The sequence below is a fragment of the Bombus terrestris genome, unplaced genomic scaffold (genome assembly GCF_910591885.1).
Source record: "Bombus terrestris unplaced genomic scaffold, iyBomTerr1.2, whole genome shotgun sequence".
NCBI classification, from domain to species: domain Eukaryota; kingdom Metazoa; phylum Arthropoda; class Insecta; order Hymenoptera; family Apidae; genus Bombus; species Bombus terrestris.
In genome coordinates this window covers 4,773,967-4,846,055 of record NW_025963552.1, presented here as the reverse complement: position 1 = coordinate 4,846,055, position 72,089 = coordinate 4,773,967, and the positions used below count along the sequence as shown (strand labels likewise).

General features: G+C 42.0%; 2 protein-coding genes and 1 long non-coding RNA gene across 3 annotated transcripts; all 3 read left to right on the top strand.

Annotated features, from left to right (window-relative positions):
- Window positions 1–33,556: 33,556 nt before the first annotated feature.
- LOC125386985 lies at window positions 33,557–34,769 on the top strand. Its single transcript, XR_007227582.1, has 3 exons — window positions 33,557–34,003; window positions 34,136–34,469; window positions 34,559–34,769. It is a non-coding gene; the product is annotated as an uncharacterized LOC125386985 (long non-coding RNA).
- A 1,431-nt stretch (window positions 34,770–36,200) lies between these two features.
- LOC105667040 lies at window positions 36,201–36,512 on the top strand. Its single transcript, XM_012320090.2, has one exon. The coding sequence runs from the start codon at window positions 36,201–36,203 to the stop codon at window positions 36,510–36,512; it is 312 nt and encodes a 103-aa protein (XP_012175480.2).
- An 11,745-nt stretch (window positions 36,513–48,257) lies between these two features.
- LOC110120271 (retrovirus-related Pol polyprotein from transposon 17.6) lies at window positions 48,258–51,796 on the top strand. The gene has a single exon (XM_020868301.2). It carries the CDS (start codon window positions 49,011–49,013, stop codon window positions 49,725–49,727), a length of 717 nt encoding a protein of 238 aa, XP_020723960.2. The 5' UTR covers window positions 48,258–49,010; the 3' UTR covers window positions 49,728–51,796.
- Window positions 51,797–72,089: the final 20,293 nt, after the last annotated feature.

Genomic DNA, 72,089 nt, shown 5'->3' with positions numbered 1-72,089 from the left:
AATTTAACCATGCTCAAGAAAAATCATCAATTCTACGTAGTGCCTAACAACTTTCCTCTAATCGAAGATGGAATAATCGGACTCCCATTCCTTATAAAATACCAATACAGCGTCACTAACAATAAACTAACCTTAGACGAAATTATATTACCATTCCAGAAAACCGATAGCAAGATAAGACCAGGCGAAACTTTAACTGCAACCCAATACATCGAAGGAAAGCCCATGGCAGTATGTTTCATCAACACTAGTTAGCAAATTTGTCACATTACAAACGAAATAGAGAAACCCGATAAACTAAGCCAAATTAATAAATTCGCACAAATAATACGTACCAAACATGTTGATCCAGAACTTCGAGAACCCCTTGAGAAAGTCCTCATCAATTATTTAGACGTTTTTAATATGGAAACCGACTCATTACCATGTAGGAACTTGACCGAGCATACAATCACACTCAAGACAGACAGATCTATAAACATCAAACCTTATAAACCGCCCGAATGTCATAAAAAAGAAATTGAGACTCAAATCAACGACATGTTAGACAAACAAATCATGTAACCATCGGACAGTCCGTATAACGCACCAATTTGGGTTGTTCCAAGAAATTAGACGCATCAGGCAAACAAAAATGGAGAACTGGAGACCTTAGAAAATTAAACGAGCAAACAGACCAAGTCGCATGTCCTTTATCAAATTCGGACGAAATACTCGATCACTTAGGCAAAGCTACATTCTTCTCAGCCCTAGACCTCTCGTCAGGATTTCACCAAATACCTATGGAGCAAAATTCCAAAAAATATACTGCATTCTCAACCCCACAAGGTCACTTCCACTATAATCGCATGACCTTCGGCCTTAAAAACGCACCGGCGACGTTTCAACGTATGATGGATACCGCGCTACGGGGATTAATAGGAAATAACTGTTTTGTGAACCTAGATGACATTATAATATTCGGGAGCACCATCCAAGAACATAACCAAAATCTAGCTATTACACTAGACAGACTACAAAATTTGGGATTAAAAATACAATCGGATAAATGCGAATGCGAAGAGGGAGTAAAACCGAATCCCAAAAAGATTCAAGCCATGAAAGACTTTAAAACACCAAAAACCGCGACCTACATAAAATCATTCTTAGGACTCGTTGGATACTATAGAAAATTTATACGTAATTTTTCTAAAATCGTGAAACCACTGACAGATCTCACAAAAAAGGACAACAACAACAACTTGCACTTGATACACTGAAACAAAAACTCTGCGAAGCCCCTGTATTACAATATCCAGATTTTGACAAAACATTCACATTAACAATAGACGCAAGTAACGAAGGGTTAGGAGCAATACTCTGCCAAGACGGACATCCATGCTGTTATATATCCGGATCTTTGAACCCCCCTGAAAAATATTATTTCACGACCGAGAAAGAGTTATTGGCAATAGTATGGTTAATCAAAAGACTAAGACAATACCTACTTGGTAGAAAATTTACAATTCAAAGTGATCATCGAGCTTTGAAATGGTTAAAGAATGTTAAAGATCCCTCATCGAGACACATGCGATGGCGTTTGAGACTCAAGGAATACGATTATCCTGGATTACGAGCAGGCAATGTGGTTCTGCCGCAGGGCCGCTATCGTCTGAGGTTGGTGGGGGCTGAGATCGGGATCGGAACCAGCATGAAGTATCTGTTTCGTGTTCGACCACCAAGCAATCCAGTAGGAAAACCAGACTTCCTTGCACAGCGGCTCCGGCAATGAGGAGCGGTGTGACATGACCGCATACCGTTCCTTTAGGGGATGCATTTTGTGCGCGGCGGAGGGATGAGGGGCGGTGTGTCGCTCACATCGGTTCCCGGGTCTCTCTCGATCGCAGCCGGGACGGTCATCGTGGAGGTTTTAGTCGGTTGGAGTCCGGCACTATCATGCCGCTTCCCCTCAGAAGCGGCCTGGTGTCCGTGCGTATTTCCTCCACGTTAATAAAAAAAAAGAGACTTAGAGTTATCGTGTCTTTATCGAAAATTGAAAAGTGAGGAAATAACCAGAATCTATATAATTATTATCACGTAATACGCAAAAATATATGAAATATACGTATTCGTTACAGTATTTAGTGCATGAAACGTATCTCTGCATAGATTCTATTGTTGTATTCGAAAAATACGAGTATTTACAGCCCATACGTTTACGACACTTGTTACGTCTGGCGACACTCTACCTAGAGCCGGCCACACACCGCGGACAGGATGGCAACCAAATGTCCGCACATCTTGATCGCGCCCAGTCATGAGCACTTGATCCACTACTGATTGCACTACTGATCCATGTCTTGCATGAAAGTTAGTAAAGCAAAGGAACTTTCATTGAAGACACTGGCTGCCACATAATCTGCATTTTCAACGATGACAGAGGCTCCATTCAAGTGCTTTGGTGAGATTTTCCAAATAAGTTGGTTCAAACTCTCATTGTTGTTCTGCGTAAAGCCTCCGACACATCGCTCCAGGAGAGCATCTTTGCTCAGATCTTCATAGATAGGCTTGATGGCATTCAAAACATCCTCAGGAAGAGCACTATACGTGTATTTGAACGAATCCAATGCATTATCAGCTGCAGCTTTTTGCCATTCGCACCAGGAGTCCGCGCCGCTCGGGCATTTTTTATGCTGTGGATTCTCGCCCGTCGAACTGTAGTGAAAGAACGTTGCCCAGATAGCATTCTTCATATTTTCCATGGAATCAGAGTAACGTCTAATAGCCAAACCGTAGTATACCGTCAGTTTATCAGTCATCTTAGCCGTAAGCTTCCCTTTACCAGACAGACTCTTTCTTTTGATCTTCTTTGCAGCCGTAGTTTCAATATCAACAACGGTATTTTTGACTATTTCACGTAGACGAGTGTCCGTTCTTTTTTGAACGTGTCCTACACATTCTTTTTTCACTATTGAAAAATCATCACCATAAGGTTTAGAATTCACTAACCCGGAGTAAGCTTTAGAGTCGCCGTCGCCGATATAGTTGCGATATCGTACACCGTTCTTTACCGACATGTATAAAAATACTCGTAACTTCGTTAATTTTGTTCCAATCGACTTGAAATTTTGACACAATATTCTCAAGATATTATGCATTCAATTAGAAAAATGCAAAAATATTTTAATGCCTTACCCCCTCTTAATCGATCCCTTTCTTTATGAATACGCGTTTTCTATAATAGTTTTCCGTCCAGCGTATACTTGGTTGTTTCCTGCTACTGTATTTCATTGTCGTTTAATTCTACTGGGGAACATATAGGACGGGTAACATTGATTTTAGCTGTCCGTGTTCTTAATCAGAATTCTATTTCGTTAAGATGGCGTTGTAGTTCTTTTGCGGCTTCGTGGGGTATCTCGATTCGAGGCTAACATCGCCGTGTCGCCGCCGAAGGTAGCTGTTGTACTATTTGGTATCGTCAGGAAAACTGGCGTGTATACGATATTTATGATATTTATGATGTGCGTGTGTCAAGTGTGCCCCAGGAACTTCGGTCGAATTGGCTTTCTGTTGCTCACCTCACGCTTCCCCTTTCAAGAGTCTATCCCAGATGTTCGCATAACTTATTATATATTTGGAGCTAGGGGGGGGGGCATTTCCCCCAGCGCCATCCACCCTCCTAGTCGCGGCCCGTCGGTCTTCGCCTGGTCTTCCTGTGCTTGCAGCGCCGTCTCCACCTTCCGGAGTCCTCCTCGGACTGCGACGGAATGAGCCCTGGTCGCCGCATCACATGTGCCAACGCCGTTACGGAGCGGTCACCCATCCTAGACCACACCGCAACCCGTGAACCTTAACTTTCGTGATCTTACGGGAACGAGTGTATTTTTTTTAATTTGTTTATTATTACCAGATTACATATTTGTATTTTCCATAATAAACGCTGAATTCTGGTTGTGGGGTGGTTCAGGCAAAAGTACCGATAAGCGACGGTACGACATAGCCATGCAATATTATATTTTTTTCTTTTTTTTTAAGATTACTTTTGTAACTTAAACTTAAGCTGCTGTTGCGCTGTGCTTATGTACGATATTTCCATTTCTGTCCTGAAAGCCTGGTCTCAAAAACAGGACAGTTCGTTAGTCTATTTGGGAAGGGGTGGGATAGGGTGGACTTGAAGGGGATGGGAGGGGTGTCTTGTGGAATTATTACAATATTTATTTACATATTTTCATTATTTACATATTCATAATTTTATACGGTGAGCGTTGCCATTCTGTGACTCTTCCTCGTATTTTCCTAACTTCCGGGAAGTTTTCCTCGTATTCTATTGATTTCATCCCTATTTTTCTTTGTACATGATAAATTATTGGGATGTTATTTTGGTCTTGGAGATAGTTTCTTTCGTCTAGGTATAGAAAAGCTTCGGGGGGGGGGGGGTGTAGCCTATTAACAGTGTATTTTTATAATATACGTCGGTTGGAAATAAGCAACCGAAGATTAAGCTATTTTCTTTTATCTTCGCCCTTGCGCAAAGTGGTTTCTTGTTAGTCTTAGGATGTGACAGTCGATGCGGTGGATGTTGGCTAAGTCGTATACTTCTTTATTTTTCAGGTATTTTTTGTATCTGCTGTGTTTTCATCTGTAAATGCTCAGGCAAGTTCTGATGTATTTTGTTTCGAATATGCGAATTTTTTCCATTAATGAAGCTGGTATGTTGTACCATATTGGACAGCCGTAGGTTATAATGGGTCTTATTAGCGTTTGGTAACACATGATTTTTACTTTGCTGTTGAGATGTCTGTAGTAAAACGATCTTTTTTGTTTTCCACAATGCTTTGCTGGCTTTTGAGAGTTGAATTTCGATGTGTTGCTTGTAGTTTAGTTTTTCATCTATATTTACTCCTAGATATTTTACGCAGTTTTTGTGTGGTATGAGATCCCCTTCGTTTGCTTTTTCTTTTAGGTGAAATTTTTTACAGTGTTCCCTTTCTATTGAGCCGATTTTACTTGTCTTGGGTCTAAATAGTATGGTTTCGCATTTGCTTCCATTGATTTCTAGTTTCCATGTGTAATAGTAATCGCTAATTTTGTTAAAGAGTTCTTGCAGTTCTGTTCTTATCGTTTCGGTTTTGCGGACTGCCACGTAGATGATTAGGTCATCCGCGAAGGCTATGGAGCGTTTATGGGTGGATGTGTTGAGATTAAAGAGGTTTAGTAAGTCGCTATTGTAGATACTGAAGAGAAGCAGGGATTTTACTGTTTCTCGTTGCAGACGGTTTTCTATGGAGAATTCTTTGCTTTATGTATGTTGACAGTCGGCCATTAAAAATGTTTTGTTTGTCATCATGTCCCAGACTATTTTAATTAGGTATTCATGGAAGTTCTTTTTAATCATTTTATAATTGAGCCCTGGGATCCAGACTGTGTCGACAGCTTTTTCGAGGTCTACTAGGCAGGCGGTTACTCGCTGCTTTGCATTAAGTGCCCAGCAGATGTCTGACGTAAGTTTATTTATTGCGTGGATTGTGCAGTGCTTGTGCCGGAAGCCGAATTGATTTTCCGGGATTACCTTATTTTTTGAGCAGAAGGCGGCTAGGGGATTGTCTATGATCATTTCGTATACTTTGTTTATGTTGGGAAGGAGGCTATAGGTCGTAGGTTTGCAGGTGATGTGCCTTTATCCTTTTTTGCAATAGCTATAAGTTTGGCTTTTTGCCATTTTCTGGGCAGTACGTATTATTTAGCGCATTGTTGAAGAGAACTGTGTAGTACCATTTTATTTTGTTTGGTAAGCGTTTGAGCGAGATGTTTGGGATGCCATCGAAGCCGGAGGATTTTTTGTTGTTTAACATGGAGAAGATTATACTAAGTTGGTTGTAGTTTCTAAAGTAGTTTATTTCTGGGTCTGGCTGTTTGCGGTTGTCCGATGTGTTTTCGTTTGAGAATATGCAAACTGTTTTGTTTAGCGTTATGTCTTGTTCTATTTTATTTTTCAGTTTGTTTCTTTCGGCGATGATAATTCTGTTTAATTGTTCTCGGCACATTTGATCCTTTTGTGTATGTGTTTTGGAAAAGTGGGTGCCGAGAATGTCTAGTTTTTTCGTTGTTTTGTATATTATGAAGTTGCCCTCTGTGTCTTTGTTGGTGTTGTGTATCTCTATACCTGCTTCTTGGATGAGGGAGGCTTTTTCTGGGGGCAGTTTGTGGGGCGGGATGGAGTTTTGTTCCTTTGGTCTGAAAATTTGATTTATATGCGGCAACATGCTAGCGGAGTCTTTTTTGAAGATATTTTTTATTTTGTTTGTCCAGTATTGATTTATAGAGTTTGCGAATTCTTGTTTTAGTTGTGATTTTATTTTGTATAACAGGTACTTTAGGAATTCTATGTCTTCTCTTTTGTCGTAAGAATAGTTGTATTTTAGGTTGTTTAATTTGGATAGTATGTAGCTTTTATCTCGTAGTTTTTTTATTTTATAGTTTACATAGGGCTCGCAGGAATCTTTTTCTTTTAGCGTCGGTACGGATTCTTGTAGGGCGATTTGTATATGTTTTTCTATTTCGTCTATGAATGAGTCTATTTGACTGTCTGTTAGGTTGACATTGTTATAGATTTTTAGGTCGCAGTTCTGTTCGAGTAGGTGTTGAAACTTTTTCCAGTGTGTCTTTTTGTAGTTGTACCTGGGTGTTTCAGTCTGTGTTTCGAGTGTTAGGCAGTCAGATGTGTTCTTGCTTATCTGAAATACTATGGTGTTATGGTCACTGTCGTAGTATAGGGTTCTGAGAGTGTTACTTGGTCGTAAGTTTTGGAATTTTATTCGGGCGTCTGCTAACCACATGTCTAGATAGGAGCGTCCTTTTGGGTAAGAGGGTAGCTCTGAGCTGTAGAGGTTTGTTTTGTAGAGAATGCTTTTATTGTATTGCCAGTTTCTAACGAAGTTTCCTCTCGCGTTGTTTAGTTCGTTTTTCCAGTTTGTGTGTTTGGCATTAAGGTCACCGGCTATTATATGGTAGTTTTCCTGTTTGTCGAGCTGTAATAGTTCGCAGAGATTGTCGAATTCGTCGTTAAATTGTTTCTGGTTTCGTAGGCTGCGTAGGCTGCAGTGATAAATAAGTTTTCCTTATTGTTTATTTTTTTTTTTATGATCGTCGTTTCTTGGATTTTTAAATTTGTTATTTTGTCATTTTGGATTATTTTGAACTTCAGAGGGATTTTTATGAGGATTGCCGTTCCTCCTCCTTGGGTAGCGTTCGATCTGTCGTGTCTTATCATAGAGTAGCTCTTGTAGTGTATTTTGTGTCTATTGTTCAGTTTTGTTTCTGAGATAAGTACTATGTCGGGGGTTTCTTTCTTTATTAGGGTTAGTATGCTGTATCTTTTTTGGTTTGAAATTAGAGAGTTGGCATTTATTGAAATTATTTTCAGATGTTTAACTTTTATCTGATTTGTTTTTTGCTGTAATTGGTGGATGAGTGTGTTTTGACTATTCGTCGTCTATATCATATTTTCGATAATGCTGAAGATGGAGTCGATTCTTTCTTCATGCGCTTTTAATGCTTTTTTTATTTCATTTATTTGCGTTTGTTGCTCGCTTAGTGCTTTTAGTATGATTTTTTTTAAGTCTTCAATGACGTTTACTATGCTTAGTTGTGGTATGTTTACCGTTGGGTTGGGGTTTTGATTTACGCACGGAGCTATATTTGTTAATTGTAGAGGTTTCTCGATTGCCTGGTTTATGCTTGTTCCTTGTTTTATTACGTCCGCGAACTTTAGTTTTTGTTGTTTTCGCTTTGATGACTTTTTTGTTGAGCTTTTTACGTAGCTCAGCGAGTTTTGGACATCCTTTGTATGATGCAGGATGCCCGAAGTTTTTGCAATTTACGTAGTAGTTTTTTTCTTTGCTTACTGCGTCTTCTTTTTTTATCTTACACTCGCCTGGTCCGTGCGGCTCAGTGCATTTTACACAGCGGTAATTTAGGTTACAGTTTTGCGCTGTGTGGCCTATTAGCTGGCATTTGTGGCATTGGATAATGTTGTTCTTTTTTATTTTTTCCCACGATACTATGAGGTAGTTAATTCGATTTATTTTTAACAGTTTCCCAATATTGCTATCAGGGGATACTTGAACTATATAGATTGGGAGCAATATACTGTCCTCCCTTGATTTTTCTTGTCGTGAATCCTGACACTTTTGTGAATTGAATTTCTTCTGTTTTTATGGCATTTAGGTCTTCCAGTATTTCTGCTTCTGTAAAGCTATTACCTAGCCCTTTTAGTAAGTAAGTGTGGGGTTTTTGCGATTTGGGTGTACGTGTAGTATGCTGTGTTGGCTGCGGTCAGTATTTCTTTCGCTTTGATGTAATCATTTAGACTTTGTAGGTATAGAACGTGCTTACCTGTATGGATTCTTTTAATGTGGAAATTCTAGATTTTTAAGAGAATTTTCCTTGAGGGCGATCGTGTCTTTCGGGTCCTGAAGGATTATGTTAATTTGGGGTTAGGTGGCTGGTGGGCAGGCCCTTATGTGTCTGTCCCTTCAGTGGCGTTGTCGTTTGGTGCGCTTGTGATGTTGCTTTTTTCATCGGTGCGGCGGGGGAAGTGATTGCTCGTATGTCTTTGCTCTTGTTTCTGGTTTCTGGTGATGTGGCCAGGGACATAGGCTGTCTATTTGCTTTGTTTCTTAATATTTCATTTTTTTATGCTTTCCACAATCGTATTTTGAGTACCTGTTTTTTTCGTTACTATTGGTTTTGAATGGTCTTGCAGTTGCTTGGCTCTTGTACATTTTATTCCTGTTTATCAGGTTTGGTGGCGAGTTGAGTTTCCGCGTCTTTTGTGCTACTGTCTGCTACAGTCTTTGGTTGTCATTTGATTTTGAATCTTCCTTTTAACCCTTTGTTTTGTTGGGTCTGAGGTGGTATGGTAGTGACTAGTTTTTACAAACAACAGAGTATACCTAACTATATAGTTTATTAGAATATATCCAATGCGTACACTAATCGTATAATACACTTGTTGTCTCCATTCGCGGCCACTAATAGATCGGCGCAAAGAAGTATCGCCTAATTGCTGCTGCTCGTGTCTCTCGATAACTAAGGATGCCTCGCTACCCTGTTCGTTACATTTATATGCGTTGGAGTTGACGAAAGGCGTTGGGATTTGAATTTCGAGGATGTTCTCGAAACGTCCCAACGGGCGCCGAGCTCGCGACCTTGTTTACATTTGTTGGCTTTTTGGGTAGCTGACTCACGAGCCTATGGTCACGGCAAAAACGACGGATTTGGTCTAATGATCGGAACCGCCTACGGTCGATAGATCTATAATTAGCTCGTGTTTGAGTAAACACGGTTTCTTGTGTAGCGGATTTGCTGGGCAAAAACCATAATGACTTTTGTCGACAAGTACCGCTACAGTACCCCCCTGCCAGTGTTAACGCTACTTCTTTTACGTTAGCTTACTTATGATAGCGGGGGTGCCCTTGCTAACCGCTTAATTCAAACCCGCTTGAAAGCGGACAGGAAAACGAACTCTCCTGCCCGAACGCGTGGTGTAATGCGCTCTTGCGTCTCCGTCGGGTTGTTGCGCTTGCTCGCTGCTTTGCGGTCGGAAGATTTTCCTAGGTACAAACACGTCGTGGGCTTGTGCATTCCTTTCCAGGTGCTCAATATCTTCCGACACGATGAAGGCGGGTTTTAGACGGTCTACGGAGACTTTTACGCCTTTATCCTTCACACGTATGGTAAAGTTTCTTCCTCACGCTGTATCACTTGATAGGGGCCATCGTACGGCGGTTGCAGAGGGCCTCCGATTGCATCGTGACGAACGAACACGTACGCCGACGTTTCTAAATCGCGGAACATGAATGTTTTCTTCTCGCCATGTTGTGAAGTCGGCAGAGGTCTGATCTCGCTCATTCGCTCTCGCAGACGGTTTGCGAATTCCGCGTTGGCCGTTTGTTTTGCTGGTACGAAAAATTCCGCTGGCAATCGTATACCCGTACCATAGATCATTTCGGCTGCCGTTGCGCCCAGATCTTCCTTGATAGCGATTCTAATGCCTAGAAGAACTATGGGAAGGCTTTCGACCCAGTTGCTCGAATTGTGGCATTTGATTGCGGCTTTAAGCTGCCGGTGGAAGCGCTCTACCATCCCGTTGGATGCGGGGTGATAGGCTGTGGTACGCAAATGCTTAATGCCGAGCATCCGGCATAGTTCTTTGAAAAGGTTGGATTCGAATTGGCGTCCTTGATCGGTTGTTATTTTTGCTGGGACGCCAAAACGCGCTATCCATGTGGAAAGAAGAGCCGAGGCAACGGTCGTTGCTTCCATATCTGGTATTGGAATCGCTTCGGGCCAACGTGAAAAACGGTCGATACATGTTAGACAATATCGGCAGCCTTGTGTGTATTGCATGACGATGGTGTCTAAATGTATATACTCGAATCGTCCTGCGAGCTCTCCGAATGTTTCGGTCGGCGTTGATACGTGTCTCGTTATTTTACATTGTTGACATGGGATGCATTGCCGTGTCCATGTTTGGCAATTTTTGTTTAGCGCCGGCCAAATAAAACGCGATTTTACGAGTTTTTGAGTCACGCGAATTCCTGGGTGGGAAAGTCCGTGAAGTGCATTGAATACGTCGCGCCGCAAGGATTTCGGTACGTACGGTCGTACGATGTCGCCTGACACGTCACAGTATATTTCCGCGTCGTAATCCGGAAAACGAATTTTCTTAAGCTGCAATGCGGATGTATCGGAGTTAATGATGTCGTTGAGTTCCTCATCGTTTTCTTGCGCGGCGGCGAGAGTTTTGTGATGCACGGATTTTCCTATGGCTTCGATGCGAGGTAGGGCGTCGCTACATTATTATTCAGCGCTTTTATATGCCTTATATCGGACGTGAACTTACCGATACAATCTAGCTGCCGGAATTGTCGCGGCGAACACTTGTCGGGATATTGACTGAACGCATAAGTGAGGGGTTTGTGGTCAGTGAAAATAATAAAATTCCTCCCCTCTATGGCGTCTCTAAATCGCTTGGCCGCGGTATACATAGCGAGCAATTCGCGATCATACGCGCTTTATTTTCGCTGCGCGGAATTTAAGGGTTTAGTTAAGAAACCCAACGGTTGCCAAGTGTCATTCGCGCGTTGCTGCAACGCCGCTCCTATTGCAAAGTCGGACGCGTCTACAGCGAGGCTGATGGCCGCGCCAGGTATAGGATGCGCTAACATCGTAGCGTTAGCTAGGGCGCGTTTTGACTCGCTAAAGCTCGTTTTGGCTTCCTCCGACCAAATAATGGGCATGTTGCCCTTTTTCGCCCCTTATAGCAAATCATTGAGGGGTTGTAAGATTTTAGCTGCCCCCGGTATGAAACGTCGGTAAAAGTTAATCACACCGAGGCATCTTCGTAGTGCATTGATGTTCTCGGGGAGCGGTGCTTCATTTATGGCTTTAACTCGATCGGCGAGCGGTTTTATACCCTGCGCGTTTACCGTATGGCCTAGGAAGGCTATTTCGTCAACGCCGAACTCACACTTTGCGAGGTTGATTACTACGCCGTACTGATTTAGACGTTCGAACAAAATCCGCAAGTGCTCGCGGTGCTGCTCCTCGGTTTCCGAAGCTACCAAGAAGTCATCTACGTACGCGTATACGAATTCTAAGCCTCGCGTGATTTCGTCGACAAATCGTTGACAGGTTTGCGCGAGGGCCTCCGATTGCATTTCGAAGCCCAAACATCATGTTGGTTGCCTCGAAAAGGCCGAATGGTGTCGAAATCGCTGTTTTTTTTACATCCTCAGGCGCGATTGGGATTTGATGGTAGGCGCGCACTAAATCAATTTTAGAGAATATTCGCCTATCGTGTAGATGCTGCGCGAAGTCTTGTATGTGCGGTGGAGAGTACCTGTCGGGAACAGTGCGGGCGTTCAGCGCCCTGTAGTCACCGCAAGGTCGCAGACTTCCATCCTTCTTTGGGACGACGTGTATTGCAGATGCCCAGGAACTGTTCGACGGGTGCATGACTCCTTGCTCGATCAGTGTTGCAAATTCCGCCTTGATTTGCTTGAGACGGTCTGGTGCGAGCTGGCGGGGTTTGCAGTACACGGGTGGGCCTGGTGTGGTTTCTATGTGGTGCTCCACGCCGTGCCGGATTTTCTCTCGCCCAAAGGCCGGTGGGCGGGTCAGATCTGGAAATTTTGCCAACAGTTGGTGGTAGACCGTATCCCCCTTTACGGTCTTAATCATGAGTTGTTCGCAGTTGGCGGCGTATCCCCGGGTCGTTAGCTGAGTTGTTGTGTCAAGAAGACGTCTTTTTCTTGGGTCCACAAGCAACCCGTAATGGCTAAGGAAGTCTAGGCCGATGATGGGTGTTTGCACATCGGCGACCGTGAAGTGCCATTTGAAGGCACGTTTGAGGGACAGGTTCAGCTCCATCGCCAAGATGCCGTACGTTGCGGTGGGCGTCCCGTTGGCAGCGAATAATTCGTACGCTGTTTTCTTCACGACCCTGGATAGCCTGCTTCGGGTATAAACGCTGATGTCGGCCCCGGTGTCCACTAAGAACGAAGTTTTCGTTCTCTGATCCACGATAAAGATGCGGCGAGATCCCAAGCCGTCGTCGTCCGCCACTTTTACGGACGGCTGGGGTCGTTTCCCGACTTCCACTTACACGAGATGGTGCATTTTGTGGCGCGATCGCCGAATCTCGCGTGATAAAAACAAATTCCGTCCTGACGCGGGTTGTCTCGCGAACGGGAACGGCGGCGGGGTCGAGTAAGAGAGTTCGAGCGTCTTCGCGGTCGACGATACCCGCCGATTTTTAAAGCCTTAATTTCCTCCCTCAGCCTGCTGACCTCGGCGGCCAGCGCGTCGTTTTTGTCTGCGTGCGGTGCCGGTGGCTCGGCGATTGTGCCCACCTTATGCGCGCGCTGGCCGATACGATCGTACACCTCGTCGATTCTCTCCGCGGTCCTGGTCAGTTTTTCTATGCTCGTATCGTCCACTGCAGCCAGGACTTTCCTGATACGATCTGGGAGGCGGTTTCTCCACAAGTTTAGAATGAACTCATCGGACGCGAGAGGGCTGGCTAGAGTCTTTAAGTCGTTGTAAAACTGCGAGGGCTTTCTGTCGCCCATCTCTTCGCGTTCGACTAACCTTTCAACCTTGGCGCTGTCCGATTCTATCAGGACGCGGATCAGCTCGCTCTTCAGTTTATCGTACTGGCCGGTGGCGGGGAGGTTGGTCACGGTATCCTCTATCTTTGCCAGGTATTGTGGGTCGATGAATACCATGAGGGCTAAGGCTTTCTGGTCGTCGTGGCTAATGCCGGCCACGCTGAAATACTTATCTAGAATCGAAAACCAGATTCCGGTCTTCGTAGGCATAAATGGCGGCACGCGGAACGAAGCACCGGCTGGAGTTGGTTTGCTCTCCTTTTCCATCGTGTGATTTGCGGACAATACTGTTCACACTGCGACTAGTCTATCACTGTCACCTCTTACACTAATAAAATCACGTCGGGGTCACCAGTTGAGGTGATAAGGTGTCGATTAATTCTCACAAACACCGGAGTATACCTAACTACGTAGTTTATTAGAATATACCTAATGCGTACACTAGTCGTACAATACACTTGCTGTCTCAGTTCGCGGTCACTAATAGATCGGCGCAAAGAAGTATCGCTTAATTGCTGCTGCTCGTGTCTCTCGATAACTAAGGATGCCTCGCTACCCTGTTCGTTATATTTATATGCGTTGGAGTTGACGAAAGGCGTTGGGATTTGAATTTTGAAGATGTTCTCGTAACATCCCAACGGGCGCTGAGCTCTCGACCTTGTTTACAATTGTTGGCTTTTCGAGTAGCTGACTCGAGGGACTATGATCGCGGCAATAACAACGGATTCGGATTAACGATCGGTAACCGCCTAAGGTTGTCGGATCTATAACAAGCTCGGCTTTGGGTAAACACGACTTCTTGTGTAGCGGATTTACTGGGCTAAAACCATTATGATTTTTATCGACGAGTTACGCTACATGTGTATTAGCCTCCATAGGCATTAGGCCATTTATAGAAAATAAGATATATCTAAAAATCGTCAGCGACTTATTATAACCTTCGTGATTATCTCGTTTGGGTATTGACCTGTACGGTATTCGTATAGTCCATGTTATAATAAGAATTTCATAAATGCATAGTTTTTCATAAATTGCTGTTTTATTTATTTTTGGTATTTGCATTATTAATAAACTGCTAATTTTTGTGCAAGTTTATATTCTTACGAACACATTCAAATAGGTGAAATCTAAATAGGAATTTATTTCGTTTTCGTATAAGCGTTATTTCTTTTGAAATGGTAAGTGCGAGAAAGAATTCCATGCCTTTATAAACAAACTTTGTTCCCATTCTTTACTTTTTCCCAAATTAATCTTTTTCTCCCGTATTCCTTTTTAAAAAATTGTAGTGATTTTGATCATTTAAATATCTATCATTGATCTCAGTGCAGATAACTTTTCCATATTTCAGGCAGTAATTGATCCAGTGATTATTGTAGTATTGTAGTTAAATTCAAGTGTAAAAATTTTAGAGTCGTCAACACACGCTGGCTTCTTGAAGACAAAAGATCCCTTGCAGTGGCATTGGCATTACTTTATGTAAAGATCACAAGAGATGATAAACGTGATAAATCAATTTCTGTAGATTTTTTGATTATATGTTGAGGGTAATAGAGCAAAAGATTGAAAAATAGTTGACAAACTTTGCAAAAAAGCAGATGTTTCTAGCATCATTCGATACTTTTAAAATGTTCAAAACTGTCGAAACAAATATAAATTTAATGCAACAAGCAAATAAAAAGAACGTTATTTGTCTTGAAATTGTTGTGCTGAGAAAATTTTCTCTCCTACAAAGAAAAATAAAAAGTATGGCATATTTACATTCAAAGAGTTAATAGCTTTGATACAATGTCAAATCCCCGTGTTCATAACGTGTAATTAGGAAGACAAACGATTTACAATGTTGAGAAACTATATTTTCCAAGCAAATATGTGTTTTAAGATTGAGATTTATGACACCAACACCGAAGATAGTTGTAAAAGTATAGGAGGGATTCGGAAAATACAAAAAATTTCCTTTACTTAGCACACAACAGTTATACATATATCTTATACTCTAAAGACCTTGAAATCCTACTCACACGCTTGTTTGTTGTCAACCGACCCTTCTAGATACTTCTAACGACCGACTATTGTCTTTCGACCCAACTAAGACCTGGATGCCCTCTGACGCTTACACACACATTCACATGTACAGTGTAAATGTATCTTGTTCTCAACAATAGTGGACACATATAAAGATTCGTTAAGGATCAACGCGTAGAAATCACTTTATGGATGCAGAAAATCTGGCTTCGTATAACATGACGGGATCTGGCGGTTACATTCTCGATATCGCTAAATGTGTTATGAACTATTGACATAGTCGGGAAATTCATCATATAATAGCGTCATATAGCCATAAGGTGACACACCAGTTCTCATAGACATCTCTACGCGTGTCGCTTTTTGCTTATTCTGCGATATAAGCAAATCTTTTTTATCGAACCAAATGGAATTTCCGTGGAAAGATTATCTCGTAGTACGATGTATGTTATTCATCATCAAACAAAATACATTACAGTTACAATTATGATATAATACATAATTTTCTTAAATCGTTAGATTACAGTTTTCCAAAAATAAATCAGATAGGTTTAGAAATCGCTACTGTGAATTTTGTAAATATACTGATATCCAAGTAAAATTTAACTTTGCTGCTGTTTAAAATTTTAGTTTATAAAAGTGAAAAAATTCCTTTCTTACCTTTAAATATATATGGACTAGTTTTTAAAGTTTGTAACAGAATGCTTCAAGAAGAGTAACGCACTTGGGAACATGAATAAATTGGTAGTTTCAGAACGATTCTGATGCATTTTTAATTGTAACGCAAAATTCCAACGAAGCGATAGAAAACGTGATTTTTTTGCAAAAACTGCTAAGAGTAATTAAAAAGTAAATAAGCAAAAATTCTGTCTGTATTATGAACTAATATATCGAAATAAATATTAAATTTATTAAGCCAATTGAATTAATATTTCAGACAACTGACGCGAGAGTGCCTGCGTGGGTGCAGAATGTATACAGCCTTGGATCAATTGATGATTCTACTTAATGCTTTACTTTATGACTTTACTGTATCACTTTCACCTATTATATGACTGTACAGTCGCGAATAGGTCTGCTTGTGTTCTGTTTACGAGTTATTCGCCAGCTCCAGTGTAGACACAATCCTATTTTTGTGCATGATCAGTATGCAGGCAGTTCGCTGTCTGTTCTAGTTAATGCAGACGCAGCATTGCTAAGGCTATGCAAATATAAATTATTAAAAAGTATAATATCGTACAATTCATCTAATTATACGCGTTGTTGGGTTAATCCCTCGACGACGTAATAAAATGACGAAGAATTCAAGACAAACGAATTCAATTTACTGTACTTACTACTATACTGATCAAAATTTACTGTATTTCTCGTAGCGGGTAGAAAAAAATTATGCTTTGAACATTTTATAAGGAATAAATATTAGTTGTATTGGGAATGATGATATTCAAGTGTGACATTTATTTCTTACGAATCTGAAGGTCTCTATTACTAAAAGTGACTATTTATGTATACAAATTTCCCATCAAAATATTATATTAAAGTATACATCAAAAACACTTTCTTCCCAAATCAGTGCAGCGATTTCGATTAAACTGTGAGTACTTTATCGATAGCGTTCAATAAATAGAACGAACAGTTATTTTATTAATTTTTTTACATTGTTATTTTTATGGATATAGAGAATTAATATGAAACATAAGCGCGAGAAAATGGCGGGAGTAACTATGACTCTCTTACATCCTTTACGTATACATCTATACGTATACATCCTTTCAATCGGCTTGCCGAATAACGGTTTATTTTTACCGTGAAGAGATGGAATTAACACCTAACCATGAGTAAAGTATTATTTCTCGGTCTCAGAAGCACTGTGGCGGACTTATCCGCTTCGGAGAGGACCATAATCGACGGATCGGCAACGTCCCTGGATTATGCAAAGGTTATGGTGCCGCTAGTGGGGAATCAGGTTGCCCGTCCGGTCTGTCAGAGAAGGGAAATTCACCTTTTCTTCGTTATATTAACAGACCTGGACAGACACCTTGATCAACATCATATGGATGCCCGCATCCAGTGGGGGTGCATATATTGCGAAAGAAGTTTCCCGAAGCTTCATGGGGCAAAATGCCACATACCTAAGTGTAGTGGTATGAATCAAAGGAAAGAGGGAGCATATAAATGTGGAGCATGCCACATGATCTTCGGGACCCAGACAGGGCTATCCACCCATGAACGGCATGCGCACCCTGCCCTGACAGAAGAAGGGGAGCGGACCCCCAGAAATGGACAGTAGCAGAAGTAACTTTCCTGAAGGAACTCGATGAAGTCTATAAAGACCACAGATTTCCAAATGTAGAAATAAATAAAATCCTCACAAACAAAACAATTGATCACATTAAATATCAAAGGAGAAAATTAAAATTAGCTAGTGAGGGCGAGGGCCATCAGGAGGTTGCCCAGGAGATGGAGGGTGCGATTCCGTTAACTCAGACAATGCGTGGTACACAGAGTCTGCATTAAACGGGAGTAGCGAGTCCATCCAGCAATGGAAACTCGAAATAAGTAAAGCAATCGAGATACTATCCGAGGTGCCTCCGTCGTTAAGGGAGGTTAACGATCGGTTGGACGAGATATGGAGAAGTGATAAAGGGAGCAGGCCCTTACTGTCAACATTAGCAATTTTATTTACACATCTCTATACGGAGCAATAGAGAAAATTAATGAATTAGAGGATAATAAAACAAGAAAGCATCAAGTGAAACGAAATAAGTATAGTCGGAATAAGAGCAGGAATTCCAGGAAAAGATACTCCTACGCACATTGCCACGAGTTAATTCAAGAATGTCCTAAGAAGTTGTTGTTAACAACGATCATGCATACCTCAAACCAGCCAGGCAACCACCAGAAGCTGTTGAAATGAGGAGACTCTATGAGGGCTTATGGGGTTAAACAGGATCTTCGAATACCCAAATCCCGGGAAATAGAGCCTCCGAGCTATCCTTAAATGACTTATTTCCGCCGATAACCGCCGAGGATGTGGGCAAGAAAATAAGTAGTATAAGAAAAAAGGCTGCGGCAAGACCAAATGGTTTTCAAAAGGAGCACTTAATGATACTTGGCCTGCCTGTTATGTTGACAAAGATTTTTATATATTATGTTATAGTTCCTATTTTGCGACCATATGGAAGGAGAATAGGACTACTGTAGCTATATATTATATTATATATTCACCGACTATAGTTCTTACGGACGCTCCATCCGTCGTGCCGGTGTATCCCCTTGCCGTCAATTGATTCCTCGTGTCGATGAGACGTTTATTTCGCGGGTCCACGAGCAACCCATAGTGGCTCAAAAAGTCCACACTGATGATAGGTGATTGGACGTCGGCTATCACGAATCGCCATGTGAATGCCCCTCTGAGGGACAGGTTGAGTGTGACGGCGATGGTGCCGTACGTTGGGATCCGCGTCCCGTTGGCCGCGAACAATTCGTACTCGCATCTGTTCGTTGGTTGGCGTATTTTGCTGCGGGAATACACGCTTATGTCGGCCCCAGTGTCCTCGAGGAAGGACGCCAGCGTCGCCTTATCGGTGACAAAAATGCGGATGGAGCCCATGCCGTCGTCGTCTACCGCTTTTACGGACGGCGGGCCCCGTTTCCCTGCATCCATTTGCACGGAGACTGACACTTGTACGCCCGGTCTCCAAACGTTCGGTGGTAGTAGCAGAAGTCGGGGTTTCCCGATCTCTCTCTCGATCTTTCTCTTGATTTCGGCCGGTTACACCTTCCCGCTTCGGGTCGCCGCCTAGGACGAAGCTCGCGCTTCGACGCGCGCATTTCCGCTTGCAGTTGAGATATTTGTTCGCTCAGGGCGTTGACGACGGAAAGCCAGGGTTCGCTTGTTGTCTCGGGTTGTGCCGGCTGCTCGACAACGGTCGCCAAACGAGGTGCGTGCCGGTCGTCCTCTGAGAGATCCTCGTGTACCTCGTCAGCTATCCGCAACATCCTAGCCACGTCGTCGCCGTCGACTCCAGCCAGAAAGCACCTGACCCGCGTTGGTAGGTGGTTCTACCACAGAGTGGGGATAAACTTGCTGACGCGAGAGGACCGGCAAGTCTTTTGAGATCATGATAAAATTTCGAAGGTTTCCTGTCGCCGATCTCTTCCTTTTTCCACCAACCTTCTGAATTTCTTGTCGTCGGTATAGAATTCTCGCTGTGTATTGAATACTCGCTCGATATTGTACTATGTTCTAATCGTCCTCGAACGTGTCTGTTTATTTATACTGGTCGGAGGAGAATCGAAAGACAGCGACATTGTTTTGCCCAGAGTTTACGTTACTTGTATTCTAACGGTCTTGATACTCTGGGACAGAACAATAACATGATTTGATTTGTTCTCTAAATCATGTGCCGCTACAATTATTAATTTATCGACTATTTGCCTAATAAATTGATGAAATCAATTTCTAGGCAAATATTAGTTTTAAGTCCCTACGAGGGGATACCTCGGAATTATCGGCCCCATTTGAAGTTCCACCGTTTGAATGTAAGCAGCATACCACTTTTAAACGGTGTATTGTGGATCCTTGGAGAGTCATAGTTCCTCAGGGGCAGGGGAGACTTCAGGCTCGTCTGCCCTAGTCGCACTCCTACTTCTCTGTTGTGCCGCCGGTAACATGAGCGCAGTGTCGCCGTGGGTAATGGTCCCCCGACGCGGCGCCAATGGCTAAACGGAGTGCGGCGACGAAGGAGGAATGATGACGACTCAGCTATGTCCCCGGGCACTATTCTGAAAATTATGGTGCCATTGGTGGGAGATAAGGTCGCTTGTCCGGTCAGCAAGGAAAGGGAAGTCCACCTCTTCTTTATAACCTTAGCAGATCTGCACAAGCACCTTGGTTTACATCAAGTGGATGCCCGTATCCAATGGGAATGCTTGCATTGTGGCAAGAGTTTCCTGAAACTCCATGGGGCAAAATATAAGTATGAAGCTTGCCCCATGAGTTTGGGGGCTCAAAGAGGGCCATCCACCCATGAACGGCGTGCGCATCCTGCTGTGAGAAATGTAAAAAGAAGGGGAACGGAACCCCTAAATAGAAATTGGACTGTAGAAGAGGCAACCCTCTTGAGAGGGCTCGAGGAGACATATAAAAATCACAAATACCCAAATAAGGAGATAAGTAAAATCCTCACTACCAGAAGGATTGACCAAATAAAATAAAAAAAGAAATGCATAAGAGTAGGTGATGAAGAGGCGAGTACTCAAGAGGGTACCCAGGTGACTGGGGGAGGATGCGATCCCGTTAATTCTGGCAATGCGCGTACGCGCGAAGAACCTGAATTTAGCAAAGAAATAAGAACGACGAGTCTACCCATCAGTGGAGACTCGATTTAATGCAAGAGATTGAAAGACAAACCAAGGTTGAAGGAGGTAAATGCTCGGTTAATGCAAATTTGGTCAGAAAATAAAGAGAACAGGGAAGCCCTTATTGATAATGTTACTAAATTTATTTGGAAATCTTTATGTGGAGCAATAGACAAGAGGAATGAGAGAGACAGAAGTAAAAAGGGGAAGCCTCAAAGCAAAGGATATAATAAGTATAACAACAAAAGTCCGAAAAAGATATACTTCTACGCACGGTGCTAGGAGTTATTCAAAGAATGGCCCAGTAAGTTGGCCGACGTTGTGGTTAACAATAATCGTGCATAGCTAGAACTGTCCAGGCAACCGCCTGAAGCGGTTGAAGTGAGGAGGCTCTACGAGGATTTATGGGGTCGTGCTGGTCCCAGGAAATAGAGTCTCTGAACTATCGATTAACGAATTGTTCCCGCCAATAGCCGCTGAGGATGAGGAGGAGAAAATTATAAGAACGAGAATAAAATTTGCGGCAAGTCCAGATGGAGTACAAAAGGAGCACTTAATGGTCCCCTGCTTACCCGAAATACTGGCGAAAATATTTAATATCTTATTTTATTCTCGACCGAATTATCTCTTTCATCCTCGGCGGAATAAGATGGAGGATATCTCTAAGGCTTTCGATACAATACCCGACTTGGTGTTAAAATCTTGCCTGGCGAGGAAGGGTGTGCCGACCTCTATAATTGAATTAGTCAACAATATGTATAATGAGGGCAAGACAGTAATAAAAGCTAAAGTAAATTATTGAGGAGCAAGTCAGCGGCATAAACGTCAGTAATAATAGAAAAGTGCCTATCCTGGCCTTCTCTGACAACATTGTCTTGCTTGGTGAAAATGAGAGGGAGGCACAACGCCAAGTGGGTATTCTCCATAAATATCTGAACGGCCACCTCTGGGGGAAAGAACCAAACGTTTTAGATTGTCGCTATAAAGGATACCTGGCCCGTTAAAGAACCGCAAATAAGGCTCGAAAATACGCCTATTCCAACCGCTGACCCAGATGAGGCATTCGGGTATTGAGGCGCCAAAATGGGGTCTTAGAAGGGTATCCACTGTGGCATTGTAAGGCCAGAAATTCTGAGCGTGGTCAGAAGAGTTAGAAAGCTTTCTTTGAAACCATACCAGAAGATTGAGTTACTAGTGAAATACATCTTCTCTCGATACACTTAACATCTCTTAATCAATCCACCAAGCGACAGTGTTTTAAAATTGTTGGACAGCGAGGTCAGACAAGAAATAAAGGCCATTTTACATCTGGTGCCTTCAACTGCCATTGGTTTCTTCCATGCTCCAAAAGCAAATAGGGGATTAGGGTTATCGCGGTTTGAACACATTATCAGACTCCGTACTCTAAAAAGCGCGATTACTATTAAGAACTCAGTCCATCCAGTGACATCTAGCCTGATTAACGAAGAAAGTGACAGGAAAGTAAAGAAAATAGCGTACTCCCCAAGGATAAAATTGTAGTATCGACGGAAATATATATTAGGTATACAATTTCTTTGATACTATTTATTTTATTTTAAATTAGTTATACAGATATTAATGAGACAGACAACAATGGTTGTTTAATATGAAACTAATAGTAACAATCTTATTCTAACTTGGCTACTCGCGCAACTCCGCAACGCTAACAATTCTACTCATAACAACGCAACTCGACAACGCTAACTCTAATAGCTCTACTCTTCGACTCCTCGATTAATTCTGCCCTCTCGACCCACTCTCACTTTTCGATTAACCACTCCTTGGATTCGAATCGTTCCCCTCCATTAGCGCTATTTTTCCCTTTCTCTAATTCCATTCTGTTAACGCTTCGCAAGAGCTAGGTGACATTGGTCACACAGGCTTTTTCTATGTAAACTTATATCCGAAAGACAGGCGACGTTGTTTTGCTTACTTTCTAAACAGGTTTTTCCCCACGATACTACAAAATGGTCGGCCACTTCTGAGGGCATTGAGAAAGCCAGGAGGATTCTAAAGTATGGACACGTCAAATTATGGTTAGAGTTGAGAAACGAGGATCAAGGAGTTAATCACTTCTCAAAGAATAAAACTGGGAACGTGTTGCTTGAGGAGTATAATCTGCTTAAGCCCTCGAGGTTCATGGCTGTCATAAGACTTATGACAAACACTTTTGCCACTAGGATTGTATTGGCACAGGCCGACAAAGAGTTAATCACTTCTCAAAGAATAAAACTGGGAACGTGTTGCTTGAGGAGTATAATCTGCTTAAGCCCTCGAGGTTCATGGATGTCATAAGACTTAGGACAAACACTTTTTCCACAAGGATTGTATTGGCATAGGCCGACTAAAAGTAGATATAATTTGTAGAAGATGTCGTAGGACACATCGTAGGGTTATGCCAATATACCAAAGGCCTAAGGATTAAGAGGTACGATGAGGAGAAACCAATCCTCGCCGACAAGCTGATGAAAAATAACGAGCTATTGTTCGAACCTACGTTAAGGGTAGGGGCTAATCTGCTCAAACCGGACGTTAATAGTTAAAAACGAGGAACGGATTCTCGTGGTCGATGTTACCGTCCGTTATGAGAACAAGGATTACCTCCTAAAGGCAGAAAAAGAGAAAGTCTGCAAGTACTTCCCATGTCAAAATTACTTCAAGGAAAAGTATAATATCGACGACGGAGAGATTTTGCCCGTGGTCCTGGGCAGTAGAGAGGCAATAACCCCTAATACAGAAGGAAATTTAAAATGTATGAGGATCACTGATAAAGAAATCAATACTATAACTCAATCGAGATGCTTAACATATTTTTAGATGGGTGACACTACGTTCGCAAATTTTCGGATCCCGTACGTTCGTAAATTGTAAGAAAATCGCCGTCTTATCGAAAACCTAACGCAAGAGGGATTGGTTTTAGGTTAGGCTATTTTCCAGAGAGCAACGCGTAGACGTGTGTCACGTACCAATGGTGTGGACCGTAGAGATTTCGAAATATTCGCATCAGCCCGAGGAGCCGAAGGATTTTTTCGAATTATTTTCTTAAATAACGTTACAAGATAACGATATTTTTACACAAGTCGTTCTGTTTCTGAGTAATACAGACGACTGTAACTTTTATTTGATCGCTGGGAATGGTTGAAAAAAATCATTCCCTTTTAGCCGCCATTTAAGGCTCAGCTGAGAACTGGCACGGACTAGGGGAATCCGTCTGTCCAACTAAAACAAAGCATTGCGAGGAGTTAACGCAATGTGATTTCTATCCAGTGCTCTGAATGTCAACGTGAAGAAATTGAAAAAAAAACACACAAAAGCACGGGTAAACGGCGAGAGTAAATATGACTTTCTTAAGGAGTTAGGTTGCGGTTAGATTGGGGATAGTTTACGCCCTGGGAAACCCCGATGAATCTGATGTTCTCCTATAGCCGCGTGGTGGCTGGTCGGCGCCTTTGGCACCCGCCAATTGCCGATGCGATGCGGAGAGCTTCGGAAAAGTTGATGGGACCGTATCTGCCAAGACCACTCACCTCACCGTTTTGTGGGGCTCCCCGTCACCCTGCACCGGCCTTGACCGGCGTAGGGTGCGAAAGAGTGAGTGGCACCACGATGGAAACCCTTGTTGACGACATCTGCGACATTGCTAACGATTATTATTATGCAAAACAAAACGAAAGGAAAAACGTTTACGGTGCAAGTGAGGGTTACCCCAGTACCGGCGCAGCAGCTAGTTGTAAAGCGGACCCCGCTGCGTCGTCATCGAGCAACCATTGCCGTCCAAGGGTGGGCCCCCGGGCCCGCGGGCGCGTTTATGCGTCTGACGACGGAGGCACGCGAACCGAGGGGAGGGTCTCGGAAAGGGTCGGAGGAACCCGACGATATGACTATCGGCCCGGCATCTTCGCGGGGTTGAACGCATCGACGTCGGCGGGGGGGGGCGAGATCTGACGACGAAATGTCATTATGTTTTTCCTTTCCGGCCACTGCGGGCGCGCTCGGCAAGCGGTCGTACGCGGCGGGGTACGCGTCCGCGGGAGATTCGGACTCCGCGTTGCTACCGATTCCCGATAAAAGGAAGAAGAGGGGCGCGAGGTGCGGGGCGGACACCGACACCGATACCGACGCCGAAGCCGCCTCTGTGGCCGCCGTTGCCGCTACCATCCGCGGCGGTGCCGACGGCGGCGACGACGCGCGAAGTGAAGAAGCAAAGATCTGACCTGAAGACAAGCAAGTGACCGTGAAGGACGCGGAACCGACCCACGGTCAGGAAGAAGAGGACGGCGCATACTTGCGGAGGAGGGTGCGCCTTCTGGAGAGAGAGGTCAGTCGTCTCCAAGAGACGGTAAAACGGTTGACCATGGAACGCACGGAGAGGGCAGCCGAAGTTCTAAGTAACGACAGTGAAGAACAAGAGGTGAGGATCACCTCTACGAGGGGGATGAAAGGAAATGCTCCCGGAGCCCCAACAGGAGCGATTATAGCCCCCCCCCCCCTATCCATGGTCAGCGTCGCGCCGTTTCCGCTGTCCCGACGGGTTGGGGAGTAATGTAAAAAATAAGAAAATGGATAAATGGAGGGTGAGAGAACCGAGGAACTGGCATCGTCGTCTTTGTCGTCGTCATCCTTGCGAACAGGTGTTTCGGCGCTCGCGGCGGCAGCCGGCATCAGTGGATCAGGGACGAAGACTTTCGCGAAAGTGACCGCTCTGTTTCCGGCGCGACCCTGCACAGGGAATGCGGGTAGCGACGGTGATGCAGGTGTTAATGAGAGAGGAAAGTAGCATTACGCTAGTGGACGGGATGCGCGCGGAAAGAATATGCCTGGCCATCCCCGGTCCCCCCGGTGTGCCGCGGTATCGCTCAACGTGCACGCCGGGCTTTACCTACAGGGATGCGATGTCGGTGGTCAAGAGAGAGATGAAGCACTCCGAACTTGACATCACTCATAAGATCGACGAAGGCGGTCACGGGGGCGTTATTATTCGAAATCTCAGGTCAGGACGCTGGGAACAAAGCATCGCGACTGACCAAGCGGACGGCGGCTACGCTCAAGGGCTTCCCCGCAAAGTCACTATGCCGCGGAGGACAGCGGAGCTGACAGTAATCGGGCTGGAAGACTGGGTTACCCCGAAGGAGGTGGCGGCCGCCAATGCCGATGAGGGGGGCTGCCATGTTGACGAAGTCAACGTGAGGGTCATACGCGCCGCTCCTCGGAGCCTCGGGTCGGTGTGACTACGCCGCCGGCAACAGCGGCAAGGAAAATTAGTGGAAGCAACGGCGGAAGAGGAGACGCTCCATCAGAAGGTAAGCTCCATATAGGTTGGTCAGCAGTGAGAGTTTCCCTTCTCCCGACAGGCCGACTTCAGTGCTTCTAAATTCTGGAGTCAGGTCACGTGCCCCGGAGTTGCACGTCAACGGTCGACCGGTCGCAGCGTTGCTTCCGGCGCAGAACGGAAGGACATCGTGCCTGGGACTGCATGGCCCGGGTACCTAAATGTCCGGTGTGCGCGGACCTGGATCTGCCCGTGTCAAATGGAATCACCGGCATGTAAATCGCTAGCCCGTAAGTGTTAAGGTATAGAGAGGATTTGGAAATACAAATAGTTATCTTTATCCACACACAACAGCTATACATATGTATTACACTCTGAAGACCTCGACAACCTTCTTGCACGCACGCTTGTTACCAACCGAATCCTCTAGATTCTTCTAACCGTTTTCCAACCGCCTTTTGTCTCAACTCTGACCTGGACGCCCTCTGACGCTTACACACACATTCCCATGTACGGTGTCAATGTATCATCTTCCTAACAGTAATGTTGGGCCATGTACAAAGGTCAAGTCGAAACCTAACGGTCCGCTCTCAGATAGTATGGAATGACGTGGATTTGGGCATGGTTGTTGTCACAACAGCCGTGTCGTTCGTGAAAGTTAGTATTTTGTTGTTGGTAGTTATATGTAATCCAGTGAAATTAAATAGTTTCAAAATTTAAGTAGGCGCGAAAATTAGAGTATTATGATGGTGCAAGTCGAAAGGGCCTGATTTCCTATACAAAAATAAGTCGAGGATGAAGTGACAATTTTTGACACAAGACTTGGCTTTCCAGAAAATCAGTTATGAAGTTCCGTCCATTTGACTCGCTACTTTTTAAGTATACGCGTACCTGTATGAGGGAACTTCACAATCCGTTGTTTGGGAAACGAAGCCAGGAAAAATTTTATATATTTGTATGCACGTCTGAAAATACCATTTATCCTCATATATACATGTATGTTTTCTTAAATATTTAGTCTATTCGATAACATGAAATAACAAGACTGATTACCTCAGCCAACGTTCATACCGCGTTAGAAATGCGAAACCATACTACTTAGACCCGAGACAAGTAAAATCGGCCCAATAGAAAGGGAACACTGTAAAAAATTCCATCTAAAAGAAAAGAGGGCCGCACAGGAGGTAAGGACCGTTCCTAACGATGGCGGTGATGCGGCGGCGAGAAAGTAGACGACGTCGTCAACTGGCCACATGGAGGCTAGAGAAAAGGAAGAGAAATGTGTTCGTGCCTACCGCGAAGGGAACGGACTTTTTTTGCGTGAGGTGGGGAAGATGCTGTTACGCATGCCCAGTGACCCGCATTACTGGGTTATGTGAGACTCGGGCGGATGTTGTTGCCATAGCCACTAAAAACCCCTCCTTCTTCCTCTGCTTTGAGGACAGACAACCCCGGTAAAACCTGTCGGCAGTCATCAGCGTTATCTTTTCATGCCCCGTTGTGTCTTCTTCTTCGGGCAGTTATTGCTCTCGTCATCTTCTCAGCTAGTTCAAAATACTGGGCTGATCTCCTTCTGCGGTTCTTTGTTGTCTTATACCTCTGCCGTCACTGCTCCGCGCAGTTGTGGTTGCTCTCGTTCTCCTCCTTGCCTCCTCCAAGGCCTTCCCTGTCACCCTCCTGTGAGACATGACGGTCCTGCAGAATTGCCTGAATTTATCCCTGCTCTCGTTCTTGGCGGTCACCGTGGCGATCAGATTGTCCACGTCTATCTTCTCACCAAGAGCGTTCTCCAGCTCGATCCTTCTGTCCGTCCACTTCGGGCACGCGAAGAGGGCGTGCTCTGCATCGTCGTTAGGGTCTCCACAGTCGAGACAGTTGCTGTCGCTGTTCTTGCCAATCCTTTTCCTATAGACATCGAAGCTCCCATGCCCAGTTAGCAGCTGCATGGTGCGATGATCGATGTCCATCTTCTCTTTGGTAAATAGGTGCGCACTCGGTATTAATTTCCTTGTGACATTCTCTTTTTTGTAGTTGTTCCACTCCTTCTGACACTTCTCTTGGGCATTCTTGCGAATCGCCTCCGGTTCCTCCTTCAGCTTGCTGCCGTCATCCGCGCCAATCCTGGACCCATGGATCTTCCTCTCGTAAGTCTCTCCGAGCATCTGTATCTTTATGTAAATCGGGAGATTCCCGGTCAACACGCAAAATACCGCGTAGGAGACGGTACGGTATGCCGTCGTCGTTATGCACAGGGCCGTTCGTTGTGCTCGTTTCTGCTTTTTCCTGTTCTTATCGGTATTCGCTGCTCTAGCCCACACCGGTGCTCCGTAAGTTACGATGGACTCCCACACATTGTAGTAGAGCCTACGAGCCAAGCTGGGCGGCCCGTTGATGTATAGGTAGTGTTCCCCTGAGGGCTCCTATTAACTTGTCGGCTCTATTACACACCATCTCAATATGCGCACCGATACTCCGACTGGTGTCGATGATGACTCCGAGATACTTGATACGGTCAACAGTTTCGATGTCCGAAGAGCCCAACCTGAGTTTCACCACTCTCGGCACTCGCAACCTTGTGATGAGCATGACTTCCGTCTTTTCTTTCGCCAGTGTGAGCCCGATACTCGTGCACCAATCGTTGGCGATCCTTAGCATCGTGTTGACCTTGGCGGAGGCCTCTTCGTTCTTCCCGACGGAACACGTGATGGCCAAATCGTCTGCGAAGGCGGTTGCTCTGACCATTGGCATGTTGTCGAGTCTCTCGAGCAACCGGTCGTATACCAAGTTCCACAGGAATGGTGCGAGGATGGATCCCTGCAGAACTCCCGCTGCCACCTCGTGCTCCACCGTGCCGTGCTGGTTGCTCACGATGATCTTCTTTCCAGATATATAACTGCCAATTAGCCTTTTGACCTTCCATGGCAGCTTCCTCCTGTCAAATTCCTCGTATATGCTCTTTCAGCTGAGCGAATTGAAGGCATTGCTAATGTCCAGGGCGATCATCACGCATATTACCCTACTCTGTTTGCAAATGTCGGCAAACTTCATCACCTGCGTGATGGCATCTACCGTACTCCTCTCCGTACCGTCCGTTCCGATGCATCTTTCGATGATCTTCTTAAAACATTTTTCCCAGATCATGCTCATGGCTGGGAGTGTGCTTATCGGCCGGTACACGTTAGGGGACTGGGATCCTTTTCCGGATTCCTTAGCAGTATTACTCTGGCAGTTTTCTAGCAGTCTGGGATCCTTCCTGATTCGGTGATGCCGTCGATCACCCTTGTCACGAGCTCGCTCCTGCGTCATCGCCTTCGCCGATGACGACGCTAAGGCTGATGTCTCCTTCCTCTTCGGTCTCTGCCTCTTCGCGGCCCTCGAAATGGGAGGGTCCGTATCGCATGGTGAATAGCCTCTGTAGGACTGCTTCCACCATGTCGATCGTCATCTCGTTGGTTGGTCCCTTGCTTTTGCATCTCTTCATGACCGTGCGATAGGGTTTGCCCCAGGGGTCGCTCTCCAGTATCTTGCAGCATTCTGCCCAAGCTGTTGTTTTGCTACGGGCGATCTCCTTTTTTAACTGCCTTTGGATCTCCTTGTAGGCGTTGACGAGGGGCTCGGTGTTGCCGGCATTCTTCTTCCTCTCTCTCGTCACCTTCCTGAGCGCTTTGTGCGTCTGCGCTCTAAGTTCCGCAAGCTTCGGGTTCCACCAGTAGTTCGCGTACTTTCCGCTCGCCGCACAGCCTGCCTTCCTTAGCATCCCTTCGCACGTACCTTCTATGCACTTTTGCAAGGACTCGGGCCCATCCGCTCCGATAGCCGCGTTGAGGTCCTCCTTCTTCATTGTGTCGTCGAATCTGCTCAGGAACTCCTCCGGCGCCATGTCCTTGGTCACGTACCTATAGAACTTCGATGTGGTTCGAGTCTTCCTCGCCTTAAACCCGTGGAGCACGTACAGATGGTCCGAGGCCGAGTATTTGTCCAAGACCGCGCTTCCAGCGTGTATCTCGCTGACCTTGTTCGATACACTTATTATGTCGGGGAAGCTCGTCTTCCCGTTCATGAAGAAGGTGTACTTTTCCTTGAATCTCAATGGAAACACCCGGTGGCCGCTTAATGCCTCTATTAAGACTCTCTCTCTCTTGTCTGTGGTCGATCCTCCCCAACAGGTTGATTTTGCGTTGATGTCTCCGGCCACGACGACCTTGTCGTGTCTTCTAGCAACGTTCTTCGTCATAGATGACAGCGTGTCTATGTACTTGAAATAATCTTGTTTATTTATGTTAGGCGAACAGTATCTGCTAAAGCAGAAGACGTCGTCGACACGGACGCCCACTATCACGTCGCTCTTGACCTCTGTTGTTTCATCCCGAAGTTCGCCATTGAGGAGGGTGACCCATATCGAGGCGTCTCCTTTGGTGTCATTAAACCAGTGAGGTAGAGATGCCTGTTCGGCTCGGATATTATTATTATATCCGGCCTAAGTTCGATCGCGCATTGGTGCATTAAGTCCAGCGCCAGCTTGCATCTGTTGAGGTTTATCTGCAGCATCTTCATTTTTTCGTTCTCAACCGCCTTATATATTCTGGGCAAGCCAGAGACCCGGTTACGTGGTCAAATTTCACTCCTTTCTCCTTGCTGCAGATGGAGCAGCAGGGTGCGTTGACGCAGGCAGCTATCGTGTGGTCTTTGGCTCCACACTTCCTGCAAATCTCCTTTCCAGGGCTTATCGCCGTGCATTTGTTTGCGATATGCCCGAACGTGTGGCATCTGAAGCACTTTACCACATTGGCTAGTGCCTTTATCGAGACGATCGTCAAGCAGGTTCTGATCTTCCAGCTCGCCCCCTCTCTGACCAGATAGGCTTTCGGCATCGTTACTATTGCCGATTGAGTACCCCACGGCGCCATTCTTAGGGTTTTCACTTCAACCTCGGTGATATCGTTTATGTTTAAATGGTTTACTAGCTCCCTGGCTAGTTCTTCCTTGCTTACGAGCGGGTCTATATCCCTGATCTCCACGGAGGTCTTGTCGCGCATTGGTAGCGCGTTCTGTTCCTTCTAATTCCGCTGCTCTCTTTTAGGGTTTCCCTTGCCCCCATCAACTCCTTGTAGACCTGGATCCACTCCTTGTCTTGTCCTACTTTGACAAGGATGGCGTCGGGTCTGTTACGTACCCTCTTCGGTCCCTCCGGCCTCTTTGGCTTGTCCACTGCCGCCCTTTCTGCGTTCGCCTTCCTGACCACCGTCGGGATCTTTTTCCTCTTCTTCCACGGACGGAGATCCAGTCTTCCTTTCTTCGCTGTCCGTGCAATCCGAAGTCGCTTTTGCCGAGCTGTTGCCGGCACAGGCTTCGGCGTAGGAGGCCTCCACGATCATTGGTCTCTTTCTTTTGGTGTCTCTGTGGCGGCACATGACAAGCCAAATACCACCACTCGACACTAACTAGTGCCGGACGACGGCAGCCAGTGGTTAACGTCTTAGGTTGCGAACGTTCGGAACCCGGGTTCGAATCCCGGCGACCGGAGTCCGATTTTACTTCCACGCACCAAAAAACGACGGAAAAATCAGCAATACCCCGGCAGCGACATCTACAGCCCCCAGTGACAATTACAGCGGACTAGGCCCAACTACTACAAGTATAACTCACGCACATCACTTCATCTCCTTTCCCTTCGATGGGCGATATCTCCTTCCTTCTTCCTTCCTTCTCTTCGCTCCTCCCCGGAGGGAAGGTCAGCCTGGTGGCTGTGACCATCCTAGCATTCTTCTTGAGCCTTATCTTGTCCAGCATCGAGTGGATCTTGGTCGCTTTGTTACTAATAGCGTCCCTCCTTTTCTTGATGTCGGCATCCTTTTTGCTCGTGAGGTATAGTCTGTTACCTATTCCTTGAATTTCGCGGAAGACTTCTCTGATGATTTCCGTCATCGCCTTCCATTCGCTCATTTAAATGACAATACTCTCTTCGTCGTTGCTTTTGTTCTCGGCCGTTGCTCTGTTCATCATGGCCTTCCTGAGACATTCCGTTGTTACTGCGGCTTCGCTGCCGCTGTCCGACATTTCCGCCGGTGTGTCTAGCTCCGAAGTGCTGGCTGCCTCGTCCCTCGTTGCCTTCGACTGGCTCCTGGCCATGCTTCTCGTTGTCCTGCACGCGCTCTCCTCCTCTGGTGACTTTCTCATATATCTTGAGGTGTATGGTAGCGATTAGGTTTAAAAAACACAAGAGTATACCTAACTACGTAGTTTATTAAAATATGCCCTATGTGTGCACTAGTCGTATAATACACTTGTTGTCTCGATTCGCGGTTACTAATAGATCGGCGCAAGGAAGTATCGACTTAACTGCTACTGCTCGTGTCACTCGATAACCAAGAATGCCTCGCAACCCTGTTCGCTACATTTATATGCGTCGGAGTTGACGAAAGGCGTTGGGATTTGAATTTTGAAGATGTTCTCGAAACATCCCAACGGACGCTGAACTCTCGACCTTGTTTACAATTGTTGACTTTTCGGGTAGTTGACTCGAGGGCCTATGATCACAACAAAAACGACGGATTTGGATTAACCTCCGTTAACCGCCTAAGGTTGTCGGATCTATAATAAACTCATCTTTCAGTAAACACGATTTCTTGTGTAGCGGGTTCACTGGACGGAAACCGTTATGAATTTTACCGACGAGTGCCGCTACAATCTGATGATCTTGTCACCTTTCAAGAATTCTTCCTTGACGAGTCGGGTTGCCTTTTCGCTGGGTGGTGTTTCTTCTTTGCTTGCCTGCATCTCCGCGATATCTTCGTCAAATTCCAGGTATCTCCTTGTGATTTTCTTTCACCTATTCTCCTCCTTGACAAATGTGGATGTTTCTTGGTCCCCGGTCGTGTTTACCGAACGAGGGGAGGCCCTGGGATCGACCTTCCCCTCGCCGTTCGTCCAGTCGTTAGATGACCATCGGGTCGAGCCGGGGGCCTGGAGGCTCCGAAACCCCCTGAGCCGTAAGTTTATTTACCTTATTTAACTTATCCATATTGTTTTTTATATAAAAGGGAAATGTCCGTTGACGTAGCCGGTCGTCGTATAATCACACTGTATCCTTCCGAATGTATACAATTCGTATCCAAATAAACTTGCCAATGTCATCGTAAAATCGCCAATCGAATTCTTATAGTTAATTTTAATTCTAGTTGGTCTCAATAATTAGGTACTAACTATAATACTAGCAATTCGTAATTTATTTTAACGATTCTAACTTCATAACCTTAATTTTATTTTTATCACTCTCACTTTCAGTTTTACTAATTAGACGGTTATTATCAGTTCTAACTTTACTCGTAGTACTACTAACAATTACTTATTGGTTTAAATCTAACTTTTGTCTTAGTAATTGGTTAGTTATAATTATTCTAACTTTAACTCGTAACTATTATCTTACGATCAATCTTACTAATTGTTATTAACAATTTGTTGGTACAATCAAATCTAACTTTTATTCGTAATTATCCTTTTACGAATCAAGTCTCAACTTTATAACCTTAATTTATTTTTTTTATCCGTGCGCGTATCGATTATGTGTGTGCAGATCTACTTTCTTTCATCTACGTTCGATATTAGCTACTTAATTTACATTTAAATTATGCGTTTTGGTTTGTATCGGTTTTGCCATCGAGTTCGGCTCTATGCATCGTGCACTCCGCGACTCATTGATTTCCACATCGATACGAGTTGTCGATCTTGCGACCGTGTGCTCTATGCTTCGGTCGGCCCGCCACGTGCCACTAGTGTAATGGCGGCGCGTCACTAGCGCAATGGCGGCGCCCGGTGATCACCGCACGTTTCACATCGCAGTTACGGTTTACGAGTTTTTTTAAAAAATAATGAAATACTCACAGTGATATCCGGATATTTGTAAAAATTCACCGTGACCTGTGCTCTCCTTCTTCGCCTCGGTTCGTGAAAATACACCGATTCATGCCCGCTGACGATGCGCTGTCCGCGGAGAGTAAATATTTACCTCGCAAAGTCACTATCACTATTCGTCGAGGAGAGTCTTAACTTGCACTATAGCTAGTTGATAAGTTTGTTCATTGGCCTTTATTGATTTGAGAAAATCAGCACGACGCCCCTGGTTACTGCATAACCTCAACCGTGTGACAGCTTGCCTTATAGGCACAAAACCTTAGTAAGTAATATTTGTTTATTATGGACTATTGCCTTCTCATCATAAGAACAATTATGTCCAAAAGTGGCATCGAATTCAGGTGTTAGATATCCAAATTGTCATATATCAATTATAAACTTTTCGTCGTTTTAGGTTTGCGACGAGCAATTTTTATAAGCTATCCCGCTATGACACAATCAAGAGCGCTTGTGCCAGGAGAAAGGCACTAGAATTTAGTTTATTGGCTATAATTATAGTGCTATAATTAATCTGGCGTTCTATCCAAGATCAGTTCTACAGATGTTACATCTCCTTGAGTTGCGTTATATGATCACATGCTTCTATGTATCCCAGACTTTCCCTTTCCGATGGAGAGTCTCCTCATTTGATTGTATTACACCCAAAGGGCTCGTGAACACATTCAGACAATAGTTGCTTTTACTTATAATGAAGATAACGTATCCTGCTCCGACAGCTAGTATACAAGGTAAATATTGCACTAATAACTTGTCGCTTCAGGTTTGTCACATACACAAATCACATACATACAACTATCACTAATACTTTTTCTTCCAGGTGGAGGATTTAACACAACAATCAACCACTCTGGTCTCACACATATTTGCCTAACTTAATTTAACTTAAAACCACTCTACCTTCTGTGACGGTAATGGCCATACCCTGTGTCTACCCTGCTTGTCGCATAATCACTTTCCTAAATGCGACACAAGTTAAACTCATTGCATGGATTACCATCTCATATTTAATAAAGAACCTATAACATCCACCTTTGATTTATAATTTTGTTTTAAACCTATTTGTCCCTATAGAGAGTTACGAACACCAGACATAGCAAAGTATACTATCACAATATCTTTCTACATTGGTATTAACCGTTTCCTACTCCTTCTTAGCTCTAAAGGACCGTCGCCACTATTGCTGGTCAAAATTATAACCACATTGTATCGAGAACTCTATAGACTTTTTTAGAAACCTAACCTCGACTTTTCACAGCTCGCCTAGCCTATTTGTTTGACTGGATATATGCCAAAGCTAATGTTAGCATAATGGTTACACCTTGCACTTTTGTTTGCACATATCGTAGTTGAGAAATTTATTAATTCGTAAGTTCTCAAGCATATTTTACGAAGTCGATATAACATTGGCATGGCCGGGCCACGTGGCCCGGCATTTCCACCATATTGAGGGGAACGGCCTGGAGGAGCAAATGGAGACGGAGTCTTCCCCGACATACGTGGAAGAAGAAGAAATAGACTGCAACCGCTTCTCCAGTGTAACCTCAACCGCTTCCGCTGGGACTTAATGTTCCAGAACCTGGTGGAGCGGGCGATCGGCCTGGCGATGGTGGCCGAGCCGTACAGCATTCTCGATGTGTCACGGGGAGCTGGGGACCAAGTTGGTTTGGTCGCCATATTCTGTGCCGTGATCGCGGTGAGTCCCCCCCCTACTCGGTGATTGAGGAGGGTCGGGGCTTTGTGTTTATAAAATGGGGCGATCTGGCCGTGGTTGCCGTCCATTTGTCGCCCAACATTGGCCGGACAGAATACGTCACCTTCCTGGACGGAATCGCGGTTTGTGAGAGGCGTCTGGGCGCCTGTCCGTCACTGATCCTTGCGGACTTCAACGCTCATTCCACGACGTAGGGCTTCCGCAGAACGAGTCCATAGTGGACCTCATTTGGGCAAACCCTGCCGCTTCCGGCCGTGTTTCGAGGTGGGAGGTGTCCCCAGAGGAAACATTTTCGGGTCACCTCGACATCGTGATGGACGTGGCAGTCGGCGATGCGAGAGACGACCGTTTGTCTCGGATGCGCGGGCCCGGCAGCTCTTCAGAAAGAAGAAAGAACTTCCCCCGGTAGACGGCGACCCACGGCGACGAGGATCTCATGACGGCAGCCGCTATGTCATAGGCTGTGCGGGAGTCGAGATGCGCCGACTATACTATACGGGGCCCCGGTATGGACGGACGATCTGATGGCGAGTCGTCGCAGAATCCTGCTCCTCAGGAAGCTCTATCCCCGGGAGAGGACTCGACCGAGCAGGCGGTCCCAAACGACCTAGGAATCGCCGAGGAGGACGCGTGGGACCAGTGGCGACCCCAGCTGATCAACGAGGGAGGCAATAATCGAGGCGAGGAGGCGGTTCTCCCAAATTAGGAGACATGGAGAAACCGCCGCGACCTCCCGCTCACCTACAGGATGACCCAGGTGCTCACGGGATATGGCATGTTCGGCGAGTACCTCAGGAAAATCGGACGGGAGATGACGGACATCTATCACTATTGCAGGGAGGACAGGGACACAGCACAGCACACGCTGGAGCTTTGCCCGGCACGGCAGGGAGCTATACACCCTGCGGCACGTCATAGACGAAAAATTGACCCCCTCGGCGATTTTAGAAGCGATGTTGAGCGGGCCACCGGAATACGATGCTGTCCACCTCTTCTGCAAGTTATGCTCGCAAAGGAGCAAGCACAAACGGAAAGAATAGAAAAACTCTCACCCTTGTAGGATCCAGTTCCGCATGTGCAGGCGACTTAATCGGACATGCGAAACATGCAAAGTAAACGCCCATCGACAAAACGTGGAAACATGCAGATTACACCAATAAAAATAGCTAATAAAGGAGAAACATACTTTATAAATAGAGCTACAGGCTCTACAGAGGCAGAAAAAAAGACGTCAACATGGAAATATCACAAGCCAATGACGTGAACAAGGAACCAACACACCACGAAGAAAGCTGGACGGTGGCAACTTCCAGCAAAAAACGCAAAGTAACCCCGTTCGCAAGTTGGAGGAAAACCGAAACACTAGAAGAAAACAATGGCTGCAGGATATCAAATTGCATAATTCATTTAGCGCACTGCCAGAAGAGACAGCAAATGACCCAACGTAATGTCCGACAATCCGCATTGCTAAACCACCACCAATATACATAGATGCGAAAATAATAGACCCCCTCATTGAACTGCTAAACAACACAGCAGAGAAAGAAAACTACACCATTAAACAAACAAAAATAGATCAGGTGAAGGTGCAAACCAACACCTCAGACACATTCAGAAAAGTGATATGATCACTAAAGGATAAAAATGCAGGGTATCACACCTACCAGCTCAAAACCGACGAAAGTTACAAAGCAGTAATCAGAGGATTACACCCATAAACAAACACCGACAATATAAGTGAAGAACTAGCGAAAATCGGACACCAGGTAAGGTAAATAAACAACATAAACAAGTATGATACCAAACAACCATTACCGCTATTTCTAGTCGAAGTAGAACCTAGAAACAATAACAAAGACATATATAATATAACAAAATTACTAAACACAATAGTAAAAAGGGAGCCACCTAGACATAAAAGAGATATCCCACAATGCATAAGGTGTCAGCAATATGGCCACACAAAAAGATATTGCAATAGAACCCCGGCATGAGTTAAATGAGTAAAAAATCATTTAAAAATACACTGCCCATCCACGGGAAAAAAGAGGAAGTTAGATGCTATAACTGCAACGGATAACAATAAAGGATAACACCCTGCCAGCTATAAAGGTTGTGAAGCAAGGAAACAATTACAACGCAAATTGTTCCCGCCGCTAAGGAACAGGACATACACTAACATACAAGTCCAACAGGACAGCACAAAATCCGAGACAATACCAAATACAGAGCACGCAATCAACACTAAACACATCAGCACCAACACGTTTGGTAGCCTAAGCTACGTGCAAGTAACCAGCCAACCGACACACACAGACAACCAATACCACAACAATAGTAACAACGACACTGCAGAAATCAAAGAACTGCTCAAAGAACACCGAAATGCTAACCAGAATGATAGGCGAACAAAACGCAGTACTCAGACAACAAACCCAACAAATCACAGTCCTGCTACAACTGCTTACAAGCGTGCTAAGAAAAAATAAAAACGGCCACGCTAAAAATAGCAGCCTGGAACTCAAACGGCCTACAACAACGGGCCCTCAAAATTAAAACATTCATATACAATAACAATATAGACATACTACTTGTCTCAGAAACACACTTCACTACAAAAAGCTACATGAAAATACCATACTACACCATATATGATACCAAACACCCCTCAGGAAAAGCGCACGGAGGGACAGCAGTGATAGTCAGAAACTATATCAAACATTATATACACAGCCAAGTTAATAAGGAATATTTACAAGCAACCACCGCTACAGTTCACACTAGCAGCAACTTCTTCCAGTTGTCAGCAGTATATGTGCCTCCGCAACACAAAATAATGTGGGAAGAATACTTCCAGGACCTACGGGACAAGTACATCGCAGCGGGAGACTACAACTCAAACACACGCTATGGGGATCAAGGAACACTACACCTCGAGGCAGAATTCTAGAAAAATGCATTAGAAATAATAACCTCAATATATTATCCACAGGAACACCGACATACTGGCCGACTGACCTGAACAAAAAACCAGATCTACTGGACTTTGCAGTTACAAGGGGATTAAACACAAACAAACTAACCTCGTGCTTAGCTCCGATCATACAGCCACAATAATTGAATACAGAAACAAACTAATACTTTATAGCAAACCAGATACACCATGCAATAAAACCACCAAATGGCAACCTTTTAAAGAAACAATAGAAAGCAAAATATACAGCAACATCCCGTTGAAAACTCCTGAACACATAGAACAGGCAGTAGCAACATTGAAAGCAACAATCCAAGAAGCGGCAAGGACAACCACTACACACGAATCAACCAGCAGACAAACGAATACAATTCTGCAAAAAATACTCGACAAAATTAGAGAAAAAGGAAAAGCGAAAGCAAAATGGCAAAAACACAGAACTCGAGAAAACAAAAATCACCTAAACAAACTTGCAAAGGAAATAAAAAACAAAATAAAAGAGCACAATAATAACGAATTCGCAAAGTTCATAGGGACCCTCTCTACACACGAGAACTCCAACTACTCCCTATGGAAAGCCACGAAAAAAATAAAGAAGCCAATAATACCTGTCCCAGCAATCAGAAAGCAGATAACACGTGGACAAGAAGCAACGAAGAACAAGCTGAAGAATTTTCTAACCACTTCTGAAACACATTTACACCACACATTATCAACAACAGCAACCTCAAAAGTCATACGGAGGTGGATCCACAAACCACTATTACCACAACCGACAAGGAATACACCATACCTAAAGCATCAGCACAAGAAATTAGAAACATAAGTGATAAAACAAAAAACAACAAAGCACCAGGAATCGACCTATTCAATGGTAAAATCGTGAAAAACCTTCCGCCAAAAGCAATAAGACTAATGACAATAATATTCAATGCAATTCTAACAATTCAATATTTCCCCAAACCATGGAAATTAGCACAGGTCAAAATGTTACCTAAACCAGGCAAAGACCCACACCAAACTGTATCTTACAGACCAATATCACTGCTTCCAGTATTTTCCAAAATACTGGAAAAAGTAATATATTACCGGATAAAAACAATAACAGAGATGAAAAAAAACTAATACCGGAACATCAATTTGGATTCAGAAACACTCCACGATAGAGCAAATGCACAGGCTTGTCAACGAAATAATAATAGCACTAGAAAACAAGGAATACTGCACAGCCCTCTTTATGGACATAGAGAAAGCATTTGACAAAATAAACCATGAAAGCCTACTACAAACAATTAGGAAACAATTCCCGGATCAAATACACCAATTAGTAAAATCCTACATAAGCGGCAGAACCTTCGTAATAAAAATCAAGGACATATATTCTGAAGTTAAAGACTTCAAGGCAGGGGTACCACAAGGAAGCGTCTTAGGCCCAATACTATACACATTATATACGGCGAACATACCAACAACTACCAATAGCACAGTACTGACATTCACGGGCGACACAGCTACTACTAGTCAAGCATACGAACCCAGATACGGCAGTCAAATTACTACAAGAACATATCACAAAAATAGAAAAGTGGCTACAAGAAAAGAAATAAAAGCAAACCCCAATAAATGCAACCATATTACATTCACGCTACGAAAAATGGTACCACCAAACATCCTTCTGAACGGCACGCATATAACACAAACAAAGCATGTCAAATAGCTAGGACTCCACTTACACAACTCACATGGAAACTGCATTCTAAATCAATAATAGAAAAGATACAGAAAACAAAGAGACAAATGCATTGGCTAACAAGTCGAAAATCCAAATTAAGCATAGAAGATAAATTAAAAATATATAAAACGATCATAAAACCAATCTGGACTTACGGAATACCACTATGGGGGACAGCAGCAATAAGCCATATAAACAAAATAGAGATTGTTGAGGTTATTAGATGTATAAAGAGAGAAAACGCGTGGATAAAGTGTAAGGTACAAAATATATGTCGGATTGAAGTCGGGATTATGGTGAGGGGCGTTTAATGAATTCTCACTAGAATTAGCCATTGCCGTGATACGATGAAGAGTTTATTAACACAGGCTTATTAACAAGATTAGGCACTCGTAGCACTAGTGATAATGACCTTAGGTTCGAAACGAATCCACGGTCACGGGATGATAAACGTATGTTCTCGCACAGTTCAAGTCTAACTCTTTGTTAACTAGACGTGAGGTATTCACCGGTTGTAAGATAGTACTGTCACTCGTCAATGAGATCGCACGAAAGAATGACTCTCCGTCTCGATGATGCTGTCACATAAAATAAAAAGCAGGGGGCTCGAACGAAAAGAAAAAATTAAGGTAACAAAAAAAAAACAAGAGAATTTATTTCTTGTATTCTGAATTTACACTGACTGCGATTTTGTTCTGAGCTCCAGCCGTGATTTTCCAAGACTGAAGCTCTTACAATTTGACTTTCGGTAACATCTGTTTTTTCTTTGTTTGTCATCCCTCAATATCCCCACTACCCTGTAAGCGTACGTGACCGTTGTCACGCTTCTAGAACATTCGGTGGAAGGACCGCTAGGATACAGATGACTCATTAGGCACTTCGACGATATACATTGTCGCCAAGGCCGCCACATCTCTATCTCCATCGTCGGTCCATCGGATTTGAAGTATGCCGGTCGTGACAATGCCGTCGAGGAAAACTATAATGGGTGTGTCTAAAGACATGAGATCCTCGGATTCGTCAAAGAAAGCTTTCGTTCCAAAGGTGAGGGAAATTAGCGCTGTTGCTAATTGATCGATCTTCATATCGGCGTTTTGAAAAAGATGCTGGCCGCCCTTGAGGGGAGGTTGTTGACGGGGGGCATCGTTCGTGGAAGATAGGTTTCTCCTATCTTCCCGTAGTTGCAACAAAGACTGTTTGAAGGACTTCGCTTGACTAAATCTTAAGATTTATAGCGGGTCCTCACGTTAGCTATACATACACTGCAAAGGCATGCCGACACCGGGCGATCATCTTACCCGGAGTGCAAAATCTGCGTGTGGCGGGCCGCGGGACAGAATCCATTGAAGTATTTACTGCCACGTATCGCTACGACTATTTCTTTTAAGGAGAGGTATAGAGTTACTCTGTGCCTTTGTTAGATAAAACGTTCACCCCTTTGACCGCGGCTACTTTCGGCGACTGCTTGTCGCCTCGAGCCCAAGCTCAAGATCATATATCTCGAACAATCGGAGTGACATTTGTTTAATCTAAGTTACAACGTTACGGCATTCCCGCGAATCCAAGGAGGGGTTCCGGTGTTCTTTCATCTCCGACATATACATATTTAATTTAATAGAGAAGTGTAATAATAAGTAGGAATACAATTTGAACTGGTCCAGATCCGCACGCTAGCAGTGTTACCTTATAACTGTTGGTGACCACTTCAACACCCTCCCTAAAACTCTACATCCCTATAAACAATTATATCTTAATATTTTTCTGACTCTTGTCGTAAATATCTGAACCCTGATTTTGTCAATGTCTTCACAAATACGTTTGCCAGCTGCCTTTCTCTTTTCCATTCAAATTAATTTATTACTCAAAAGCAAACTACGGGAAGACTAAACAGATCATGTAGAGTTTTTTTTTATTAGAAGTTATAACCACTTCGACACCCTCCCTAAAAAAATTCTACATTTCTATAAACAATTACCGCTTAATATCTTTTTTATTTGTGAAACCTGACTTTTATCTTAAATATTCAAATCTTGGTTTTGGCAACGCCTTTGTACATATATCTGCCAGTTACTCTTCGCTTGTTACATATGTTATATCAATTTCGCCTTTATTGTATAAATCTTGCAAGAGATGGTATCTTACATCAATATGCTTACTTCTTTGATGGAATTCAGGATTCTTAATTAATTTTACAGCACTAGTATTGTCTACACATAGCATATACTTAATCTTATATACTTATCTCTATTTTGCATTCAAGAAATATTTTCTATAGCCACATAATTTCTTTCGCTCCTGAGGCTCCACTGACATACTCAGCTTCTGTCGTAGATAGAGCTATACATTGTTGTCGCTTACATTGCCATATAATGGTCGCATTCGCATACTTACATACAACGCCTGATGTCGACTTTCTTGTTTCTTTGTCGCCTGCATAGTCACAATACGAATTAACGCCATCACTGTGTAACGTAAATCACGTCAGAGACCAGGACACTGTAACCCCAAACTCTTTTGCCCTGATGTCACCTTAGGCGACCACTTCTAAACATTCTCCAGACAGCCGATACTTGAACATTACACATGGCGACCTTGGCGACAATGTATATTGCCGGAGTGCCTGAGGGTTCATCTGTGTCCTAACGGTCCTTCCACCGAATGTTCTGGAAGCGTGGCAGCGGTCGCGTGCGCCTGCAGGGTGGTGGGGATGATGAAGGATGAAAAACAAAAGAAGAAACAGATGTCACCGAAAGTAAAAAATATTGTAAGAGCCTCAGTCTCGAACGGTCACGCCTAGAGCTCAGAAGTGTCTTATAAGTGTATAAACGAAGTAAAAATAAAGTTTCTTTTTTTTTAATTTCTTCTTTTTATTTTACGTGACATTTTGGCGATCCGTGCCAGGATCCATCAACTTCAAGAAAACGAAATTACGCATTTCGGGCTACGGTCAACTTTGAAGATTGAGGATCAGTGGACCACTGTAACAGAGCAGACACTTTCGACGTTTCGACAAAGGAACACCGCAACGGAACCTTTCCTACGGGTTAAACGATCAAGGTGAGCAAGCCCTGGATTCTTTTGTCAAATACAGATCGAGAACAGACAGCACAATTAGTATAACAATGGCAACGCCACGAGAAGACAAAACCGAAACTGTTAGCGCCGCTTTAACTAACAGCGGAATAGACTCAACAGTTAAAGCTTTGCTTGATGCAATGCAGAAGCAAAATGAGAGACTGACCCAACAAATGAGTATGCTTACACTGCGTATGGATGAAGTTGTAGCAAACACAAAAACGGGAAATGTATCGGAGGCCAGTTCCCTAATAACCGTAGACGAAGTAACCCACACCGCTAAAGATCAATCGGTCCTTCGAGAACCTCGCCCATTACTTCAAACACCACCTCAACCATCCTGAGAAAGGACTTTTCCTGAACAATATACGCAACCAGAGCTAAAAGCTGAGAGTGCATTAAAATGCATTCCGATATTAAACGGAAAGGATGATATAGACGTGGAGGATTTTATTCATGAAATACAAGAAGTAAGAATGATGTGTAGCGAACCAACACTATTACTAAAAATGATTAAAATAGAGAAGATTGTAGGAAAAGCCGCAATGGCAATCCGCAATATTCGTATTACCGAATTCGAATCTCTGTATGAAGCATTGAGACGTAATGTAGCTGCGCAAGTATCAGTGAGAGAACAACAGGACGAATTAAGAGGAATGAGGCAAGGATTAACTGAGAGCGTGCAAAACTATAACATCAGATTTCGAAGCGTTTTTAACAAACTCCAACACAGCATTACCAACGAGTATAGAGACGAACTAACTCGACGGGTGATGAACGAGCAACTATACATGGACTCTGTGACCGACTATGTAAGAGGCCTTCGTCCAGAAATAGGGCAGGCGCTAATGGCTAATCTCCCCCCAAATCTCATCGAAGCAGAAAGGAAAGCAATGAATATGGAAAGATACTTTCGCGAGCACAGCTCTCGCAGACAAATGACGCGACAAACAACCGCCCCGCCATTTTATCGTAACCAGGCTTCTCATCCAGTAGACAATCGCCTCGCTATTACAAGTAACACAAATAATAAAACTTCACTCACACAAAATATTCTACCAAGAACGAACAATTTTACGAAGTTTGGGAACAGACCATTAAGCGAAAGGACGCAAGCGAAATGTCCCCAAATGCAATCGATTGGGACACCTTCCAAATCAATGCCAAAATTTTCCGATACCGCCTCAAAGAAAAGCCCCTCCAGGAATAAACCACGTTCAAGAACAATCAGAATTAACAATGCTACCTCAGGAAGATTACCCACAATACTATTACAATTACCAGGACGACCAGGATTGCGATTTCTCGTTGACTCCAGGGCAGGAATCAACTTGCTTAAACAAAGATGCTACCCAGGAAAGACAACAATACCAGACACAAAGAAATTCTCCATGGGACATTCCGAATACGAATCTAATTCCAAAGTCAAATTGAATTTGTTCGACAAAAAGATAGACTTCTCTTTAATAGATGACGATTTCCCAATTATAGAAGATGGCGTATTAGGCTTACCCGGTTTGAATCAATATCGATTCGAACTCTCCAACGAAACATTGAAATTAGATAACAACACCCTTCTGCTGCAACAAGAACCAACCCTTGCACCAGGAGAAACCATTCAAAAAATTGTATACCTCGAAGGGAAGCCAACGCCAGTGTGCTTTATCAATGGTGGTAAGTCCTCAATTCAAGTTTCTAACATTATCGAAAATACAAATACCATAGATCAAATCCAAAAATTCAAATCTTCGATTCGACTATCGCACATAGAAAAACCTCTCAGAGAACCTATAGGAAAGATTCTTCTCTATTACATGGATGTATTTAATTTAGACAGTGAAACATTACCGTGTACATCTCTTGCTAAACATTCCATTACATTGAAAGAAGATAAAATCATCAACGTAAAATCCTACCGTCCTCCCGAATACCATAAAATCGAAATAAACAAACAAATGACGGAAATGTTAGACAAAAAGATTATAGAACCCTCCGACTCTCCCTATAACTCTCCCGTCTGGGTCGTCCCAAAGAAAATCGACGCGTCGGGGAAACAAAAGTGGCGAATAGTGATTGACTTTCGGAAGTTAAACGAATTAACGGACCAAGACGCATATCCATTACCCGACATTGACGATATACTATCGCAACTAGGGAACGCAAAATATTTCTCCGCTTTAGACTTATCCTCGGGATTCCACCAAATACCCATGGATGAGAATTCGAGGAAGTACACTGCATTTAGCACACCACAAGGACACTTCCACTATAACAGAATGCCATTCGGGCTCAAGAACGCACCCGCTACCTTTCAAAGAATGATGGACACCGCGTTAAGAGGTTTAATTAATAATCATTGTTTCGTCTATCTCGATGATATCATTATATTCGGGCAATCGATAGAGGAACATAATAAAAACTTAGCCATTATACTCCAAAGACTCAGGGAAGTAGGTCTAAAAGTACAACCGGATAAATGTGAATTCCTAAAACCCGAATTGGAATATTTAGGACACTTAGTGACAGCAAAGGGAGTAAAACCTAACCCTGAAAAGATAGAAGCAGTAAAGAACTTCAAACTACCCAAAAATCCTACGGATGTAAAATCGTTCCTTGGGTTAGCCGGATACTATAGAAAATTTATTAGGAATTTCTCGAAAATTGCCAAACCGTTAACGGAACTAACTAAGAAAGACATACAATTCCACTGGACTGACAAAACACAACTTAGCTTCGATACATTAAAAGAAAGACTATGCCAAGCACCGGTACTAAAATACCCCGACTATACGAAAACATTTACGTTAACAACGGACGCCAGTAATGAAGGTCTAGGAGCCATCCTTTCACAAGATGGACACCCTTGTTGCTTCATTTCAAGGACATTAAACCCCCCTGAACGAAATTATACTACGACGGAAAAAGAATTATTGGCCATCGTTTGGGCAGTTAGAAGATTTAGGCAATATTTATTAGGCCGCAAATTCAAAATTCAAACAGACCACCAAGCCCTTAAATGGCTGCACAACTGCAAGGACCCCTCTAGTCGATTGATTCGATGGAGATTGAGATTAGAGGAATACGAATACGATATAGAGTACGTAAAAGGAAAGGAAAACGTAGCCGCTGACACCCTATCCAGAGTACACGCGATAACACAAACTGACGTTTTATTAAGACAATTCAGAGACTGGGAAAAATCAGAAGAAATACCAAAATTATTGAAACTAACATCTAACAAAGACAACTTTTTCCAATTAACAAAACCATATCTGGGCCCATATGACGAAACCGTATGGTTACAGAAAATATCAGACATACTTAAAACAAATAGAAAGATAGGAATAGGAGACAATAACTTAAACGCACAAGACAAAGCACACATAAAAAGATTTCTTTTATTTTTCAATGACCAACGCGACGACATAGAATTTGCTTACGAACCAATACAGAGTTTAAGCGAAGAGGAAATAGAACAAGTACTAAAAGAAAATCATGACTTGGTAGGACATCCCGGAATACAAAAGACGTACGACAGAATCCGAGGCAAATATGATATCCCACATCTAATAGACAGAATAAAAGGCAGAATAGGAACTTGCGCGACATGTCAAACATCAAAGACTACTCGGATAAGAGGAAAGGAGGAACCACAGATAACCGACACCTCGTTAGAATCTAACGACAAAATCGCTATGGATGTGATAGGCCCGTTGAAAAAGACCAAGATAGGAAACCAATACATTCTCTCTATACACGATGAACTAACCAAATATTTAATACTTGTGCCCCTAAAAACACAACAGACCCAATCAATCTGGAATGCTTTACTGAATCATTACATTTATATATTCTCCGCACCGAAACGTATATTAACTGACAGAGGACAAAGTTTCATTAGCGAGCTAATGCAACGATACGAGGAAGCATTTAGGATCAAACACATAAAAACCACCTCATTCCATCCACAATCCAACGGAAGCCTAGAACGAACACATGCTGTAATATCCGACATGTTAAAAGCTATACAAAACGATAATGAAACAGAATGGGATCAAAACCTAAATTTTGTGTGTCTAGCATATAACACTATGGTTCATGATGCCACTGGATATACCCCTTTCGAACTAACATTTGGACACAAGGCCAATCTCCCATCTACCATATCCCAAAATCCGCAAAGAACATACGCTGATGAGGTCAGCTTCAGGAAACGAGAATGGGATGCCAAGCTACTTAAAGCCAGGGAAACTCTAATGAAGAGTAAACAAAGATACCAAAGAGATCAAAGAAAAAAAATTATTAAACCTCAATCCATTTTTAGAGAAGGAGATTTGATATTAGTTCATAATGATCATAAAAAACACAAGTTAGATACTGAATGGCTAGGGCCATACACCATTGAAAGTAAAAACCCCTTATTACGAAATAATGGTGAATGACTCGATTAGGAAAATACATGGTAATCGTATTAAACCTTATTTTCCAGGACGGTCTTCACCTTCTCCATAAGTAGCTGTTATGCATTTTGTTTTTGTTTTGTTTTGTTGATTAAGACAAAGAAGAAAACACACTTTTAACCATTTAGTCCATAAAACAATCCTGAAGAAACACTAAGATTTTGGAGGACCCAAAATCAATCTAAGGAGGGGGGTATGTAACGTAAATCACGTCAGAGACCAGGACACTGTAACCCCAAACTCTTTTGCCCTGATGTCACCTTAGGCGACCACTTCTAAACATTCTCCAGACAGCCGATACTTGAACATTACACATGGCGACCTTGGCGACAATGTATATTGCCGGAGTGCCTGAGGGTTCATCTGTGTCCTAACGGTCCTTCCACCGAATGTTCTGGAAGCGTGGCAGCGGTCGCGTGCGCCTGCAGGGTGGTGGGGATGATGAAGGATGAAAAACAAAAGAAGAAACAGATGTCACCGAAAGTAAAAAATATTGTAAGAGCCTCAGTCTCGAACGGTCACGCCTAGAGCTCAGAAGTGTCTTATAAGTGTATAAACGAAGTAAAAATAAAGTTTCTTTTTTTTTAATTTCTTTTTTTTATTTTACGTGACAACTGGAAGACTCCTCAGAATTACCATCGGATCAAGACTTGAACTAAAGCGATATTTAGTAGACACTGGTGCCGGAATAAACATAGTCAAACGCTCAAAAATCATTTACACTCCATTAAAAGATGTTAAGAAAGCATTCTTTATGAGCAATGACAAATATGAGACAGACGAATACGTTTACCTTAGAATCTGTAACAAAAGAAACAAATTCTACGCAGTAGCTGACGACTTCCCACTAATTGAAGACGGAATCATAGGGTTACCAATGTTAGAAAACTATCAATATAAAATTACAAACGACCAAATCCAACTCAACGATCATATATTCTTATTTCAGTCACCACAATTTCTACAGGACAAATCAGAGTCGAAACAATTTATCTCGACAAGAGACCAACGCAGGTATGCTTCTGCAATACTGGTGAGCAACCAATATCAATTTCTAATGATCCCTCTAATAAAGTTGATCTCGAACAAATTCAAAAATTCAAGAACATAATTAGAACAAGCCATATTGAAAACAATTTCCGCATTCCTATCGAAAAAATCCTCTTACACTACATTGACGTATTCAACTTAGACACAGACACTTTACCATGCACCGATTTAACAAAACACACGCTGAAAGAAAACAAAATCATAAACACAAAACTTTACAGACCACCTGAGGCACACAAATTAAAAATCGAAAAACAAATCAAAGAAATGATAAACAAAAACTTAATCGAAGAATCAGATTCACCGTACAATAGTCCAGTATGGGTAGTCCCCAAGAAATCGGACGCCTCCGAAAAACAAAAATGGCGCATAGTGATAGATTTCAGTAAATTAAACGAATTAAGTGATCAAGACGCGTACCCTTTGCCAAATATTGACGATATACTCTCACAATTAGGAAACGCCAAATTCTTTTCCGCACTAGACCTCTCTTCTGGCTTTCATCAAATACCAATGGACGTAACATCAAAGAAATATACAGCTTTTAGTAGGCCTCAGGAACACTTCCAATACAATCGAGTACTATTTGGATTAAAAAAACGTCCCAGCTACATTCCAACGCATGATGGACACAGTACTTATTTAGACGATATCATAATATTCGGAAGTATGATTCAGCAACATAACAACAACCTTGCAATTGTATTACAGAGATTAAGAGAATTAGGACTAAAGATTCAACCAGACAAATGTGAGTTCTTAAAACCAGAATTAGAATACCTTGAACACATTATCACATACGAAGGAATAAAATCAAACCCGAAAAAGATAAAAGCAGTCAAAAAATTCAAAATTCCCAAAAACCGAACCGACGTAAAATCATTCTTAGGACTAGCAGGATATTATAGAAAATTCGTACGTAACTTTTCAAAGATAGCCAAACCTCTAACCGACCTGACAAAGAAAGACACACCCTTTCATTAAACAGCCAAACATCAAGATGGCTTTCAAACTCTCAAAGACGTATTATGCAAAGCCCCGGTATTGATACATTCCAACCTTAACGAAACATTTACATTAACAACCGACGCCTCTAACGAAGGAATAGACGCTGTTCTTTCACAAAACGACCATCCTTATTGTTGCTATATCTCCAGAACACTAAATTCTCCAACACTAAAGAAATTACTCAACCACTAAAAGAGAACTCCTTGCAATCGTATGGGCAGTAAAACGTTTGAGATAATATTTTCTAGGAAGACATTTTTTCATAGGAATCGACCATCAAGCTTTAACTTGGCTTAAAAACTGTAAAAATCCCTCATCACGACTAATTAGATGGAGATTAAAGCTAGAAGAATACGATTACGAAATACAATACCATAAAGGAAAAGATAATACGGCTTCTGACGCACTCTCGAGACAAACTATTAACAATTTGACGATTGAAAACAATCTCCTTGACGAGTATAACAAATGGGAACAAGACACCGACACACTTCCTAAACGGCTAAAGATAGTCCCCAACGAAAAATCCTTCTTCCAAATAAGAAAAGAAACTTTAGGACCTACAACAAAGAGGAATGGTTAAAGAAGATCATAGCATCAGCTACAAAAAACGCATAAAAGGTTAGACATAGAAGACAAAAGTTTCGATGAAATCGAAAAGGCACGAATAAAAACATTTTTGATGTATGTTCACGACAAAATAGAAGAAATAATCTTTGCATACGACCCGATTCAAATTCTAACAGACGAACAAGATTATAAAAGAAAACCATAACGACGTTTTAGGAGACTTAGGTATACAGAAAACTTACGCAAAAATCAAAGAACGATTTAAAATCCCACATTTGTTCTCAAAAGTAGAGGAATTTATAAAAAATTGTGTAGCATGTCAAAAACAGAAACTTGTCAGAATCCACGCGAAAGAAATTTCCGTAATACCTCAAACCCCCACTGAACCAAACGAAAAAGTAGCGATGGATATAATTGGTCCCATGCCGAAAACTAAACGAGGAGACCGATATATACTCTCTATTCATGATTATTTGACCAAATACCTGATATTAATACCTCTCAAGACACAAAGAACCGAATCCATAACAGACGCCTTATTGAATCATTACATTTACATGTTCTCAGCACCTAAAACTATACTAACAGAGCAAGGACAGAACTTTATTAGCGAACTCATGACAAAGTTCGAAGAAGCATTTAAAATAAAGCATATAAAAACAACCAGCTTTCACCCACAATCTAACGGATCCCTAGAAAGAACATACGCAATGGTAAAAAACATAATACGGACAAATCTAGACGACTCAGACAAAGAATAGGACGAAGTACTAAACTTCATATGCTTAGGATGTAACACAGCAATACACGATGCAACCGGTTTTTCACCTTTTGAATTAACCTTTGGAGGAAAAGCTAACCTCCCATCCTCAATATCCAGAACCTCCAACTACACGTATGAAGAAATGTTCGCACTATGGCAAAAACAATTGGACAAATACAAAACACTAGCTAGACAAATACTTGAACAAAGTAGAAAACACTACATGCAAGACCAACAAAGAAAAATCATTAAAACACAAACGGTATGTAAAGAAGGAGGTTCTTGTACATAATGATCACAAAGCAGATAAATTGGACGATGAATGGTTAGGTCCTTACCACATCGAAAAAACTATGAGTCCTTATTACGAGATTTTAATCAATAACCAAATTAAGAAGATACATGGCAACAGAATTAAACCATACTTTTCAGAACGCTCATCTCATGCACAACCCTCGTCCTCGGATTGGATTTAATACCAATCGAAAATAACACAATTTTCCACAAGAGAATATCTACTCGATGAAATATTTAATTTAATTTTACTAGGAAAACAAGGAATTATTAGCCCCTAGGTCATAAATCATCACATTTTCTTAGAACAATACACTATAGCTTTAGGAAATCACATCATGAATAAAGGATTTTCACCAGAAGAAAATAATTTCCAAAACATTTTAGACGTCTCTACACTCACACTGTTTGTCCAAAGCGGAAAATCTTCCTTAAAATTTCAATTCCATCAATAATTGACTAAGAGTGGGATATCGAACAGATATACCCCATACCAACTCAAAACAATGGAGCATTTCTCGCCCCATTCGTCTAACATCCGATATTTTTCGCCTCAGGATTAACTTGTATGAATGTAGATCAGATGTATTTGGACAAGCAATGTCAAATCAAACACGAATTGGACATTTGCAAACAAACTCAACTCATACATGATAAATGTTCAAAACACGATTGTGCATCCGAAATAATTAGTGTGGACAATAACATGAAATTTTGTAAATTCACAATCTATAAAATCATAGAAATAACTTTTATACCACACAAAAATGAAAATCGCTACATAGCTATACCAGAAAAACCAATAGAACTCAATATATTCTCTGAAGAAGAAGATCAAATTGTCAAACTGAAGCAACCCTCTCTGTTGAAAACTAAAATAACTGTAGTTATATTGTAGTGTCGCGAAAAAGGATAGGATTAGGACAATTTAGATTTGTAAAATTCTCCTAATACTAATTATTAAGACTAAAAAAAATAACAGAGATTAATTGGACAGAGAACGATAAATGTTCAACTTGAACTAAACGCAAAAATCTTATTCTACTCAAATCACTCTCGCGATTCTATAACTCTAACAACTCGATCTCTCTACAATGCTAGTGTAACCCCAAACTCTTTTACCCTGACAAGATGCCGCGTTCGAAGCAGAAATATTAATCGGAGAACTTGAGCGAAACCGCGGAAATCATCGCAGCCAGCAAATAAGAGCTCACTCATTCACCCGATGGAATGTATCGTCACAACGCAACCCCCCACTTAGGAGCGGTCCGATGACTACGCTCAATCGCCTGCCGACAAGCACTCAAATAAACAACGGTAAGGGTATCCCTGAAAACAGATTTAACCAGTTAGAAGGAAACTAATACAAGAAGGAGGGAAAATGAAGTGTTTTAAGTGCAACCAAATAGGACATACCGCAAATTACTGCTGAAATTTTCAACCGGCCAGCCAGCGAAATCTTCTGCCACCGCGCAGCTACAATATAAACATGGAGAATGCGGGACGAGAAGAGGAAACAGCACTACCAGAACCTCGAGAGACGTCATACGAGTACACGCAACAACAGGGAAACTTCTATCCATTGGAGTTCGATCAGGAACAGAAATCAAACGATATTTAATCGATACGGGTTCAGGAATAAATTTAGTTAAAAGATCAAGTGCCACATTTAAACCTAAAAAGACAGTAGCTAAAACATTTTACATGGGCAATGACAAATACCAAACTGACGAAACAGTAGACTTTCAATTCTTTAACATCATGAACACATTTCACGTTGTGCCAGACGATATTCCTTTAATAGAAGACGCTATAATTGGCTTACCTATGCTCTCTAACTACTCATATCAAATTAGCAACGAATCATTTTTTCAGGCGCCGAAAACCATTCTCCCAGGGCAAATCAAAATCGAAACAATTTATCTGGATCAAGTTTCGACGAGAGTATGTTTCTGCAATACTGGTGAGCAACTAACTATAATCACTAATGATCTTTCTTATGAACACGATCTCGATAAAGTTGCTAAAATGAAACAAATAATTAGACTAGACCATATTGAAGACAAACTTCGTATTCCTATCGAAAAGATCCTCCTACATTACATAGACGTATTTGACCTAGAATCCGATACCCTACCTTGTACCAACCTAACAAAACACACTATCACCCTACGCGAAAACAAAATCGCCAATACCAAATCGTACCGACCTCCCGAAGCCCATAAAGCAGAAATTGAAAAACAAATGAAAAAATGTTAGATAAAAATATCATTGAAGAATCAGATTCTCCTTACAACAGTCCAGTATGAGTAGTACCCAAGAAATCAGACGCATTAGGCAAACAGAAATGGCGTATAGTTATCGACTTTCGAAAATTAAATGAACTTACCGATCAAGACGCCTACCCACTACCGACAATCGACGACATTCTATCACAATTAGGCAACGCCAAATTCTTCTCTGCTCTAGATTTATCTTCAGGATTCCATCAAATATCTTTGGACCCCGACTCAAAGAAATATACAGCCTTTAGCACACCTCAGGGACACTTTCACTATAATCGCATGCCATTCGGTTTAAAAAACGCCCCAGCCACCTTCCAACGCATGATGGATACTGCGTTACGAGGATTATTGAACAAATACTGCTTTGTATACCTTGACGACATAATAATATTCGGTAGTACAATTCAACAACACAATGAAAACCTTGTTATAGTATTGCAAAGATTAAAAGAGTTAGGATTAAAAATCCAACCCGACAAATGCGAATTTCTGAAACCTGAATTAGAATACTTAGGACACGTCATAACACACGAGGGCATAAAGCCATATCCTAAAAAGATCTCCGCAGTTAAAGACTTTAAGATTCCCAAAACACCAATAGACGTAAACTCATTTCTCGGATTAGCAGGATACTACAGAAAATTCATTAAAAACTTTTCCAAACTCGCCAAACCATTAACAGATCTCACAAAGAAAGACAATCCTTTTAGATGGACAGAAACGCAACAGACAAGCTTTGACACACTAAAAGAAAAGCTATGCTCAGCCCCAGTTTTAGCATACCCAGACTACACGAAAACATTCACACTCACCACAGACGCTTCCAATGAAGGAATAGGCGCAATCTTATCACAAGACGGACATCCTTGCTGTTACATATCACGGACACTCAACCCCCCAGAGAAAAATTATTCTACCACAGAAAAGGAATTATTAGTTATCGTATGGGCGGTTGAAAGACTCAGGCAATACCTGTTAGGAAGACGATTCATTATTCGAACCGATCACCAAGCACTCACTTGGCTGAAAAATTGCAAAGACCCTTCCTCGCGTTTGATTAGATGGAGACTTAAACTCGAAGAATACGAGTACGATATTCAGTATTGCAAAGGTAAAGAGAACACAGCAGCCGACGCACTTTCCAGAAAAATTTACCAAATTACCGACAAATCAGTCCCAGACACACCTGCAATCTCCGAAAACATTGTAGAATACTTTAACGCATGGTCAGAAGACGCGACACCCCCGAGACGACTTAAAATCACGCCAAACGATCACACCTTCTATCAATTGAATAGAGAAACATTAGGTCCATTCGACAAAGATACTTGGATTCGAAAAATTTTTGAACTAACCAAGAAACACAAGAAAATTGGAATAGGAGACAATAGTTTTACCGAAACCGAAAAAGCTAGGATCAAAGTAACACTCATGTTTATTAACGACCAAATTGAAGAAATAACTTTTGCATACGAACCGATACAAACCATAGCTGACGAACAAGCTCTAGACATTATACGCGAAAATCATAACGACATTAGTGGACACTTGGGTATTCAAAAGACATATAGTAAAGTCAAAGATCAATTCAAAATCCCACACCTCATGGAAAGGATAGAAGATTTTATAAAAAATTGCGAAGCTTGTCAACGACAAAAGCTAGTTAGCATCAGACCCGAGGAACAACCCGTAATTCCTCAGACACCAGTAGAGCCAAACGAAAAGATAGCCATGGATCTAATTGGTCCGATGCCTAAAACCACACGTGGAAATCAATACACTCTTTCGATTCACGATGACCTAACGAAATATCTCGTTTTAGTACCACTGAAAACACAACGAACCGAATCGATTATCGATGCACTACTACGCCACTACATTTACATCTTTTCAGCACCCAAAACGATACTAACAGACCGGGGACAAAACTTTATTAGCGAACTAATGGAAAAATTCGAGAAAGCATTTAAAATCAAATATATAAAGACCACCAGTTTTCATCCTCAATCTAACGGATCCTTAGAACGAACACACGCCGCAGTAAAAGACATGATTCGCACGAGCTTACACGATTCTAATAAAGAATGGGATCAGGTATTAGACTTTATTTGCTTAGGGTATAATACCGCGATACACGATGCAACTGGATTTTCACCTTTCGAACTAACATTTGGAAGAAAAGCTAACGTCCCATCTTCCGTATCCCGAACTTCTAATTACACCTACGAAGAAATGTTTGCATTATGGCAAAAACAATTGCAAAAATATAGAATGATAGCGAAGAAACACCCTTGAACAAGGTAGAAAGAGGTACATGAGAGATCAGACAAGAAAAATCATTAGAACTCAAACCTTATTTAAGGAAGGAGATCGTATACTCCTTCACAACGATCATAAATCAGATAAATTGGACGTTAGAACCCTACGTCATTAAATCAGTCAAGACACCGTATTATGAGATTCTTATTAGAGATCGAGTTAAGAAAATCCACGGTAACAGAATAAAACCTTATTTTTCAGGACGATCACCCTTGCCTTCGGCTTTACCACCCTTAACGGATTAAAAATAACCCCTATTGACAACAATGAAATATTTCATGAGAAAATATCCAAAGCATATCTTTATAGCGAACACATAAATGTTATTATAGGACTAGATATTAGTGCTGTATTGGAACAAGTAAGATATTCTGAAAAGGGAGTAGCCGAAGTTAGGAATCATTGCGAGACACGAAAAGACTGTAACATATTACCAGAAATACGCTCTTTACAAGCAAAACTAAATAACGTCAGAACACTTAGCATCGAATTACGATCCTTAGCTCACATTCATCTCAGAAGTAGACGAGGACTAGTAGATGCTATCGGATCTATTAGTAAAACTCTTTTTGGAACCCTAGACGCAAACGATCTAGATATAATCAACAAAAATATAGGCAAACTCTTTGAAGAAGGTAACAGTCTAAAAACCATAGTAGCCAACCAGACAGCTTTGATTAAACGAATTTTAAATAACGACGTCATCCAGCGACTGAAACAAGTAGACACAGGTGTAACAAACGAACTTAAAACGCTTAACAAAGACGAGATCACCTTAATAAAAGTCATAGCTCTAGAAAGCTCACTCTTTGACTTACATTTCCAAATCGACGAAATATTCAATTTAATCATCTTAGGAAAACAAGGAATAATAAGCCCACAGATTATTGATCCCGAAACTTTTATTAACAATTACGCCCAAGTACTAGGTAGCAAAACAGTAGGAAACGCTTTTATACCAAAGGAAAAGAATTTGCAAAATATTTTAGATATCTCAGAACTCACATTGTTTACTCGACAAAACAAAGTTTTCTTTGTAATTTCTGTACCAACAGTTATGGACATGGAATGGGATATAGAGCAAATATATCCCATACCATCTCTCACGAACAAAGAGTTTTTAGCACCTTTAGTAGTTCATCCGATATTTTTAACGTCAGGACTAAACTACATCAATGTCGATCAAAACTACCTGGATAAGCAATGCCGTTCTATATCTGACTTTTACATTTGCAAACAAACTCAGCCGATTCACGACCGTCGAGTGAAGCACGATTGTAGCTCTGAAATCTTAAGCGCAGAAAACACTGTCAAATTCTGTAAGGTAGTTTTTTATAACATTGAAGATATAACTTTTATCTCATTAAATGCTGAGAATCATTTTATAGCTATACCAGAAAAACCAATAGACCTGAGCATTTTCGAAGAAAAGACACATCTAATTGTTAGATTAGAGAAACCATCTTTGTTACAAACTAATAAAACCGTAGACATATTGTACAAGAATAACCATATGAGAATCAGTGGTAGTAGCAAGGAAATTTCTTGCGAGATTAAAATCAAAACAGTCAATGTAGCTAATGATTCAGACTGGACTATTTTACTAAATAAACTAGAGAAAACTCCAAAACTTGTTAACGATAATTATGGATACAAAAACACTCTGGATGGAATCGAAGATCAAACGAATCAACTAACTTTTGTTCATAGAATCGATCAAGTTGAATCACGGGGAATATCTATATTACAAATTATAGGATATTTATCCATTGCTCTCATATGCTTATACTTTCTCGACAAAATAGGAATGCCGAAATTGTGTTTTCATTTATTCAGTTGTAAAATCGAGCGAAACACGACAAATAAGAATCCACCAGCCAGCGCTCCGATGCCAATCAACCCGGCAGCTATCAACATATTCACCCCGATTCTACCTGTGCCCAGCACCAGCAACGATTCACAAGTAACCTTCGACCTGGAAACACCCAAGGCAAAATTTCACCCATCTATCTTAAAGAGGAAAAGGAACTTCGAAGACTAAGTTCATTCTAAGGAGGGGGGAGTGTAACCCCAAACTCTTTTACCCTGACGTCACCTTAGGCGACCACTTCTAAATATTCTCCGGACAGTTGATATCTCTACTCTAAATATTCTCAGGACAGATGATACCTTTAAATATCCTCCGGAGGGTTGACACTTCTAAGTATCATCCGGTCAATTAACACCTCGCCACCCTGATAAGAAAACTTCCAGGAACAATATCCCCTCCATTATCTTCATTGTTCCTGCTTAGTATTTAGACTCCGAATAATGACGGCCGAGCCAGTCTGAACTGTGAGCCGATACTTGAACATTGTAAGTGGTAGCCAAGGGTCTTGGACTCTTGAGAAATAAAGTTTTTTTGTATCATCAAGAGAGTTTCTTTTTTTACGTGACACTAGCAACTCTACAACTCTACAACTCTAGTCTTCAGCTTCTGCACTCGCACGCTCTCGCTTCTCAACTCACACTGTACGCCTGCTGAGGTGGCTGTGAGTGAGTTATAGTTGATGGGCCTGGTCCGCTGTAATTGTCACTGGGGGCTGTAGATGTCGCTGCCCGGAGTACTGCAATTATTAATAATAATTGGTATTTGCATAAACATCCGCAGTCTGTTTAACAGGGATGCTTCAAGGTAGGTGATGGATGGAAGAGGTATTAAGTGGAGATGATTAAAAGACAGCACCGAGATACAAGAAGTACTGCTCTCTATAGTTGACAATATTTATCATTCTGTCATGTTTACATATATAACGCTTGTGGTGAATAGGCGTGCTTATCTCTCTTGCATTGTCTATGTACTGTACAGTATTGTGCAGAAATTAGAAGATGTCTGAGCAAAGGAATGCGAGTCTGATTTATTACTTCTGATAAATCCGATACAATCTTAAAGATAAGCATGCGCATGATCACAATCAGATTACATATGTAGTGTAATGACGAGTGTTTATTCGACCATTCACGGAGAGACGCGATCGCGAGAAAGCACGTCAACGGGAGTCGTAAAGTCTCGTTACGATTAGATAATCGACGCCACGAACTGATCGATTCCCTGATTTCTGTTACGATAATAGGGGTGGTTCAATTAAGTCTACACTGAATTAACAGGTATAAATTAATGTTTATTCCAACAACTTTGTAAAGATGATAATTACACTGATGCGTATGTATAAGTTAAGTAAGTGATTGATTTAGGGTTAGAAAGCCGATAATGACATGTTGACTATTCTGACGATGAAGAATAAGTAAAGTAAATGTGACGATACTGTGTCGGAGGAAAGCTAGTGTTGGGTGTGTTTAACGAAAGAGACCATCGGATTTGTTGATGACAATTTTGGTTAGGAAAGTGAGAGCAATAGACATTGCTTTTGATTGGATAAAATAAGGTTGATGGACTAGGAAGGGTCTTAGCCGCCCTCGATAGAAAGTTGCTCGTGTGAAGCATCATACGCGAGAAAAACTAACTTTCCCGTGTCTTCCCGTAGTGAACAACAAGCTTTAAAAACGATTCAATAAAGAGATGTTTGTTCGGTCTGAAGGACCTTAGCTAGAAAATTCCTGAGATTTATGATAGGTTCTTAAGAGTATTGAAGGTACGCAATAAGGATGTGCGGACATCTGGTTGCCATCTTGCCCGCGGTGTGTGGCCTGGTCTAGGTTGAGTGTCATCGACGTAACAACGAGCAATGGCGAATAGCACGTAATTGGCTTGCTTCTCTGCTATGTCATTAACAATCTTTTCATAAAGGATAGCGATGACATGGACTGGTGCACATAGTGCGATAGATAGTGTTGTGTGATGAAAATTAGAATAGAAGAAAACAAGAAGAGTTGAATATAGAATAACAGGTAGGTTGAGTTTCATAGAAATTAGAAACTAATTGCAAGGATTTTTATGAGATAGGAAATTTATAGGTTTAGAAGAATATACCTAATTCAAGTGAAGAAATGTGCCACGAACTTATTTCTGAATTAGAATTCAAATTAATTTGAAGACTTTTATTGGTATACTTTTTCATTGGTGGTTTTTAACTATTACTTTAATTCTACATAAATTGTATAGCATTAGCCTTGTAAATAATTCCGTACCGTAGTATGATGAGAATATAAAATAGACCATATAAAGGAATAAAATAATAAGCCTTTGTCTGAAATTATTACAGAAGTCAATTCTTTGAAGTCAACTGACAAATAGAGTAAAATAGTGGAAAGAAAATGGTTCAACACGTCGACTTAATGTCGAAAATAATTTGCTTCTGAAATGGGAGTCTAGTTGAAAGGCAGTGCGCCAGTGTTTCGAGACCGTCAAACCAAACGGAGCTTTTCTAGTTTACTGCCACTTGCCTGCGAAAAAATAAAACAGTGATGATACGGAAGAAATGTGCGGACATATGGTGGAAAAATGCTTATTGGAGTGTAAACCTCGTTGCAAGAAGCGTTCAAAACGTCGAAGGGAGATGATGCACCGTTAACGAAGATATAAAGGATCGGAAAAGGACGAATCCCACGAAAGATTAAAATTGGATTATTACTTTAAATTAGATTATACTTCGTTTACACTATCGTCTAGTATTTTAATATCCAACTGTGGAATAATTAGAAGCAGCGTTTACTCTATTTCTATAAAATTCGTAAACTGTAACGATAAGACACGAGGATGAGACTTTTTACCATTTTCCATGTATAGTACTACGCAGATTTTTTAAGATTTAAATAGCACAGCTTGCATTAATATAGACAAGTTTCCTATCAATTCAGAAGGATCTCCTTGATCTAACTTATAATTAAAAAATGAAACTAAAAGACATAATCTAATCAATTTGAGGGAAACATTGGTCGTTCCTCGCATGTCGTTTTGTCTTTATTATCCAATAAAACATTCCTCCATTCGAACAAACTCCTTGCTATTGCGCTTAATAACGGCAAACAAAATTTGTCCCGTTAAGTGTAAAATATTAAATGATCATAAAAATCGTTCAAGTTGTCGAGTAAACCGATCGTTGTTCCTCGTTTCTGCGTTTAATATGAAACCTAATCGGGAAGAACGCGGGGACCAAGTAGGAGTATGAAACAAGAAGTTCAAGAAGAAGATAATGGTGAATCGCTTTACGTGTAGATTCATACAGAACGTTAATTCTTACTTAAAAGCGAAATAAAACGGCGGTACTAAAGTTTAAGAGAGCGATGTTCACGGTTGAAGCGGTTGATAAAATAAACACTGTGGAAGTAAACGGAAGAGGATGTGGAAAGCGTGGAATTCGGAACGACGACAGACTACGTTTACGAGTGTAGCACGATTCGGTTCGCGCGTGAAAATCCGGTCAAGGAGACATTGACGACGATCGGCGTCGTCCCGTGTGAATCTTGGAATCTCGATTGGCAGAGATCGATCGTATTTAGTACACGCTGGTAAATGGTAAGTGGTATTCAGAATAGAAAGCAGCGACTTCGTACGGGAAATAGCTTTATTCCAAGATATTTATTCCAGTGATAAGGCACTTTCAACCTATGAACAATTGAACAAGATTTTCTACATAATAAAGTAACATAATGACTCTGTATAAGAAGAGTATTCTACCCCTGCTCCCAGAGGGATGAACGTTGAGAAACACAAGCCTCGAAAATATATTTGATAGAGCGAATATAACCAGGTATAAATAATATAAATTAGCGCATTTACTTCTATTTACGCATGAGGCGTGTCTATTCAAACGTAAGTTTAGTTTACATTGACTCCAGTAGAAAATTCTAACCTTCTCTATCCTTTAATCTTTCTTTGCCTTAATTACCGCGTTACACGCGCAACAGAATTCTAATTATACGAAGCGTACAACAGATATTATATTATAGTAATTTATATAAAACTAGAACAGGGTCGCGTTACAAAATTAGAAATTAGACCGCGCAACGTTTGAATTAATTCAACCTATTTCCTCCATAAAACGAATTACAAAGGAGGTAATTACATATTTCGGAAGCAGTGTAGAAAAAGTAGTCAAGCTTCGACGTGAAATGCATTCTTCTCCCTTTCCGTCTCATGACCCGCCCGCGCGAATTAATCTCATAAACCAATTGTCTGCTTCAACATATTCGCAAAATTTTCCCCTAGATCCAGTTCTCGTCTTAAAAAGAAGTAAAAAAAAATTCTTCTTGGACCTTTTTAGCCGCGGTTTCTTTCGTCTCCGTAACCATTGTCTGTACCATGAAACAACGAATATTTAAACGTTAAGAGTGACACCGTACGGAAACCATAGCGGGAGCGTATTCATCCTTTCAAAATTATGTTTATTTTTTATTTATTAGAATTTTCAGTAACTTCATTTGGCGTGATACAATGACATGGTTTATAATAGTTTTATATTGTTGGTTCTAGTAGGATCTAAGGATTTAATCTAAAGGGTATTTTCTTTTTAGTCTGCGGATCTGGTCAGTCGTGTCAAATAGTTGGGTGACTAATGAATTGTGGTGGTTGTCGACTCTTGCGTTATATCTGCTTCTGGACTTGTATATTTCATCTTTGATTGTAGGTATCTTGAGGTCGCGGTGGACTGTTTCGTTGGTAACATACCAGGGTGCATTTATTAGGGATCTTAGCGTTTGCCATTGGAAGCGTTGGGATATTTCAATGTTGGAATTACTTGCTGTTCCCTATAGTTGGATTCCATAGGTCCAGACAGGTTTTACTACGGTCTTATAGAGCGTAATTTTGTTCTGCGTGCTTAGGTTGGAGCAACGGCCAATGAGCCAATAAAATTTTTTGAGTTTGTCCCTGAGTGGTTTAGATTTGTCTACGATGTGTTGTTTTCATATTAATCTCCTGTCCAGAGTCATGCCCAGGTATCTGACTGTGTCATTGTTAGGAACTGTTATATCGTAAATGGGGGCCTGTGGACAGGTCTGTTTTCGCAGCGTGAAGGTTACATGTGTGGATTTTTTTCATTAATTTTGAAGCCCCATTTATGGAACCACTTTTTCATTGAGTCGAGACCTCGCTGGAGAGTGGATGAGGCAATTATCGGGTTGGCATGGGACGCTAATAGCGCTGTGTCGTCAGCAAATGTTGCTATAGTTATTTCTGTCGATATTGGTAAATCGGCACTGTAGATGGAGAACAGGAGGAGTCCGAGGACACTACCTTGGGGTATGCCCGCTTCCATTGGGAATGTTGTGGCAATGGCGTCTAAGTATTTAACCATGAATTGTCTTTTGGTTAGTTAGGACTTTAGGATAGAGTAGTAAATGTGTGGTAGGACTTTTTTAAGATTTTAAAGAAGCCCTTCGTGCCATACTTTGTCCAATGCCTGTTGAATATCAAGGAATACCGCTGAGCAGTATTTTTTCTTTTCGAGGGTTTGGCTGATATTGTGTGTTATTTGGTGGATTTGCTCTATTGTGGAATGCTGCTTCCGAAAACCGAATTGATGATCAGGCAGGGTTTTTAGATCCTCTAGGAGTGGAAGAAGTCGATTCGTTAGCAACTTTTCGAATAGTTTTGACAAAGTGGGTAGAAGACTAATTGGGCGATAGGAGCTAGTTTCTTGTATTGGTTTTCCGGGTTTTGGGATGAACGTAATCAGTGAACGTTTTCCAGGTTTTGGGATAGTATTCAAGGCGAAGAATTGCGTTGAAGATTGAAGAAGTGAGTGCAATCCCTTCTACGGGTAGTTCCTTAATTGCTTTATTGCTTATTTGGTCATGTCCCGGTGCTTTCCTGGGGTTCAGACGATGGATTAATTCTGTAACCTCTAGAGAAGTGAAAGGTTTAATGGGGGAGACATTTGGAAGGGAGAATGCAGGTATTCTGTTATTTTCGGAGTGGCATTGGAGGAATGAGGTTTAAAGACGTTGGGTAGGTAGTTAACGAACAGGTTGGCTTATTCTATAGGGCTTCGTGCCCATCCGTCTTGCGGACAGCGAATTGGAGGGGGACGCGTGAGTTTCCTGGAAGCCTTCCATAGTGAGTAGTTGGAGTCGGCAGAGGGTGACAAATTGACGAGATACTTTTGAAAACAGTCATTTTTGTATTTTTTAATGATTTTGGTTAACTTCCTGGTTGCGTTGTTTATGAAGTGATGTGCGTGATAGATATAATTGTATATATTGGACGTGTGTGATAGTTGTAGTAGTTGGGCCTAGTCCGCTGTATTGACACTGGGGGCTGTAGATGTCGCTGCCGGTGTACTACTGATTTTTCCTCCGTTTCTTGGTGCGTGGAAATAAAATCGGACTCCGGTCGCCGGGATTCGAACCCGGGTTCCGAACATTCGCAACCTAAGACGTTAACCACTTTCTTTTTTTTTTTTATCTTTGTTTATTAATTCCAGGTTTTTTACATATTTTTTTACATCATTTTTTTTCCAGAATAAACGCTGAATTCTAATTGTAGGGTGGTACAGGCAAGAGTACCGATACGCGACGGTACGACGTAGCCATGCATTATTACATTCTTTTCTCTTTTTTTTGAGATTATTAATGTTAAGTAAAATAAAATTAAGCCGCTGTTGCGCTGTGTTTATGTACGATATTTTAATTTATGTCCTGAAAGCCTGGACGCAAAAACAGGACAGTTCGCTAGCCTATTAGGGAGGGGCTGGGAGGGGATGGACTGGGAGGGGTGGGGAGGGGTGTTCTGTGGGATTAGTATAATATTTGTTTATCTATTTACATATTTACATATTTACACTTTTATTCGGTGAGCGTTGCCGTTCTGTGGCTCTTTATCTTGTTGTTTTTTGTTGTGGATTCCGTATCCACCAATATTTTTTTGTGTTTTTTCTGTGTTTGTCTTCTGTATCCTTTTGGGGGAGGGCCATGTTGTATCTCCACCTAGTGTCTGCCGTGCGGCCATCTAGGTTTTCCTCGTATTGAATAGATTTCATTCCTATTTTCCTTTGCATATGATAAATTATGGGTATGTTGTTTTGGTCTTGGAGATAGTTTCTTTCGTCTAGGTATAGAAAGGCTTCGGGGGGGATGTAGCCTGTTAACAGAGTATTTTTGAAGTATGCGTCGTTTGGGTATAAGCAGCCGAAGATTAGGCTGTTTTCTTTGATCTTCGCGGCTTGCGAGAAGTGATTTCTCGTTAGTTTTAGGACGTGACAGTCGATGCGGTGGATGTTGGCTAAGTCGTATATTTTTTTGTTTTTTACGTATTTTCTGTATCCGCTGTGTTCTGATCTGTAAATGCTCAGGCAAGCTCTGATGCATTTTCTTTCAAATATGCGAATTTTTTCCATTATTGACGCAGGTATGTTGTACCATATTGGGCAGCCGTAGGTTATAATGGGTCTTATTAGCGATTGGTAGCACATGATTTTTACTTTGCTATCGAGAAGTCTGGAATAAAACAGCCTTTTTGTATTCCAAAAAGCTTTGCTGGCTTTGGAGAGTTGGATTTCGATGTGTTGCTTATAATTTAGTTTTTCATCTATGTTTATTCCTAGGTATTTTACGCAATTTTTGTGTGGTATGAGGTTCTCTTCGTTTGCTTTTTCTTTTAGGCGGAATTTCCTGACTTGTTCCCTTTCTGCTGGGCCAATTTTGCTTGTCCTGGGTCTGAATAGTATGGTTTCGCATTTGCTTGCGTTAATTTTTAGTTTCCATGTATGATAGTAATCGCTGATTTTGTTAAAGAGTTCTTGCAGTTCTGTTCTTATCGTTTTGGTTTTGCGGCCTGTTACGTAGATGATTAGGTCATCCGCGAAGGCTATGGAGCGTTTGTGTGTGGATGTGTTGAGGTTAAAGAGGTTTAGTAAGTCGTTATTGTAGATGCTGAAGAGTAGCGGGGAATTTACTGTTCCTTGTTGCAGGCCGTTCTCTATGGGGAATTCTTTGCTTGAAGTGTGCGAGCCGTCGGTCATTATGAAAGTTTTGTTTGTTACCATGTCCCATACTATTTTGATTAGGTATTCGGAGAAGTTCTTTTTAATCATTTTATAAATGAGCCCTGGGATCCAGACGGTGTCGAAGGCTTTTTCGATGTCTATTAGGCAGGCGGCTACTCGCTGGTTTGCGTTAAGTGCCCAGCAGATATCCGACGTAAGTTTGTTTATTGCGTGGATTGTGGAGTGTTTGTGGCGGAAGCCGAATTGGTTTTCCGGGATTATCTTATTTTTTGAGCAGAAGGCTGCTAGGGGGTTGTTTATGATCATTTCGTATACTTTGCTTATGTTGGGGAGGAAGCTTATGGGTCGTAGGTTTGCAGGTGATGAGCCGTCTTTATTTTTTTTTGTAATGGCTATGAGTTTGGCCTTTTTCCATTTTTTGGGGAAGTACGTGTTGTTTAGTGCATTATTAAACAGTACTGTGTAGTACCATTTTATTTTGTTTGGTAGGCGTTTGAGCGAGATGTTTGGGATGCCATCGAAGCCGGCGGATTTTTTGTTGTTTAGCGTGGAGAAGATTGTACTTAGTTGATTGAAGTTTGTAAAGTAGTTTATTTCTGGGTCGGGCTGTTTGGGGTCGTCCGATGTGTTTTCGTTTGAGAATGTGCAGACTGTTTTGTTTAGCGCTATGTCTTGTTTTATTTTATTTTTTAGTATGTTTGTTTCGGCGATGATAATTCTGTTTAATTGTTCTCGGCCCATGTGTTCGTTTTGTGTGTGAGTTTTGGCGAAGTGGGTGCCGATAATGTCTAGTTTTTCCGTTGTTTTTGATATTATGAAGTTGCCCTCTGTGTCTTTGTTGGTGTTGTGTATCTCGATGCCTGCTTCTTGGATGAGGGAGGCTTTTTCTGGAGGCAGTTTGAGGGGCGGGATGGAGTTTTGTTCCTTTGGTCTGAAAATTTGATTTATCTGCGGGAACATGCTAGCAGAGTCTTTTTTGGAGATATTTTTTATTTTATTTGTCCAGTATTGATTTATAGAGTTTGCGAATTCTTGTTTTAGTTGTGATTTTATTTCGTGTAGCAGGTACTTTAGGAATTCTATGTCTTCTCTTTTGTCGTAAGAGTAGTTGTGTCTTAGGTAGTTTAATTTCGATAGTATGTAGCTTTTATCTCGTTGTAGTTTTTTTATTTTATAGTTTATATATGGCTCGCAGGAGTCTTTTTTTTTAAATGTCGGTACGGATTCTTGTAGGGCGATTTGTATATGTTTTTCTATTTCGTCTATGAACGAGTCGATTTGTCTGTCTGTTAGGTTGACATTGTTGTAGATTTTTAGATCGCAGTTCTGTTCGAGCAGGTTTTGGAACTTTTTCCAGTCTGTCTTTTTGTAGTTGTACCTGGGTATTTCGGTATGCGTTTCGAGTGTTAGGTAGTCGGATGTGTTTTTGCTTATCTGAAATACTATGGCGTTATGGTCGCTGTCGTAGTCTATTTTTTTGAGAGTGTTATTTGGTCGTAAGTTTTGGAATTTTATTCGGGCGTCTGCTAGGCATATGTCTAGGTAGGAGCGTCCTTTTGGGTAAGAGGGTAGCTCGGAGCCATAGAGGTTTGTTTTGTAGAAGATGCTTTTATTGTCTAGCCAGGTTCTGACGGAGTTTCCTCTCGTATTGTTTATTTCGTTTTTCCAGCTGGTATGTTTGGCGTTAAGGTCACCGGCTATTATGTAGTAGTTTTCCTGTTTGTCGAGCTGTAAAAGTTGGAAGAGATTGTCGAATTCGTCGTTAAATTGTTTCTGGTTTCCGTAGGCTGCGTAGGCTGCGGAGATAAATAAGTTTTCCTTATTGTTTATTTTTATTTTTATGATCGTCGTCTCTAGGATTTTGAAGTTTGTTATTTTGTCGTTTTGTATTGTTTTGAACTTCAGGGGGTTTTTTATGAGGATTGCCGTTCCTCCTCCTTGGGTGGCGTTTGGTCTGTCGTGTCTTATTATAGAGTAGTTTTTGTATTGCACCTTATGTCTATAGTTCAGTTTGGTTTCTGAGATAAGTACTATGTCGGGGGTTTCTTTCTTAATTAGAGTTAGCAAGCTGTATCTTTTTTGGTTTGAGATTAGAGAGTTGGCGTTTATTGATATGATTTTCAGATGTTTAACTTTTATCTGGTTTATTTTCTGCTGTGATTGGTGGGCGGGTGTGTTTTGGCTAATCTTCGTCTATATTTTCGATGATGTTGAAGATGGAATCGATTTTTTCTTCATGCGTATTTAGTGCTTTTTTGATTTCGTTTAGTTGTGTTTGTTGGTCGCTTAGTGCTTTTAGGATGCTTTTTTTGAAGTCTTCAATGACATTTATTATGCTTATTTGGGGTGCGTCTATTGTTGGGTTAGGGTTTTGTTTGACTTGTGCCGCTAAGTTTGTTACTTGCGGGCTTGTCTCGTTTATACTTGTTTTTTGTTTTACTATATCCGCGAACTTTAGCTCGGGGACGTACTTACGGCTTATTTTGGCGATTCTTTCGATTTTTGTTGTTTTTGCTTTGGTGATTTTTTCATTAATCTTTTTCCGTAGTTCGACGAGTTTTGGACATCCTTTGTAAGATGCAGGATGTCCGTAGTTTTTGCAGTTTACGCAGTAGATTTTTTCTTTGCTTACTGCTGCTTCTTTTTTTATTTTGCACTCACCAGGCCCGTGCGGTTCAGTGCATTTTACACAGCGATAGTTTAGGTTACAGTTTTGTGCTGTGTGGCCTATTCGCTGGCATTTGTAGCACTGCGTGATATCGTTTTTTTTTATATTTTCCTATTTTTTAGATAGTTGAGTCTGTTTATTTTTAATAGGTTCCCAATGTTGCTATCGAGGGAGACTTGAATTATATAGATTGGGAGCAATGTGTTGTTCTCCCTTGATTTTCTTGTTGTGAATCGAGTCACTTTGGTGAAGTTAACTTCTTCTATATTCAGGGTGTTACGCCACGAGGCTTAACACAGGCTGTATTTTCTAACCGTCACTCGCGGCCCTACAATGTCTCAGTCAGATCGTCTTATCTGACCGCCGGATCACATACAATGTATCGACGAGCGCATAGCTGTCGCCAAGCAGCGAGTTCTCGAAACGTCGAATTTGGTCCGTTACGTTTTCCACGCGAGAACAGACATACGTGATCATAGGCGCGAACGGTGGCGTGACCTAAGTATAGTGGGGGTCGTCTTAAAGATGAGACAAAGAAATCATCCAAAGTCGATCAGTTCCTTGTGACGCGTCGAACATTACACATTGCCAAACATTCGCTCATTCTGTTAAGTATCATATCGTGCTACGTCCACCAAGAGACTAACTTCAAGTGTAAGAGCCTTGCTCGATACTGTATACATTTACATTATCTGCGTGCGATAAAGTTGTTAATTGTTTATATCTTTTCAATCGTGTAGACTAGTTGTTGGAAATATACATTATTATAATTCTGTGACTCTCAGTGTTATACCGCATCAACCACCCCGATTATCCTAACCGAAATACGGGGATCGAACTATTCGTGGTGTCGATTATTCTAATCGTAACGGGAATTTACGACTCTCGTTGACGCGTATTCTAACGACCGCGTCTCCCCGCGATAGTACGAAATTACACAGGGCTTTTAGATCTTCTAGTATTTCCGCTTCTGTGTAGCTGTTTCCTAGCCCTTTTAGTAGGTACGTATGGGGTTTTTGAGATTTTGGGGTATATGTGAAGTAGGCCGTGTTGGCTGCGGTCAGTATTTTTTTTGCATTCGTGTAGTCATTTATGTTTTGAAGATAAAGCACGTGCTTACCTGAGTGGATTCTTTTGATATGGAAATTCTTGATTTTGAGAGAAGTTTCCATGAGTGCTATTGTATCTTTTGGGTCTTGTAATGTTATGTTGATGGGGGGTGGCCTGGCCCCTTTTGCCGATGTGGGGGGGTCTGCCTGTTCTTCAGCGGGGTGGCTGGGTGGCAGGCCTTTATAATTTTGGTTTTTCAGTAATGTTGAAGGATGTGGTGTTGTTTTTTTTGGCAGAGCGGCGGGGGAGGTACTTGTCCGGGCGGCATTGTTTTTGTTCGTGGTTATCGGTGATGTGACCAGGGGTGTGGGCTGTCTGGTTGCTTTTTTCCTTAGTAAGTCGTTTTTTTTTTTAATGTTTCGATGATAGTTTCCTGCGATTGCGATGCGCAGGGGTCTTGAGCTTGGAGGGCTTCAAATCTGTTTTTTATTGGGATTGCCATTGGTTGGGGGCTTCTTTTTTGCTTCATGTTTTCGTTTTTTTCGTGACACTCTTCTTGAGAATCGCTTTCTTTTTCTTTTAAATTTTCTTGTCTGATTTCTTTTTTGTTCCTGCTTATCAGGTTTGGAGGCGGATTGAGTTTCCGCGTCTTTTGTGCAGCGGGTCTTATGCTGCTATCTTTAATTATCTGTTGCTTTTCTATCTTCCTTTTGACCCCTTTTTTTGTCGGACTTATGGCGGATTCCGCCTCCTTGGTTTCAATTTCATTCCTTTCCTCTTCTATTTTTATATTGTTTGTAGTGTGGGTGATATTATCACTATTTTTTCACTGCTTAGCACTCTTTTTGTTTTTTTTTTCTCCGCTCTCTCACTGTATACTGTACACTGAATAGCTTGCTGCGCTCACTGTTAGGGCCTACGCCTGGTAGTCCCTTAGGGCCGAGAGGTCCGGCCTGCTCGGAGGATCACGGTCAACTGAGACGTTAACCACTGCGCTGCCGTCGTCCGACACTATTTCGTGTCGAATGGTGGTATTTGGCTTGTCGAGTGCCGCCACATTTAGTTTCCGTTTGTCGTCCGGTGTTCTATGGGTCTGCCATACTCTTCTTAGTCTTCGTTTTTCTGTGATTTTGTTTAATACGTAATGGGGATATTCATATTTGCTGATAGAAGTCTTAGTAGGTGTGGAGGAGCGGATATCGTTTATTATGCTCGTGTTTAAGTATTCTGTGGCTGTTTCAATATCTTCCTTTGTTTTTAGTGAAATTGAGGCAGAGGTGGAGTGATTAAAGACTTCTCTAAAGAGCTGTCAGTTGGTGAGTTGGTTGCGAATAAGGCCATTAGGTGAGTTCTCGATTATTGCTGAACTGACTGTTGCTATTACGGGGGAATAATCAGAAGAGAGTACAGCCGAGGAGTTGATTTGGACATATCTAGGCGAGATATTTTTGGTTATGAAGAAGTCAAGTAAATCGGGGATTTTGTTAATGTCAGTAATGTGGACCAGTGGGCCAGTATGTGAGCTCATGTGTGGTGAGGTAATTGAGATTGTTGGTGGTTATGCTTTTCAAGAGGTTTTTGCCTCTTGCTGTGACAAGTCTGCTGCCCCATTGGGTATGTTTGGCGTTATAGTCTCCTCCAGCTATGAATCTATTGCCTAGGGTGTCAGGGAATCTGTCGAAGTTCTCTTTGGCAATCGAGTGCCTGGGAGGGCAGTATGCTGCTGAAGTGGTGATTGTACCATGGCAATATTTTATTGCTACGCTTGTGGCTTGCAGGTAGCCTTTCTGGAATGATGGAAGCTCGTAATGCTTAATGCTGCATTTGATGATTCCGGTGCCGCCGTGTGCCTTTCCACTGGGATGTTGGGTATGATAGAAGTTGTAGCCGTGTATTTTGAGGTAGTTTTTGTCGGTGAAGTGGGTTTCAGGTATGAGCATTACGTCGATTTCCTGTTGTTTTAAGAAGAGTTCTAGTTCAAATTTGTGCTGAGCTAGACCGTTCGCGTTCCACAGAGCTAGACGCATTGGTTTTATTTTGCTTCTGTGCGTATTAGTTTATCCATGAAGGGTGTAAGTAGTGACAGTAAGTTGTTAATTTACTCTGTTTGCTTCTCTATTAGTTTTTCGAGTCTGGTGAAGTTGTCTGTATTTTGTGGGGTGGGAACACTATTTTCTGAGTATACACTGAGTATACACTGTTTTCGTATTGGTTATATTTCCTTGTGCTGCCTGGGCTCAGGAGATTGATGGTGTGGAGAATTTTTGGGGTCTAGGTTCTTTTTTGGTTATCTCCTTCGGTCTGGGTTTATGGTACTTATCATTGTGCAGTGTTTTATAGGCTAAGCATCCTTTGTAGTTCGCAGGATGCTCTTCTTGATAGCGGATGCACTTCGCGGGGGTTTCTGGGGATTGAGTGCATTGATCAGTGGGGTGATTACCTGCACATTTTACGCACCGGAAATTATGGTTGCAGTATTTCTGCGTGTGGCTGTATCTTTGGCAC

What these genes read in the sequence shown, in the direction of transcription:
- LOC105667040 (XM_012320090.2), top strand. Translation starts at nt 36,201, where the DNA reads ATGACCCAGGTGCTCACGGGATATGGCATGTTCGGCGAGTACCTCAGG.
- LOC110120271 (XM_020868301.2), top strand. Translation starts at nt 49,011, where the DNA reads ATGATAAACAAAAACTTAATCGAAGAATCAGATTCACCGTACAATAGT.